The following is a 62,831-nucleotide window of genomic DNA, read 5'->3' on the forward strand; positions in this document are numbered from 1 at the left end:
TATTAGTGTACAAGTGTTACCGTTAGAGGACCTCATTCTTGAGGTGACTAACATTTCCTGGACACAATCTGGGCCTTGGCAATTTGGCCACCTCCCCCCCCCCGCCTTTTTTTTTTTTTACAGATATAGCTAAACTACAGAGGGAGAGAAAACCATCCAAGCTGTTTCCATGATGCACAGTAAATAGCTGTAAGTGCTACAACTACATCCTTAGCAACAACAAAATCCTGTACAGCTAAAAAGTTCTGGACACCTGCTTCCCAGTGCCTGTGTGGTGCCCCAGGACTAGCTCGCAGCCAGACCCTGAAAACATGCCTTTACTCCTCCGTCCTCAGTGGTTCCATCTACACAACCAGAGGAGCACGGGTGGCTCCAACCTTTTGTTGTTGAATGCCTATCGGTAAAGATGTTTTGAGCGGCACCTGGGTGGCTCAGGCAGGTGAGCCTCTGACTCTTGGATTTGGCTTGCTTCGTGGCCTTAGGGTCGTGGGATGGAGCCCTGCATCAGGCTCTGCATTCAGCACGGAGTCTGCTTGTCCCTCTCCCTCTGCCCCTACCCTGCTAGCGTACCCTCTCTCTCTCTCTCTCTCAAATAAATTAATTGTAAAAAATGTTTTGAGCATTCATCCCCACTATATATATTTACGTATCTAGTTATAATGTACCATTCATACCAATAGATTATGTACAGAGCACACAGAGTATTCTAAAAGGGAGAAACATGAAATAAGTGATATTTTTATGTTTTACTAACCACGATGGCTTCAATTTATCACTCGCTAATATTTCAAGGCAAAATATTTACTTAGGACAAGACTCTTCATTGAGAGCTGCTGTAATATCATATTTCAAGTAGACTTAAGATAATTTCCATTTGTTTTTGTCACTGATTTCTTGCCAGGTCATTGTTTTTACCTCGTAATGTGGCTGGCTGAAAAGTAGCATTTGGAGAAGTATCCGTTGGGCCGTTGTTATTGTTTTTGCTTGAAAAACAATATTTGATTCTTTTATGATATATTATTAATACTATCTTTTTTTAAAGATTTTATTTATTTGGCACAAAGAGAGAGAGAGAGAGAAAGCACAAGCAGGCAGAGTGGCAGGCGGAAGCAGGCTTCCAGCAGAGCAGGGGGCCCCGACATGGGGCTTGATCCCAGAACCCTGGGATCATGACCTGAGCTGAAGGCAGACACTTAACCGACTGAGCCACCCAGGTGTCCCTGAAACTATCTTTAAACCCCAGTTTTTTGCAGGAATCTTTTTAGGCTGCCTGATTACTTTGTGAGGGTAGGTATCAGTTAAACCTAAACAGTGTGCTTTGTAAATTATTATAAACAGGCACAAGCATAGTGCAAGACATCACAACCCGGTTTTTGCTGAAGCAACCCCATTGCTCCTGCCAGCAGAGGTAAGGAGAGCTCCTTCTGGTGCGCATAAGCTATTCACACAGGTGGAACACCAGCAGACTCTCCCTTAGGACCTTTTCCCCATCTATGCTTCTACGGAGAGTACGTGACTTGGCCTGGGTCACCAAGCTACCCCGTGACAAAACTAGAATTTGAAGTTGAGATCCAGATAATTCCAAAACCTACATTGTTTCCAACTGCCTCCGAAGCAGGGAATGCCTAGGTTTTATGTGTCTATACTGTGTTTCCATCTGCACACGTAAACGTACCTACAATCCTACAATACAGTTGGTCCAGAGGTAACAGGAAGGTAAATAACCGCAGGAGGGAAATGCTGACATGTCCCAGAGAAGTCAGAGCTTCACGGGCTGAGAGCCCCCAGAGCGAGCAATCTCCTTAGTCCACACCTAAGATCAGCTCCTGATGGCTGGTAGGAGAACCATGGTGTGCCCACTCACGACGTCCTGGAGAAACTGAAGAATGCGACTCAGATTTGTCTGCTCCTGACTCATCTGTTTGGCCTTTTTGAAGGGATGGCATTGACTCTGACCTCGGACAGAAACCTGTTCTGGCTTGGACAGCAGTCAGATTCCTTGCCAAGGTGATAATGATCCAAATACCATTTGGGGACCTTTTGCACCAGCTGTTCAAGCTCAAGGGAATAAACTCTGTGAGGAACGCGTGGTCCTTCTGCATCTACGTGTCTGTGCCATTGGCAACCAAGTGCACATTTTAAAAATAAGAGAGCAAAGGAATAAAAAAAATGGCAAAATGGCATTTGGCTTACCACCCTGGAGTGTGATTGGCTGGGGAAAAGAATTTCAAAATAAAAGTCGACATTCCCTTTTGTCATTTCTCCCCCAGCCTATTACCCCACGGTGTTGCCATGCCTACATCAGCCCCACTCTCAGGGATGAGGGATCTTGGCATCAAAATAATAAAGATGACCATGACCATGACGACGATGGTGCACCCTTTGTTCTACATACACTTCGTGCCAAGAATTGTCATACACGCTTCGCAAACATTATCTCAGATCACCCTACAGTCTTTGAGGTAGCGACTATTACTACCTTCAGATGAGGAAACTGAGGCTCAGAAGTGCTGGATAATTATCTCGAGTTCACGTTGCTATTGAGGGGTGGAGCCAACATTTGAATCCAGATTGATCTGGCTCCAAAGACCATGATCCTAGCCACGGCTCTAGGAACCCCAGGTTGGGAACCAAAGAGAGAGGGGCCACCCTCTTACAATGCATTTATCATGACGTAACTCGACCCAAAAAATATTTGGAGCCAGATATTCTCTTCCTGTTAGGGGATCAGAGTCACTGCGTCATCCATCCATTCAGTAAATACTGAATGAGCGTCTACAACGTGTCGGGCACTAGTCTAAGTACTACGGGTACAGCAAGGAACAAAACAAGTTCCTCTTCCCGTAACACTCAAGATGTAATAAGAGAACATGGGTAACAAATCAACTACTATGTTATATGTCGGGGGTGATAAGCACCGTAAAGAAAACAAAGCAGGGAAGGGACATAACGACTGATGGGAGGGAGGGTGTTGCTACTTTGGGTTGGGTGATGGAGGAAGACCACCCCGAATGGGTGACATTGAAGCAGGGATGTGAAAGAGTGAGGGACTGAGCCCTGCAGGGATCTGTAGCACTCCAGGCAGAGGGAAGAGCAAACACAAAGAACGGCCCCCTGAGAGGTGAGCGCCTGCCTGGAGGCCAGTGTTGTCCTGCCTTTTAGGTTCTCAAGTCTGCTTTCCCTTTTGCTAATTTGCAAGACTACATTATCCTTATTTTGCTGAGGTCTTTTTTTTTTTTAATTTATTTTTAAAAATATGGAACTCAGAGGTCTTGATTCAGAAAGCCCTTCTCCTGGAGCACCTGGGAGGCTCGGCTGGTTGAGCAACTGCCTTCAGCTCAGGTCATGATCTCAGGGTCCTGAGATCAAGCCCTGCCTAGGGCTCCCTGCTCAGCGGGGAGCCTGCTTCTCCCCCTCCCTCTGCCTTTCCCCCCTGCTCATTCTCTCTCTCTCTCAAATAAATAAAATCTTAAAAAAAAAAAAAAAGGCCTTCTCCTGACCGGTTTCACAGAGAGAGAAAGGAAGTAACTTTCGTTGTGTTTACTTGCGTGAGCTTACTTACCCTTACAACGGCTCTAAAAAGTAAACGTAGCCGAGTCACGGTCTGCGGGCTCCAAAGCCGACATCCTTCCCACCATACCATGTAGAAGCGACCCACATGGCTTCACAGCCTGATGTAATTCCTTCCTTCTGGAGAGCTCAGAGCACCTGGAAACCAGAGCTTCAGGTCTTCATCCACCATCCAACATTAGCGGAGAGCTTCCTGCGTGCCCGGCTCCCGCTGGGGGCGGAGGATAGAGCAATGAGCAGGACAGCCATGGCCCCTCCACTCAAGGGTGGCTCCGACCCACCACTGAGCAGGGTCACTTCCAAGACACAGCATCAGTGTGTGGGACACACTCTCACTCACCCTCCAGCCCTGGGCTGGGACCCCAGAGGAATTCCCTCCACCCTAGCTCTGGCAGGGGAAAAATGAGTTCCGAGTTGCTGGTCCTCAGCCAACTTTGAGCTGCGAGCTGGGACTCCATCTTGCCCCAGCTCACCCTCCACCCTGCTCTGTGAAGTCCTGCTGATTTTCAAGCAGAACTCTCCAACTCTTGCCCACTGACTGAGGCAAAGATCCTATTGCTTCCCAAGGAATGGAATTCGAGAGACTCCGTAGGGTGGGCCAGCCCATTAGGAGAGTCCAAGATGGGTTTGCGTATTCAGACAAAGGTCTAGCCAGTTCTCACTCATCCAAACAATATGCCTGACAGTGAGCCCACTACACCCCCTGCCTCCAAAGGGAATTAAACTCCATCAAGTGTTGCCAGGAACCTGTCTCTCAAGTTCTCCCAGAGTGGGATATACCTTCTAACCCAGGGCATCAACAAATGGATCCCGGGACAGCCGCAGAGGAGCCATGAGTCCGATTGGGGGCTGTCAAAGCTTATTCAGAAACGGGGCCGTCAGCCCACTGCTTTCCTCCACTCGGAAAAGCTGAGCGGGGTGGTTGGAAATCAGCCTTGGAGGGATGGCAGAGTGGCGGAGTGTGAAGTTGTAGCTGAAATTCACCTCCCCCAACCTCAAGGGCTTCGCCCTCAGTGTCAACAAATATGCAACCAATTAATGTAATTACAGAGTTATTTACGGTGCCCAGCAAAGTGCAGCTGGGTCCTAAAAAGACAAGGGTGGAAGCAGAGAAAAAACCCATTCTCTGTTTTTGGTGTGCGGTTTTGTTGGTTGGATTTTTTTTTTTTTTTTTCCTTTTCTGTCAGATGTTTGAGTCGACTTGTGGTATCCATGTGTCTGGTGGTCATGGCCCCTTCCAGTCAGTTTGCAGGTGTTCCTGCCTGGGGGGAGGAGGGGGAGGGGGAAACTGGGGGGAAAAGCTAAAGGTCTTCAGATTTCAAACTGTGACCTGACATAGAAGACTTTTTCAAGGTTCCCCACTCTGAGTGCACCCCTGTCTTAATCCTCTCCGTTGACCCTTTCCATAACAACCACCACCCAAAATTGCGTGTAGAGACCTTTTTTTTTCTATAGCTCTGTTCTGTGATTGTTTGGAAAGACAGCTGTGTTGCCGTTCAGCGCCCCACACAAGACAGGTTTTAATTAGAGTTATTGAGGGGGTTGAATTGGCACAATTAGGGCCAGCATTAATGGGGTCTCCATGTGTTCTTTTGAACAGTTTGGCCCCATTTTTTGTCCCAGGGCAGGAGGGGGTTGCAACTAATGAAGTTGGAGAGTGCAAATTATCTCAGCAAAAGGAGGGCAAGTGTGAACCACCCAGGGGAGGGGGCATGCAAAGAAAAGCGGTTACATATGGTAGAGACATACACACATGTTCGCACACACTTATTTTCGTGTTTTCTTTTTTCGATAAGGTCTGTTTAGAAGGAAGTTGTGGCCACCAAATATGTATTATTGGGAACATAACAAGGACACAGAAGGGTGCGTATCCGACACCAAACTAAATCTATGTGTGTGAGTGCAGGTGGTATACATACGTGTTTTTAGGCTGACCCCAAATACTTGATACAAAGACAAAATGCACATATCAAAAGTCCCAACCCTTTGTTATCTGAAATGTTGATGGCTCTTTACTATCCCAGTTTCCCACTTCCTTTCTTTCCTGATGTCTGTTCCTGTCTTGTAACTCCTCGAACCCTTACCATCTATGGTCTCTTGACAGGGCTCAGTCAAAAAAGGTTAAGCCCCAACCCCAAGTCTTTGAGCCCCTCACCCAGGAACTGCAGCCCGGGAGGGTGCTGGGGACCAGCCTAAAGCCTGGAGGCCGTCCTGCCTCTGACTTCCCCGCAGACCTGACACTCTTCCTGGAGGTGCCTTTTGTAAATGGCATTCCCAGTAAAAAGTCAACGCAGCCATCTGGGTAGCAGGAAGGTCAGAGTCAGGAAAACAAATAGGATGGTGCCCAGTTATTAATCAACTCTACGTAATGAGAAGGAGGCAGTTGAACTGAAACAGGTCTCAGTCCAGGGTGGCCCCTGAGCCTGGGATTGGCTTTTGAGTGACCTGAGTAGCTCTGGGAGGTGAGCCATTTAGTAGTAAGTTCAAGCAGCAGGAAGCCCCAGCAGGACAAGGAGCAGAAGGAAGGCTCGCACTCCCAAGTTGCAGCTAAAAAGGTTGTGAGCACTTACTTGTGAAAATCAGGGCAAAGCCCTTTCCCATCACTGTGGGCCATCAGGGGAGCTGGTGGCTGCAACAAGGTCCCTCTCGTTTCACCATGAGGCTCAGACTCTCTTTGGCGTGGGTGACGTCACCCTTCTTCATCTTGCCTTCCCTGGCTGCGTTCTCTCGTGTTTTAGCTCTTCTAGTGGCCCCAGCTACTCTTGCTCTTCGGCAAAGTGAATGAAGGAAGGAGACTGGCTCACCCTCTGGGGGACAGTCTTGGCAGAAAGAAAGGGGGAGAGCAGCTGAGGGGCAGAGGGCCACTCCAGACAAACAAATAGCAATTAAAAATGCCTTCAGCATTCAATGTAACTTTGGGCTCTGGTGTCCAGGCAATTTGGCCTTGCCTGATGAAGCCAATTTGTCTTCTGCCACACCCTCTAAAAACCACAAGGCTAACCTTTATGAAAAGGACCCCACATTGCTGGTCAGTTTGGTTTCCCCAATTTTCATCCTCAGATGAAACACTGAGCCCAAGGAAAACCAGCCGGCCAACGCACAAAGCAGGTGGGGGTTGCTTTAGAACAGCGGTTCTGGGCAGGGACGAACTGTCCCCCAGGACACATTTGGCAATGTCTGGAGATATGTTTGGTTGCCACAACTGGAAGAGGGGTGCTACTAGCATCTAGAAGGCGAAGGCCAGGGATGCTGCTGTTCTGTAATGCACCAGACAGCACCCCCAGCAAAGCATTCTCAAGGCCACAATGTCAGTAGTGCCCATGTTGGGAAACCCTGCTGTAAAGTCAAATAGACCTGGGCTCAAATTCCAGCTAGGCCTTTACCCGTATACACTTTACCAACGTGCAATTTCAGCAAACCAATAACCTCTCTAAACCTTGGTTTTCACACCTATAAAACCTCATTCCTAGACAAAGCATTGTAGGGGACAAGAAATACCATGCTTTCCTTTCCCCCCCCCCCTCCAACTTATAAAGAATGTTCTGGGCTATCTTTAGCAAAACCGCTCAAAGAATGTGGCATTTGGTAATCACTAAAGGAGTCTTCCAGCCCTGAAATTGTCGCTTACACTTGCAGCTTTACACCTGCCTCCTTCGCGAAGTGTATTTCTCCCACGGAAACTGAAGGCTGGGCACCCGAGCCCTTTAGGAGACACCTTCAGGACACGGTCTATCCGTCTATCCGGAGCCAAAGCAACCCCGGGCAGGGATTCTGCACGGCGCGTGTCCCCCTCGTTGCCCGCAGCCAGCTGCGCTGTGGTCCCCGGCTGTGCCCCCAGAGACCGACCCACGGAGGCGGGGGGCGGGGGGGGCTCATTTCCGGTGGAAGTGGACTTGAGGAGCTCGGCCTTTTCCTTTGAACCACACAGCGGCCAAACGTCAATTAGCCCAGCCCTGAAAAATGAGAGCGCGCTCGGCTCTCCGAGGGCGGGGGCAGGGCGCCCCCGGCCCGGCCCGGCCCGGGGTTGCTGCCCCGTTCCCCCTATTGTGCCGCCAACAAGAGCGTTTCATTGAAAAGAGCTGAGTGCATCTAATGCAGTTATCCGTGTCCGCCCCGTTGGGCCATGGGCTGGGGGCGAGGGCGCAGCTGCCGCTGCCTCACACGCCCGCAACAAAGGAGCACGCCGTGGAGAATGGGCTCCCCTTTGAAAGGCTCATCTGGTTTCCATTTTTGAAAGGTCCCCAATCTTCGCTTCCACCCAGCCCCCACCACCTTCACCCTTCCCCTCTCCCCTCCTCGGTGCTCTAGCTGTGCCCATTGGAGGGGGCGTCCCACGCTCCCCCATGCGTAGTGGAGGCGTGGGCTTCACCCCACTCCGGGTGGGGCCGCCCTGAACCACCCGCCAGCCTGAACCACCTGGCTAGGCTTGGGCCTCAGCTTCCCCACTGTTAAAATGCCCTGGTTGGATACCACCTTGATGGCCTTCAACTCCATCGGTCTGTGAGTCAGTGAACCGATTTGCAAATTGTGCGGCAAGTACATAATAGTGTAATTAAGAAATTTTAAATTGCCCTAAAATGTCACAGCCTGGAGGTAACCACTAGCAATGTTCCAGAGTATATTCTTCTAGTCTTTTTCTCTGTATATAAAATTATCATTGTCGGATGGGGATCGTGTTGTGTAAACAGTTTTATCTCCCGCTTTTGCTTTATCTGGAGCATTTTCCTATGTAAGTCTGAAAACATTTTTAAGCAGCTGCAATGTACACCATTAAGGGCTTGTTCCATAATTGATTTAACTGGTTCCCCGGTTGTTGGACGTGTAAGTTGTCTTCCTGTTTGCTTGGGGTTTGTTGTTCTGTTTTCACTACTACAAATTCATTTTTTTTAAATAGAATCCTCCAGTGGCTTCCCAAGTTGGCCCCGGGGACTAAACCCCCTGCCCTCCTATAAATCAAAAGTGTAAGGCAGGCACTTCCACCTCTTCCTAGGGCTGGCACGGAGGGGAAAGGTCATCGTTGGCCTCCTCCTCCCCTCCCTGACACCTCCAGGCACCTGCAAGTTGGAAATTCACATGTGAATCATGGCCCTTGTAAATTATGGCCTTGGGCGAGCTGCATAAACCCCACAGTCTTCTGTGCAATAGATACAATCACATCCCCTCAGAGGGCTATTGTGGGAACTAAGTGAAACAGGAGACGCAGCGTGTTAGCTGATGCCTGGCCCTCAGCAGTCCCCCGTGGTTGACGGAGGCCAAAGGCTTGGGTGAGTTTCGGGCCTGCGGACTGGAAGGGGAAGGTGAGGAGTGGACCTTCTCGAACTCCCAAATCCTGCCCTCAGAGCAGAGCCTGTGGCTAGGGCGCCGCGTCCTGGCTGTCCCCTCCACTATGTGACCTTGGGCAAGTATCCTGGTCCTTCTGTGGCTCAGTCTCCCCAACACGATGGGGAATTGTGAGAATTACATGAAGTAATACATGACAAGTACATGACCCCTCACGTCAGAATGACGGCGTCAGTGCTGGCGAGGCTGTGGAGAAGAGGGAGCCCTCCCGCACTGTTGGTGAGAATGTAAATTGGTGCAGCCACTGTGGAAAACAGTAGGAAAGGTTCCTCAAAAAATTAAAAGTAGAAATACCATATGATCCAGTCATTCCATGTCTGGGTATATATTCAAAGAAAACAAAATCACTATCTCGAAAAGATACCTGTACCCATGTTCATTGCAGTGTTATTTAATACCACAGCCAAGAGTTGGGAAACAACCTAAGTGTCCACCAATGGATGAATGGATAAAGAAAATTTACACACACACACACACACACACACACTGGAACATTATTCAGCAGTAAAAAAGAAATTCTGCCATTTGTGACATCATGGATGGAGCTTGAGGGCATTGGGCTAAGTGAAATAAGTCAGATAGAGAAAGGCAAATACTATATGAGCTCACTTATATGTGGGATCTCCAGAAAACCAAAACTTCGTAGATACAGAGAATAGATAGGTGGTCTGGCAGCAGGCGGGGTAGGGGTGGGAGGTTAAAATGGGTAAAGGTGGTCAGAAGCTGAAAACTTCTGCTTATAAGATAAAGAAGTTCTGGGAATGTCATGTACAGCATGGTGACTATCGTTATCAATACTGTACTCTATGTATATTTGAAACTTGTTAAGAGAGGAAATCTTAAAAGTTCTCAACACGAGGAAAAGCATCGTCACTGTGTGAGGTGGTGCGTGTTAACTGGACTTGAGGTAATCATTCCGCAGTACATACATATATCAGATCTTCATGTCATATACCTTCGGCTAATATCGTGTTATGTATCAGTTACATCTTAAAATGGGGGGAGTATGTAAAAACAGTGCCTGGCACATATTAAGTGCTCAGTAAATTTAACTACCATCCTTTGTACGTGCCTGTCCTGCTTGTGAAGAGTAAGGCCAGCCTCCCCTCAGGGACTGGTTTTCCCTTGTGTCTTCCCAAACACCCCCTTCTAGATCCTTATCAACCAGGCTCCTGCCTTCACCCTCAGGCCCGGCTCCACCTGGAGGACCCCAAGACCTTGGAAAGCTGGACCCCGGTGAGATGCCAAGCCTCAGCAAAGAGCCTGGGCCCACAGAGACCCTCACAGAACACCCACATCCTATCCACACCCTGCCTCTGCTTCTGGGATTTGGCATTCCTGCTGGCTCAGAGAAGGGCACAGACTGGGAGTGAGAAGGGTGCCTTACTGTGACCTTGAATCGCCTCTCTTGCCCTCTCAGGACTTTGGGTTCATTTGTCCAGGTAAGAGTAACACCTGTAGGGGCGCCTGGGTGGCACAGCGGTTAAGCCTCTGCCTTCGGCTCAGGGCGTGATCCCGGCGTTATGGGATCGAGCCCCACATCAGGCTCCTCCACTGTGAGCCTGCTTCTTCCCCTCCCACTCCCCCTGCTTGTGTTCCCTCTCTCGCTGGCTGTCTCTATCTCTGTCGAATAAATAAATAAAAAATCTTTAAAAAAAAAAAAAGTAACACCTGTAGCAGCCACCATTGATGGGGGGTCCACAGGTGTCAGACCCAGAGCTCATTTCATCCCTATAAAGTGTTATTGTGGCATCTACGAATTATCAACCCACTGAAAGATGAAGTATGGAAACTGGGTTCAGAATGGTTAAGTGACTTGCCCAAAGCAGTGGAGCAGAGGTTTGAACTCATGACGGCCTGACTGCAAAATTCTACTCTTCCCCAAACACCACGCAGCTCATGTCCCATCATCAGTGGAGCTGGAGTTGCAGAGACCCTTCCCTGCAGCCCGTGCTCTGAGGAACCTAAAAATGGGAGGGCCTTCGATTTAGCAAATAAAGATACAGGACATCCAATTAACTTTGAATTTCAGATAAAGAGTGTATAAGTATATCCCCATGCACTATTTGGGACATACTTAAACAAATTTCTTCCAATTAACTTTGAATTTCAGATAAAGAGTGTATAAGTATAAGTATAAGTATATCCCCATGCACTATTTGGGACATACTTAAACAAAATTTCTTCCTTATTTATCTGACATCAACTAGGTGTCCTATATTTTATCTGGCAGCCCGGCTTTGAGAGCTTCATTTACACTCCCCAGTAGCTGGTTTATTAGCAGAAGAGAGAAACACTCTTGGCCTCTGGATCAAATCACAATGATATGATGTCACTTAATCCTTTCTCATCTCTGCCACGTTTGTAACTCAGAGATGACATGACTTGTCTAAGACCGTAAGGCTGGAACTTGAACCACACAAAGCCCCAAACTCCCAAGCCTCCTGATATTATTACAGTCTTCAGCCAAGTGGTCGCCATAGCCCAAGGGAGGATCTGTGCCTTCCAGTGTAAAATTGTCATTTTAGCTGCATTGACGTAAGAATCATGTGAGACTATCAACAAGTTATGGAACCTAAGGACTCTCTCTTCTTTTCAGATTTGTTAAGAATCTTTTGGTTATAAGTGACAGAAACCCCGGTCTAAACTGACTTGGACTAAGAAGGAATTGATAGCTCCTGTCACTGGAAAAGTCCAGGTGACCACAATGATGGGAGCCAACCGACAGAACTCCTGGTGCCCAAAGTTGGAATATTTTGAACAACAAAATATAGTGTTAGATTATACCCCAAAGTATAAAATAAATATATAAGAGTATTTATATTTATATAAATAAATGAGTGAACAAATAAATGGGGGAGAAGAGACTAATCCCCCACACACTGAAATCCAAATAATTTATGTAGTTACTCCATCCTCAAAAGGAAGGAACATAAATCCCCACTTCTTAAGTATGAGCTATCCATGCTGACTCCCTGCCCAAAAGTACAGTTTAGAAAGGGAGGTTGAAAGAGTAACTTTACAGCCGGGAAATCTGATCAACCCGACCTCAGCCAGGTGACCACGGTCAACATTAGCAGTGATAAGGCGTGTTAACTGTATGTACCTTTGAGTGTGATGAGAATGGCACTTTATTTCTGTGGTCTTCCTCTGAAAACATATAACTTGGTCTAATCATGAGAAAAACATCAGAGAAACCCCAAGCAGGGGGCATTTTACAAAATGCCTGACCAGGTATTTTGGTCAGGTGTCAAGGTCAGGTGTCAAGGTCACCAAAAAAAAGGAAAGTCTGAGAAAACGTCACAGCCAAGAGAAGCCCAAGGGGACATGAGGACTAAATGTAGTGTGGTGTTCTGGATGGGCTCCTGGGACAGAAAAAGGGCATGACAGGGAAACTAGGAACACCTGAATAAAATATGGACTTTATTTAATGAAAATGTATCAGTATCACTTCATTAACTAATATGTATACTGTACTAATATGGGATGTTAATAATGGGAGAACCTGGGTCCGGGGTCTGTGGGAACTCTCAATATTATTATCATAATTTTTCTGTAAATCTAAAACTATTCTTAAATTAAAGGTTTCCATAAAATATTAAAAAGTCAGAGTCTTCAGGCATGGCTGGACTTAAAGTTCAAATAACATCCTCATCTTTGGACTCTGCCTTCCCCCCTGTTGGTTTCATGTTCCATGTGATAACAATATGGCGGCACCACCTCCATCACAATAGCCTCTCAGATTAGAGTTCAGCAGAAAGGAGCAGCCACTTCTGTCCCAGAGTTCCAGGAAGTCTCTTTGTGCCTCACTGCATCCAGTGGAGCCATGGGGTTCCATTGCTGAGGTTGGAGGAGGGAGAAACCATGACGGGCTTCCACAGGCTTCAACTCCGAGTCAGGGGCTGAATGTGGAGGAGATGAAGGCAGCAAAAACTTGGGAGCTGTTTCCTGCAGCAGGTGAATGGATGTTTGAAGGTCAAAAATTGTCAATGTCAAATGCCCCCTTCCAACATTTTTGGTGCTAAAATGTCCCTATATGAAATGATAATGATGATTCTTTCTTTGATATTCTTACCTGCCAAAATAGTTAACTACTCTGTATCTGTCTGTCAGTGTTTTCTGTCTGATTCAAGAAATCCCAACATGGAGGAACCACTGTTCAAGTCCAACCTACAGAGATAAAGCATCTTAGATGTCAAGAGTGGGAGCAAAGAATTTCTGGGCCATCCTGACCTCTCTTTAGGACTTTATCTTAAGGGCCCAAGAAACGGCGGTCACAGCCTGGACCAGGACCAATGGAGCGTAAAAGCCAGAGGGCTCCAAAAGGAGGGATTGACGCAGGAAAGGCCAGGAGACCCCCAGTTGTCATAATATTTAGTGACACTCACAATGAGCCGGCATGCCCCTAAGCAAGTCTATGCAGGAATTCCTGTGGTCCTCCCAGAGTGCCATGCAGCTGGCATTATCCCTATTTTATAGATGGGGAAACTAAGGCAGCGAGCACTTCAGAGTCTCACAGCAGGCAAGGGGATGAAGAGCTGGGATCTGACCCCAGGCTCTGGCTCTGGGACCACAATACTAGAAACAATTATTTTAAAACTAAAATAGGAAAATGACCCGAAAATACAGATAGTGACCATTGTACTTCCTTTGGTTGGAAAGTTACTTCAGTTTTTAACCTCATTTCAGGTGCCTGGATTTGTAGGAGAAAAAAAGTAATTTCTCTCTCAAAAAACAAGGCAATAAAAACAAGCAGGAGGGACGGACTGAACAGGCTACCCAAAGAAAACACAGACGCAGGATTCTGAGTTCAATTTGCAACTGTGTGTTGTTTTCCTTGGCTGGTGCATGAGATCCTTTAATGCCAACTTGATTTTTCCCCCCTTCTGAGCCCGGTGCCAGTTCGCACCACCTGTTTACCCTGCCCGCGCCCCAGCTCCAGGCCCAGCCCAAGCAGGTGTTCAGAATGAGCTTGGCACTCCCGAGCAGGAGCACTCCCTGCTGGGGACTCAGCCTGGCCCAGGGTGCTCAGCTGAGACTAGACATGGGGAGCCTGCATGCTGACCCTGCTTCCGGAAATCTGCATGGGGCTGATTTTTGGCTGTCAGTTCCTCACTGTTACCAACCTCGAGTCCACAGTGACCATCGGAAAGAAAGTCATTCTGAACTCAACTCATTATCTTCTACTACGAACCTCATCACCTGCCAGGGACACAGATACTGCTGCCACCACCCGGCCAGCCATTCAGACCGGAACCCTGGGGCCATGACACCCCATAAGTCCTGGGAATTCAACTCCTCGAGGTCTCTCCACGCAGCCCCCTCCTCCCCAACTCCACTGCCTCACCTGTCCTCACTCCTCCCCTGGTTTCTTGCAACTCCTTTAAACCTTCTGCCAAGCCATTGCTCTACTCTCTGAGTTGTCACACTGTGACACCCAGTGACCATCAAGTTCCTAAAACAGGCATGGACTCCCACTGCCTACAGAATAAAGGCTGAACCCTTGGGATTCCTTAAGGCCCAGTTGAGTTCTATGAATCGTGGGAGAGACAGGAGAGAGGGGGGACATTGCTTTTGTCCCCACAGAGTCACAACAAAACTGGGAAGATGAGAGAGACACAGGAAGCTGCCTGTGGAGCGGACCCATGGGTTTATAGAAGCTCAGTGTTCGAGCTCGGTAAATAGAACCCGTAATAGTACATAGCATTATTGTCATCGTAGGATGTCATGTGCCCGCAGCTAGCCGTGCTGGCCCTCAGTGCCCCGGGCCAATTCCAGGAGCCAGCTGTGGCCCCGCAGAGACCTCACTCCTATCCTATGCCCTGGGGGCCTCCATTTTGACATTTGCCAGGTGGGACAGCTTTGGAAAAAGCTCTGGGATGCTCAGATGAAAGGTGTTGGCATGTCCAGGCTTCTCCAGATCTGCCCCTCAGCACGTGTCCAGGTCCCCACAACCACAGCCGCCCTCCCGCCCAAATCAGGCTGCACTTGCCATGCTGATTCAGGGCCCTTTCCCAAGAACATCTCTGGGCCCTCGGACCCTCGGACCTCAAGACCTCAAGGAGGCATGTCCAGCTTCCTGCCCAGGTGGCCAGCAGCCCCAAGCCCAGACCCAAGGCCAACACACTGAGCTGTTATCAAAACTCCAGCCTTGCTTTCCAGAGAACCGGTGGCCTGTGTGGGACTTGGCCAGGCGTAGGCAGTGCGCGTGTGCATGCGTGCACACACACGCACACACACCCTCTGCAGATCTCCCACGCCTCTGCCCTCCCAGTCCCTCCCCCGCTCCTTCCCCTCTGCTCTCGGCCACTTGCTCTGTGCCAAACTCCAACACCCTCGACGGTTTCCCCACTCCTGCCTCTAATCTGGTTCTGGGGAGCAGGTCAGCAGTGAAGGAGCTGCAGCTCGTGTGAAAACAGCCCCAGCTGGCCCCAGCCGCTCACACCTGCACACTCCATTCATCCCCACTGTTTACACACTGTCATCCGCAATTAATGCTTTCCCAGGAACTGCAGCAGGCTGATTGCCCCACCGCCACACAGGGACCCCATTCTGAGCCCTTGTGTCTGTTAAATTGAGCATGGGGCCCTGGGATTAAATTAAGGTTTGTGGCTCTGCCACTCTGGCCCCCACACCATCCTCCTCCCCCTCCTCCTCCCCCTCCTCCTCCTCCTTCTCTTGCCCCCCTCCCTCTCCTTCCGCTTTCCCTTCCCATTCATCACGGGGCCTCTTTGTGACCTGATGGGGGGAGGTGGGCAAGGGGGAAATGGCCTGGCCCCTGGACAGGGAGGAAGAGTGGACATCTTCCATTTATAGCCAGGATAAAAGGGGTGCATGACCCCTTGTGAAAGGAGCTCTGGGGAGAGGAGACATGTGGAACGAGAAAGAAGAGGGTGGTGTGCGGCCTTTGCTAAATGAATCAGTTCCTAGCATGGCGGAGTGATCAAGGGTATAGGCTCCAAGGTAAGACAGGCTCCGTCACTTTCTCCCTCTGGGATCTGGCTCAAGTTTGGTGAGTGAGTCTTGGCTTCTCTGAGCTGGGCAGAGGAATCAGAACGAATAAGGAAACGGGGAGCAGGTACCCTTCAGATGATGTGAGAAGAATGGCACTTTACTTCTATGGCCTTCCTCCCAAAAACCCATAAACGCAATCAAATCATAAGAAAAACATCAGACAAATCCCAAGCGAGGGACATTCTACAAACTACCTGACCAGTTCTCTTCAAAAACAAGGGAAATCTGAGACAGTGTCACAGCCAAGGGAAGCCTAAGGAGACGTGACGACTGCAGGTCATAGAGTATCCTAGATGCGATCCTGGAACAGGAAAAGGATGCCAGGTAAAAACTGAGGAAATTTGAATAAAATATTGACTTTAATGAATAATGATATATTGATACTGGTTTCGTAATGATAATGAATGTACCATACAAATGTACGATGTGGATAATAGAGAAACCTGGGTGCATAGTATATGGGAGCTCTGTACTCTCTTTGCAATATTTCTGTAAATCTGAAACTTCCTTAAAGAATAAAGTTGACTGTTGAAAAGTGGGGGTAAGAGAGTGGCTTCTGAGAAAATGGTGGGAGTAGCACAGTTGTCAAAACTCCTGTGAGTCCCCCCAAAGTATATGGAATAACCAGGATAGCCGAGTCAGGGACCCACAGACAGCATCTGCAAAAGTACAAGACGAGGTACCCCGAAAAACCATGAGGTCCCCCCAAGTTCCCAAAACCCACTGGAAATGCAGCAAGGTAATCTAAGCTAAGTAGCTGAAATGGAGAGGACCCAATTCATGGGCCAGGATGGGGCACCACGGCACAGCAGTGACTGATGGCACTGGGTCCTACAACCTCCCCAAACGAACAAGCCACACCCCCCTCCAGAGAAAGCCATGGAACAGGACTGGATACAAGGAGCTCTAAAGGAGAGAAAACATCAAAACAGGAGAGGGAGTCAGAGGAAACAAGTGTCAGAAAACAGCAGACCATCTTTTTTTTTTTTTTTTCATCATTTTGCAAGAACAACCGAGGAAGGAGCTCTAGAGCCAAGAAGAAACTCTCCTGACTCAACCCTCTCTCCAAAAATACTCCACTTGCCTAAAAAAGTAGGAACAGAAAAGGATCATTTGAACATCCAAGCAAAGAGACCAAATCACTTATAAGGGAAAGAAAATGAGGTTGTCATTGGACCTCCCAACAGCAATTTTTTTTTTGTTTGCCAAAATGCAATAGAATAACATATTTATTAAGACACTCAGGAAAAGAAAATGTGAGCTGTGGCTGTTGCATCCAGCCAAACTGACCTTCAGGTAGAAAGGCAGTAGATAAACTTTGATAACACGCAAGAACTCAAGAATATTTTTCCTGTAATCCCTTCCTGAGGACTCTACTAGAAAATTAGTTTTTAGAAAACAAACAATGACTGGAAAGTATCTACTTGAGCACTGGTGGTGGGCACTGAATATCAATTTGTCCGTAAAATTAAGACCAAGTGATGGTCATAAATGAGACGAGATAAGATGTGGTACTTCTCTGCTCGGACAAAGTAGATAAACCCAGTGCAAACATCACCGATGAGGGCAGCATGGGGAGTGTGTAGGAAAGTAGAAGCAGCGTGCAGCCTCCTTCGTAAGCATCATCTGGGGATAAGAATATTAGGTCAAATACCGGTGGAAAAGGAGGGGATAGGGAGAGCAGGCTACCACCTAATTTTAACGTGATTCCTATTATGGCCCCAAAAGACAATAGGCCACCTCCAGGGCGAGGAACAGAAAGTACTAGATGCATGATAGAAAGGTATGAATATAAACACCACTGTTAGAACAAAAGCAAAACCTTCCTAAATACCAAAAGGTATATTGAGAGAGTCCACACAGTGAAAGATATAGGATAAAATATGTGAACAATAAAACAGATTTATGGCATATAACGTATGACAGAACTGAGCCAAACATTGATCATACCAATTGTGTAAATATGCTTACCTCACCTAATAAAAGTAGAAATGTTTAGGTTGGCCAACAAAGCAAAATGGAAAACCTACGCTATGTATGTAGGAGACATACCTAAACAGGGATTTAGACGGGTTAACAACCTTGAAATGCACAAAGGTGGAGCACGAATATGTAAATCCAAAAAACAAAAAAACAAAAAACCAAAAACAATAGAAGTGACATTAAAAGAAACAAGGAGGGGCATTTTGTAATGAGGAAGCTTATAATTCACCATGGAGCTATCAAGTCATTAATATACAGCAAGCACGTTCATAAAGGAGAAACTGTAGCTTTTGCAAGGAAAAATATGAACAGCGATAGAAGATCATGACATCTCAGAAGTCATTACAGCATTTGCACCATACTCTCTGAGCCACGGTAACGACAAAGGCCCACACCGTTTCTAGCAGAGACAGACTTCACCTCTTGCTGGAGGAGTGGGTTTCAGGAGAGCATGTGGGGCGGGCAATGGTGTTGCAGCCGCCTCTGCAAACCTCACTCTGCCACAACCACCTGCCCTGTTGGTGAGGCTGCAGGGAACTGCTGGTGGGAACTTCATTTTAGAAGTTTAAAAAGGGGGGCACCTGGGTGGCTCAGTCGTTAAGCGTCTGCCTTCGGCTCAGGGCGTGACCCCGGCGTTCCGGGATCAAGCCCCACATCAGGCTCCTCTGCTGGGAGCCTGCTTCTTCCTCTCCCACTCCCCCTGCTTGTGTTCCCTCTCTCGCTGGCTGTCTCTATCTCTGTCAAATAAATAAATAAAATCTTTAAAATAAATAAATAAATAAAAGTTTAAAAAGGAAGACAAATGGAGGGGAAGGACAGAACACTGATCCACCAAGATCCCTGACAACCGCATTTCTATGATACCAGGTTAATCTAGTCCAGTTAAAATCATGGTCAAAAAGTTCCCAGGGGGGCTCTGCTTCTCCCTCTCCCACTGCTGCTCCCCCTGCTTGTGCTCCCTCTCTGTCATATAAATAAATAAAATCTTTAAAAATAAAAAAACACTCCCAGAATTTTTCTGTTGATTTACATGTAGGTCATGCTCTACACATCACATGAAGATGGGGTAACGTGTCTAAGAGCTCACAACCTGGGTCCTGGGTTCCCGTCCCCACCTGGAGGGACCATCTTGCCCGCGTGGCAGCTCCCTGAGGCGTGATTCCAGTCTAAACCTTGCCGCGCTCTATTTTCTATGACCAGCACTGCCGCTCTGATGTGTACTTCCACAATGCAGCAAGATCTTTGTCAAACTGTTAAATCCTTAATTAACCTGTTAAATCTTTCAGAAATTTTAATTTGAATGATCACTGAAGAACACGCAACTGAGAAAGAGAGCAAGCGAGGGGGTGGCAAGAGGTAGGGCGGGAATGTGTCCCCAGCAGATGGAGGAGCCGGCAGCGTGGACTCTGAGGTTGCTTGGGGAGGGGATGAAAGGAGAACTGAACTGGGCAGTCCAGCATCATCTAGAATGTTCTCCAGATCAGTCTCCTGCCCTCACCCACTGCTGCTTAGATACAAGCCCACGGTACCACGGTCCTGGCACCCTGGCATTAGATCCTATCTCGGTCCATTTGGGCTATTATCACAGAAATAGGTGACTTATAAACAACAGAAATTGATTTCTCACAGTTCTGGAGGCTGGAAGGCGAAGATCGTGGGCGTTCCAGTGAGAGCATCTCTGGGGTGCGGACTTCCTCACACGGCAGAGAGCAGGCAAGCAGCCGCTCCTGTGACTCTGACCAAGGGCACTAATCCCACCCTAGGGGCTCCAACCTCTTGACCTCATCTAATCCTGATCACCTCCCCAAGCAATGTCAAAAGAAACAGAGAAGGGCATTTTATAATGAGAAAGCTTATAATTCACCATGGAGTTATAAAGTCATTAATATACAGCAAGCACTTTCATAAAGGAGAAATTGTAGCTTTTGCGAGGAAAAATACGAACAGCAATAGATGATCATGACATTTTTATGAACCTCTGAACACCATCACTCTGGACGGTAGGGCTTCGACATGGGAATTTGGGGGGACACAAGCATTCGGTCTAGAACAGATACCAAAGCCCAAGGCAGGGGCTCGGGGGGTGCAGTGTTTCCACACACTTTCCACACACTCGGCGGAAGTCACAAGCCTCCCACCCCACTGCGACCCACTGGGAGCCGGCTCTTCATCTGCGAGCCCACTTCACCCCACACTTCATTCTGCCACCTGTGAATGACCCAGGGCTCCAACCCCGTCTGGGGCTGCAGGAGAGGAAAGAGAGAAGAAGCCACATGGGATGGAGGTGGAGGACCAATGGAGTTGAGTTTCTAATCCTCCCTAACAGGAGCTCTTTGAAGCCTTGAAAGACATTGTCCTAATGTCTTCAATGCCGAGCACCGGTCATGGCACCCAGATCAATACACACACACACACACACACACACACGCACACGCACACGCACACGCACACACAGCAACCTCAGGCCCAGAGACAGACATGAGAAATAAAATAAACAAATTTAAAATAACAGCAAAAACATTGCAAAGGTTTTCATGTGTTACTTGTGTTATTAAGTTGTTTTTTTTTTTTCCAAGAATGAGGGAAGTTTAACTACATCGGATTGGGCATACATTTCAATTTATACAAATAATATGCATATATTATGCAAATGTCCCCGAGTGTTGACAATCACAAACCAAGCTGGCTCTCCTGCATGTTTGCCCTCACCCCCAGCCCGCCACCTTCCCCAAGCCTCCAGGGCTTCTTGGCCAGCCCTGGCAGCACGTAGCTCGGCTCCAGCCGTGCGGAAGCACCAATTATCCTTGGCAGCAAGACCCAGGCTTGTGACCGGCCAAAGGAGGTCTGAGGGTCATTTCAGCATGAATATCTCGAACTATTTATTTTCAAGCAGGCGTGGAACGGGCGTAGAGATGTCAAAGACTTCGGAGAAACCTTAGATCCGTTTCATTTCTCTACCTGGGTCACCCCAAAGCACACATCCAGGGCTTTCCATGCAAAGTCCCGGAAATTTGAGGAGTTAGTCCTAACTGACTGAGCTAACCCAGCTGAGCAAGAAGCCTCAGCTTGATCATGGACATGGGGAAGGCGAGCTGCAACGGAGAAGGTTGGAATCTGAGTGAGAATGTGTAATGGAAACATCCCGTTATCTGTGGGGATTCCCACAACGGAGAAGACAAGAAGACCCATAGCCCGCTTTGTCACAGCCCCGTCACAACCTTCCAGCTGGTGGCAATGCCACATGACCTGAAGATAGGCATGGGCTTCACAGCCCTGGCTTCTGAAATTCAATAAAAAAAAAAAAGAAAAAGAAAAGACAGTTTGTGGAGAACAAGACCTTGAGGGACAGAGGTTTGATTTCAGGGTGATTCGATGTTTTAGGAACTAGACAGGGTGCTTACACAACATTATAAATGTATTACATAGCACCGAATTGTTAACTTTTATATATTTTTTTACGATTTTATTTATTCATTTGACAGAGAGAGAGACAGCCAGCGAGAGAGGGAACACAAGCAGGGGGAGTGGGAGATGAAGAAGCAGGCTCCCAGCAGAGCAGGGAGCCCGATGTGGGGCTCAATCCCAGGACCCCAGGATCACGCCCTGAGCCGAAGGCAGACGCTTAACGACTGAGCCACCCAGGCGCCCCAGAATTGTTAACTTTTAAATGGTTAATTGAATGTTATAGGAATTTTACCTCAATTTAAAAACAAGTTAGGATGACTCAATGTAGTGGCTGAATAAAAATGAACGCCCAAGAATCAATTACCCTGACTGAGAACAGAGATATCCAGTTAGAAAAAGAAACTGGAGCGAAAGTCCGTTTTAAAGTAGCAACCAGACTAAAATTAAACTCAAGAAGAAAGGTGTGAAATCTATGCATTTAAAATTACCACACTTAATTTAAGGGCAGGGCGGAAATAACTTGAATATATATGGGAAGATTTGCCACATTCCTAGACAGGAATTCTGAAAATTATAGAGATGGTAATTCTACCCACAGTCTTCTCTAAATTAAATACAATCTTAATCGAAACCACAAATTTTTTTCTGGAAGTTGACAAATTGACTACATAATTCATGTAATATTCAGAAAATAGAAAGAATAATCTCTGTGATTTGCCCATAATCCTAAACAGCACGGATCACTTCTTCCTTGTGTGTACATATTTTTAGGAAAGCTATAATGCACAATGACAGAGATCTCAGGCTCTGTCCTTAGAGTCGGTCCCAACCGTGCAGCTTACAGGTGTGTGTATGACGTAACCTCCTTAAACCTCACTGGTCTCTTGCAAAACAGAGAGGCCGATACGTACCTCACAGACATAATGATTAAGTGAAGTTCTCTTGCTTAACCTCATTTCTCGGGCATAGTGAATCCCAGCATTCAGGAAATGGTTACTATTGCATTTATATAAATACATGGTAGCGTGTATATGATTGTATTGTACACTGTAAGCTGGTTTTTTAAGCCTGATGTTCCATAATGGACATCTTTGCAAGGCAAAACATGTATTTTTATTATCCAGTGCCTAACCCCGCACCAACACCCACTATGTGCTCAGAAAATATTCGCTACACGAATAAATAAGGAAATTAATCTTGGCGCATCTTTTTAAACTTGCTACTCATTGGAACCTTTGCCTTGGATTCCAGCACGTGGAAACACTATAGATGAATAACTGGCCCTCCGCTGACGGACATGTGTTACTTATAATGTTCAAAAAACTGAAAACAACATTCAAATATCCGTTAATAGAGATTATGGATAGACTTTGTGCTTTAAGTGAACGCAAATGAATTAAAACATTTCCACACCTATATTACTTGAGACCATGTATACCTGGAGGCCATTTCAATGTGAAGATAGTAAAGATTGTTCCATTTGAGGGTAGGAGGACCCGGGGTCTTGACTACTCCTCTGCACAGCTGAATACACCCACTTTTCCAGGTGTCTTTATTGGTTTGACTTCTTTCTGCTTTTCCAGGAGAAATATGGTAACTGTTTCTTTGTGGGAAATGACCACCAAGTGAAATGTAAGTATAGTGAACATTTCCCTGCAGAAACTATGATTCAGGAGAAAGCCTAGAACCCTAAGAGCCTTTCTATGTTGCCAAATATGGCGATTCTAAGATCTGCAAACACACACGTCAGAATGTGTGCCCTACAAGCACATCAGCCACCAGCTATGCTAGCAGCTGGGGTCTGGAGCAGGACTGGCCTAGTATTTGCAAACTGAGTCAAGATACAAATGGAGGGGCACCTGGGTGGCTCAGTCGATTAAGCATCTGCCTTTGGCTCAAATCATGATCCCGGGGTCCTGGGATCAAGTCCCTTATCAGGCTCCCTGCTCAGCGGGAGTCTGCTTCTCCCTCTCCCTCTGCAGTTCTCTCTCTCTCTCTCTCTCTCTCTGTCAAATAAAGAAATCTTTAAAAAAATAAAATTAAATTAAAAAGATACAAACGGAGACCCTGGCCCACAGCCCACCACCCTTCTCCTCCCATCTCCAACGCCATCACCCTTCACCAGAGGTTCTTTGTGTCCAAACAACCTAGTTGGCCTGGCCAGCTCTGCCCACCTCCCTCCCACCTCCGTAGAAACCCTGGACCACCCTTCGTACATTCCATCAGCTAGCACAACTGGCAGGAAACCCACTCAGGCCCTGGAAAAATGGACTACGGTTCGGAACGTTGGGGTTGCTCTGGGTGGGCCTGTTTCCTTGACTGCGCACTCCTCACCGTGTAGAGGACAGCAGCTAGGGGCCAGCAAAGCAGGGCTCTCAAAAAGCCCCCGCCTGGCAGAGCCCGGTCTCCCTGCTCTAAGGCGGCACTGGTCTGTGGCGACCAAAAGCTCAGCCAAAGCTTCCCATAGATCAGCGGCTCTCTGTGGTGATGCATTTGCCTCACGGGGGTCATTTGGCAATGTCTGGAGGCATTTTTGGTTCTCACAAGTAGGGTAGAGGGGTGCTACTGGCATCTAGTGGGTAGAGGCCAGCAAGGCTACTGAACTCCAGCAACATACAGGATAACAAAGGCCCTCCCGCCCCTGCCAACGAAGAATAATCCAGCCCAAAATGTTAATAGTGCCAATGTTGAGAACCCCTATGACACATGCATGAGTGTGGAGGCCAACAGATTTAGGGTTCAGACGCTTAGTCTGCTACTGACTTTTTAGGGGACCAGTTATTTTGCTCTCTGTACTTCAGTTTTCTCATCTGTAAAATGGGGTTAATGGAAACTTTCACAAGGCTATTTTGAGAAAGAAAAGGAACATGCCATGTAAAACGCTTGGTACAAAATAGGTCCTCAATAAGTCATAGGTGTTCCTCCAATGGGGAGGGAAGCAGACTTCATATTCTTATGTGCCTTTTGTGAACCAATTAGAAGTCTCTAAGCTTGCAAGGGGAGTCGGGCCATAAAAGGAAAAGAAGCTTATATTATTTCTGAATGACTGTGGATAAAATGTCAAGAGGAAATGTGGATATGTAGAAAGAGTCTTAAACTGCGTTAATCAGTAAGAAAGTTGTATATACGCAGCGCTTTATGAAGCTGTGAACTGGGAAAAACCGAGTTATACTTCTGGCAGGTTTTTCCCTTTTCTACAAAGGATTCTCTATATCAAAACACCATCCCTACACCTTCCACGGCCTCTCCATCCCGATACCTTCCACGGCCTCTCCATCCCGATTTACTCCCCTAGCCCCTAACCTGGCAGCAGTCCTTAGGCGTAGGGCAATCCCATCAGAGGTGACTTGCTGCCATCTGGTGGCGGAATTAGTAAGGGCGGCTAGGATTTTGTCCATTGATTCTTCCCAGGACGTGATTTTACCACACACAAAGTAAACACTTATTTACCAGGACCCAGGAGCTGCGGGGAATGTAAAGATGGACAAATCTGCACCTCTTCCCAGGATCAGATGGAGATATTTGGGTTCTTGGGCAGCTAATGATAACCTGAGACCCCTTTAAATCTGCCTTACCATGTTTAGTTGGAGTAGAGACGCTCTAGTTATTAAAAACAGAAATTACATAATTCCTTACGCTCTAATAAGGGATTTCCTCCACGTGCTCATGGAAAGCTTTCATCATCCACACTTAATAAGGAAAGAGATCGTTTGTAATCCTCTAGAGACAAAACAACATCCAGAAGTGCTTAAAAATTCTTTTTCTGACTCTATCAGCAAAATGTTTTCAACTTTCCTGTCTTTCTTCTTCTCTCTTCTGTTTTCTTTCACAATTTTAGTACTTGGGCTGCTTTCTGGAAGGCAAATTTAAGGATCGAAAATGCAGATGACAGATCGCCCCTCATTGGTAGCACTGCTATTGATGGATTTCAGAATCCCCGCTGACTCCGTGTGGCTGTCAGGCTGGAAGCCTGACCTAGCACAGCACCGAACAGATTGCATTTCCAGGGCACAGACATACTTACTAGGTCCAGTTGGTGCTGCCAAGGACTGTGTTTTATTCCTGATCTAGAACACTAAACCAATGAAAGCGGGACCTGCTTACTTTCCCCCAGATACGACTAGAGTTGCGTGTGGGAACCTGAGTTAGGTAGCACTCGATTTTCCAGTTCATTCCAGTGATCGTTGTAATGCTTATATTTATTATGAAATAATTTCCACATCTAAATAACATATACATATACATGTTACAGAAAACAAGAAAATATGTACCTAAGTACAAATCACCCAGATCAGGAAAGAGAGCACTGGTAGGGACTTCTGAGTGCCTGCATGCTGTATGCCTCTCCCCCTACCGAGGGGACTTTAATCTGAATGTTTTTGCATCTTATGTGGGTCAGAACGCATGGTTGAAAACCATAGAAATCAATTTTGATCGTCTTTAACAAAAAGGGGAATTGCTGAAAGAAGGAAGAGGTTCTCACAGAAGTCATAGGGGACTGGAGATCAGATCAGACTTGAACTGGCAGGAACCATCTGGGCTGGGGGCTGGGCTGCCACCGCCGACACTGGGTACACCGCCCCCCTAGATAGGAACCTATCTGACCTTTGCTTTGCATCCTTCACTCACGATCAAATGGCTTTTTAAAGATTTTATTTATTTATTTGACAGAGAGAGAGACAGCCAGCGAGAGAGGGAACACAAGCAGGGGGAGTGGGAGAGGAAGAAGCAGGCCCACAGCGGAGGAGCCCGGTGTGGGGCTCGATCCCATAACGCCAGGATCACGCCCTGAGCTGAAGGCAGACGCCCAACCGCTGTGCCACCCAGGTGCCCCTCAAATGGCTTTTTAAACCTGGATCCTGTGCGCATAGCAGGCAGGAGGGTGGCTTCTGGGACGTTCAAAATCTAAAAACTGTCCTCTACAGATGAGTGCCCCAGAGCTGCCAGCAGGCCCACCCACCTGTCTCTGCTTTTGTCCTCCGGAAGCTTTCCACCTGGGAGGAAGCTCTGAAGGGAAATAAGGAACTGGAGAGTATAGGGAAAGTGTCCTGAGAGGTTCCCAGGTATTTACCAAGCGCCTTCATCAAGCGCCCACGAATGTGACAAATGCCCCTCCAATGAGAGCTGAACCCGGGATGCAGACAGGGAGGATTCCGAAACCATGTCAAGTCGTGGAAAGCCTTGGATGTCTTGCTAAGAGTTTGGATTTTAATCCTGTGGGGCATGAGGGGTGTGTGTGTGTGTGTGTGTGTGTGTGTGTGTGTGTGTGTGTATGGAGCAGAGCTGTGCTCTGGGAGGATTATGCTGAGGGGTACTGTGGGGGTGGAACTGGCCCAGTGTGGCCAATCCTTGGATTCTCAGAAAGAGAAAGTAAAGGGAGGTATGGGGGTGGCATTTCCATTCCCCATTCCCGTGGCTTTGGTGTAATTCTCCAGGCCAGGTTCTCTCCTCTCCCCTGAGAATGTACAGGGCTGGTCTGAAGGGGGAGCTGGGGGAATGAGGCCAGTGAGCCGTGCAGCCTTTCCCTGCCTCCCCCTCTGAGGGGCCAGCTTCCGACAGGCACGGGCGTTCAAGTCTGACCTCCAGGCAGTGAGCTCTCTGCCTTCCTGAGTCTTGGGGCCTCCCTACTTCTGCTTTCTCAAGCTGTTTTGTGGGGGGTCTTCCCCGCCCCCACCCTGTCTCTCAGGGAGAAGGCTAGGATGCTTCAGGGCTCTGACTGCAGACCTCTCCTCCCCAGTCCAGGTGCACCTGCTGCCATGCCAGCACTGAGGACTGCCAAATGTCTTTCCCGACTCTTCCCCTAAATTCCAGCTTGTTGGACGACCAACTGACCTCTCACACATTTCCAAAGGGTGTTCATGAATGTCCCCTCCCCAGACCCGTTCCCTCCTCGGCGCCCCCTCACCACAGATAAACCAGTTGCTCGGCCCTCACATGTTCACTGTCCTGCTCTACTTTCTGCAGCCGTATAGACTCCAACCATTTCCTGCCCCGGACACCACGCACGCTCTTGTTCAATGCCGTCCGATGGACAAAGAGTGCGAGGCACAAACACAAGCCATGTGTGTCATTTTAGATTTTCTAGACACCAGATTTAAAAGGTAAAATGAAGCAACTTGGATTAATTTTAATAATCTATTTTATGTAATCCAACATGGTCACATATTATCATTTCAACGTGTGATAAATGTTTTGTTTTGCTTTTTTAAATTATCAATGCGAGGGTGCCTGGGTGGTCCAGGGACGGGGTGCCTGGGTGGCTCAGTTGGTTAAGCATCTGCCTTCGGCTCAGGGCGTGATCCCGGCATTACGGGATCGAGCCCCACATCAGGCTCTTCGGCTATGAGCCTGCTTCTTCCTCTCCCACTCCCCCTGCTTGTGTTCCCTCTCTCGCTGGCTGTCTCTATCTCTGTCAAATAAATAAATAAAATCTTTAAAAAAAAAAAAAAGCATCTGCCTTCGATTCAGGTCATGATCCCGGGGTACCGGGTACCAGGATCTAGTCCCACATCTGGCTCCTTGCCGAGCAGGGAGCCGTCTTTTCCCTCTGCCCTTCACCCTGCTCCTGCTCGCTCTCAAATAAAGAAATAAACAAAATCTTTAAAAATAAATAAATAAACTATCAATGCGATATTTTATTTTTGTGGTCAGTCTTTGTCAGTTCAGACTAGCCACATTTCAAGTCCTCACAGCCAACCCGTGGCTCCCGGCTTCCATACCAAACAGCCCAGCGAGGGCCTCGGCAACCTTCGGATCTAGTCTGGGTTATTGCAATGGTCTTCCTGCTTCCACGCTTGCTTTCCTGAAGGCATTTTTCCACAAAGCAGCCAGATCTGACGGTCAGATCATGTCACTTCCCTTTTTAAAGCCCTCAGCAGTTTCCCACCACAACCACCAGCAGGGTCCAGAGGCAGGCTCCCTCCCTTTCCTTCATCACCTACGCCTGGCTCCCTCCCTTGCCACTTCACCACCTGACCCTCCTTGCGGCTCTCCAAGCCTGTCCAGTAAGCTCCCAGCCCCGACCCTCCCCACTGACTGCTCCCTCTGCCCAGGGCACTCTTCCCCATCATGGTCTGTCCATTCGCCCTGCTTGCCCTTTCCCCAGATCCAGCCAGCTACATGCCCTTTGGGCAGCCAGAGTCTCAGAGAGGAGAAGTTGGCCAGCTTGTACCCCCTCTGCCGAGAGGTGCCATCCTGCCGCCTCCATGGGACTGCGCTGGCCGCCGCAGGGGGCTCGAGATCTGTGCATTCCCCAGGCCCTATGCTGGAAGGAGCACAAGTCCTCTCTGCCCTCAGAACCCCCAGATGTATTCAGGTGACTGTCCCCAACCTGAGCTTATGACCCTGACCGAGATAGCGGGGAGGGTGCCAGCCCTTCCTGAGGCGCTTCTCTTCCCCCAGATTCTCTTCCCACTGAATGCAGAATGGCCAGGCTCAGGGACTGGGAAGGTTCAGCATTATCATCCTGCCACTTCTTAAAAGGTATTTCGATGGGAAGATATTTGCCATACCTCAATAATAAAAGACCAGGGCTAAAATGATCCACTGGGTGATGTAACACCCACATTGTGTTACAAATTCCCCTCTTGTTAGCACAGCCCATGACTTGCCTGTGAGGTGAGCGTAAGGGAAGGCCGTGAGCCTTCTGGACTTTTAATGCAGAACCACGCTGGGCGCTGCCTTCACGTGGCTCCTGCAGGATTGCATGTGGGTCCACCTGCGGGGCTGCAGGGCGCCAGCCTGCCCACAAGGCCCAGGCAGGACAGGTGCAAGCAAGCGCCCAGGGACAGCGGGCGGGGTTGGGTGTGAGATGGGCCTGTGCCGGTGACCAGTGGTCCCACCAGGGTGCTGCTCAGCCAAGCTCATCTGCACATGTGCTCCCTACAGTTCTTCTATGGCCCAGATCCTGAACCCTTTCTTGATTAAATTCTAACCGGCGTTCGTCGAGTCTTGGAAGCCCCTCCACAGTCTTGAGTCCTCTGGGAACCCAGATGGAAGCTGCTAAAAGATTAACCCTACTTATCTCTGGGTGGCGAGATTTTTGTTTTGTCCTTTGTGCTTATCTTTATTTTCTGCCTCTGCTAAAACACGCCCCAGTGACTTGTGTAATTTTGTTTAAGCCAAAAAGAAATCAATGTTATAAAGGACCTGTGACCCTGTGAGTCCCGCAGCTGTCTGCCCCTGGGACTTTAGCCTCCCATGCATCTCACTCTCTCCTGCCCATGGAACATTTGCTTACATCTAGAAGCAGGTAAGAAACGCCTAAGGGGTGAGGCTTTCCTCTCCACCAGTCTCACCATTTTCCAGGCTGAGAGGTCTAGACACCGTAGGGAGCTTGGCAATAATCACAGCCTGAGTGATTCCAGAGGATAAGTGAAGAACTCCTTCAGGAAAGGTGGTAAGACCCTGGGAGCCGTCTCCCCAGCCCCCAGCACTAGCTATCATGAGCAGGGGAGCCGATCACGGTCCACCACACGCCTACCGCCCTCTGCCCACACCACATGCACTCAGCATCCCTTAGAGGTGGGCCAAGTTCTCTAGTATTGGTCTCCCCAGGACCACCCGTGCACCTGCTGAGGCTCCAGCCATGCAGCATCCAATTCAGACATTGACAGAAGTGCCTTGTGGAACAGAAAGAGTTCAAAAGGGACTCCAGGGGTGGGTCGCCATCTCTGGCCACAGGGAGCTCCAGGACAAGTGAGCCCATGTGTCAATGCCCGCTTTGCCGTCCCCCATTTCAGCACGTTTTATATTTATTTTGGAATGGGTTCAGTCCTCTACAAGTGTGGGAAAGAGGGTGTTTGCCCTCTTTGCTGATTTTGTAGCTTGTACACACATTTCCCAACCACATGCTAGAACACCAGACAGTACCATTTTGCTTTAATCTCAATAGACAAGTAACAGACCACGCTGAGGACTGGGCGAATGCCTTCCCTTCATCCCCCCTCCGATCACCTGTCTTAACCCCAGAGTCTCAGTTTAGAGCGATACTTGATATGTGAGTCCCCTGAAAAAGTCCTTTCTGCGTGAACCTCTCCCAGCACCCCAGCCCCAGGAACAGGCATTTTTAAAGTCCTTCATTCCTTTCTTAGATGACAGTTATGGGTTAATATCAAATACAGATTCACCTTCCCAATCCCTGCAATTTCCAAATCCAAAATGCTCTGCCATCTAAAAGTTTGTTTTGTGATTCCTGTAACAGCAAACCCTGTTCTGAACTGGTGCGAAGCTGTTTATGATCTTTATTTATCCCGTTGTGTGATCCAGGGCAGAAATACCAGCGTATCAGGAATACGGATGTGTCTGATTATGATGCTGCCCCAGACCCCGACCGGGAGGTCATGTACCATGCAGTCAATGCACTCTATCATCTTTCCAAACTTGGAGAAGTCATGGGAAGTTTTGGATAAGAAATTATGAACCTGCATCTGCTTCTCTAAATATAATATTTGGTCTTCTATAGTCCAGTTTATTTTTTCTAGATGATTTATAATTGATTGAGAGGGATGCATCCAAGTCCCCTCCTACTTGTTGGCTTCTTTGTTTTTAACTTGTATCTCCTGCAATTGTAGCTTTGTGAATAACTGTGCTTTGTTATTCTGTACATATTCAGAATAGCTGTAGTCACTGTGAATTGCATCTCTGAGCATATAAACTATCTTTCTTCACCTTCACTTTGCTTCGTATTAAGATTATGGCCTGTGGGGCACCTGGGTGACTCAGTCGGTTAAGCGTCTGCCTTCGGCTCAGGTCCTGATCCCAAGGTCCTGGGATCAAGCCCCGCATTGGGCTCTGCGCTCAGTGGAGAGCCTGCTTCTCCCTCTCCCCCTGCTCCCTCCCCTCCCGTGCTCACTCACTCTCTCTGTCTCTATAATAAATAAGTAAAATCTAAAAAAAAAAAAAATTATGACCTGTGCTCTGTTTTCTCTGTATTTGTCTCACATACCTTTGTACATACTTTCCTTTTCAACCTTTCAGAAGACACTTTGTCCTAGATGGGTCATTTGTTTGATTTACAGTATAAAGGTGGGTCTTGGGGCACCTGGGTGGCTCAGTCAGTTAAGTGTCTGCCTTCAGCTCAGGTCATGATCCCAGAGTCCTGGGATCAAGTCTCGAGTCAGGCTCCCTGCTCAGCAGGGAGTCTGCTTCTCCCTCTCCCTCTAACCCTCCCTGCTGCACATGCTCTCTCTGTCTCTCTCAAATGAATAAATAAAAAATCTTACCAAAAAAAAAAGTGGGTCTTGCCTAAAGAACAGTCTGAATCTTTTTTTTTTGTAGGTGAATTAAGCCTGTTTCAACATTTATTGATATGCCACATGTTAGCCTTAGTTCTATCATATTAATATCATTATACTTTGTAGATTTAAAAAGCTTTCACTAAATAGTCTGTTGTCTTTGTTGCTGTGAGTAATTCCTCTCAAATTTCAAGTTTTCATTTTTGCTCTAGTTTTTACTTTTATTGTTTTTTTTTTTTAATTTATTTATTTGAGAGAGAAAGAGTGAGAGCATGAGCAGAGTGAGGGGCAGAGGGAGAGGGAGAAGCAGACTCCTCTCTGAGTGGGGAGCCTGCCATGGGGCTCGATCCCAGGACTCCAGGATCATGACCTGAGCCTAAGGCAGATGCTTAACTGACTGAGCCACCCAGGCATCCCTAGCTTTTACTTTTATAATGACAATCTTAAATAATGCCTCTTGTTTTCTATTATCTAACAATTACCTTTCTATAAACAATGCAAAAATGAGCACATTTCTCTTCTTTCCTTTTTCTCCTTTTCTACCCAGTTTTAGTCCATAATATCTTTTCAGAGTTTGGGTGCTTTTTGCCAGCTTTGAGGAATGTTCTTTGGCTCCCAGATATTAGAGACATAGCAATCAAGAAACAAGAGTCTACCTCTCACCTACTTTCCCCCTTCCTCTGCCAACATTTGTTACATGATTTAATATCGTCAGGACACATAACTCTTACACCCTTTTCAATCACTGTAATGTGTAGGATTATGTTAGCTTGGTCCCCAGTAAATGTGTCCAAGGCTTGCTGCCAATCTTCCTTCCATATTTTCCCTGATTATCTCTGACTTGGCTGACATTCATCCTCTGGGAATTTTCTCAAGAAAAGTCCATAGAATCAATATTCTCTGAAATTTTTCATGTTCAAGACTATCTATAGTCTTTATATAAGTTGAAGTGTAATTTGGCTGGATATAAAATCCTTAGGTAACACTTTTCTTTCCCCTCGACGATCTTATGGCAACACCACTTCTGGCCTTGAATGTTGCTGGAGAGGACGGGAGGCCAGCCCGGTTTTTCTTCCAAGTATCTTGATGGTTTTGTTGAATCGGTCATCTTTAAAAGGTCTAGCACCTTTTCTAGGTTCTGTCTCTCGGGTGACTCTCCTGGGCTCATTTCCCTTTATAGATGGTATAAACCAGTCTCCCGCGCTTCAGAGAATCATCCTTCTGTTCGATCTGTCCGCTGGTTCGGCGTTCTTCTTCGGAGGCTCCAGCTATGTGTCTACTGACTCCTGTTTGCCCACATTCTACATCTGCCACCTTCTGTCTACTCTTTTCTTAATTCTCTAGTTCCACTCAATTTTATTGCCTTTCTGATGTCTCTCCTCCACATTCCTTACTCTGTTTTTTAATTGCCCATTATGTGTACCTTCTTCCATTTCTAACCAAATTTTTAAAAATATTTTATTTATTTATTTATTTGAGAGAGAGAATGAGCGGGTGGGAGGGGCAGGAGGAGAGGGAGAAGCAGACTCCCAGCTGAGCAGGGAGCCCAATGCGGGGCTCGATCCCACGACCCTGGGATCACGACCTGAGCCAAAGGCAATCATTTAACTGACTGAGCCACCCAGATGCCCCTCGACCTTCTTCCATTTCATTTTTATTTCTCTGATACTTGGTTTTTTCTGAGTTCTACCTGCCCATGCTTCCTCTCCTCCTGTTATCTCAACATCTCTTCCCTGTGTTCTCTCTTCAACCTTTTATTTTGAAAAATTGCAAACTGACAGACATGTTGGAAAACTAATACAATGAACATCCGTAGAGTCACCAGCGGTTAGCATTGCGCCATGTCTTTTTGAGCTTTTGCCCTCTCTTTACACACACACAATACACAAACACATTTTTCCAAACCACTTCAAAATAAACTGCAGACATCATGACACTCTCTCCACAAAAATGTCAGCCTGCATACATAACTATAATACTAACTTAACGATACGAGACGCCTGGGTGGCTCAGTCGGTTAAGCACCTGCCTTCGGCTCAGGTCATGGCCCTAGGGTTCTGGGATCAAGTCCTGAGTTGGGCTCCTTGCTCAGCAGGGAGCCTGCTTCTCCCTCTGCCTGCCACTGCCCCTGCTTGTGCTCTCCCTCTCTGACAAATAAATAAAATCTTTTAAAAATATATATTCCATAATATCATCTAATATATAGTCCATATTAAAATTGCCCGAGTCGCCCTCAAAATGTTCGCTATTTTTAAGCAGTTACAATCATGCTTTGCACTTGGGTGTTATGTCCCTTCATTCTCTTTTAACGTAGAACAGCACCCCAACTTTTGTTATATTTACTTTTTTAAAAATACATCCATATTCTAGTCTCCCCTGTTCTAGATTTGTCTTGTTAGTTCTTTACATTTCATTTGTTTTATAACACTTATATTTTCAATAAGCTATCAGCTAGGTCTACAGATTTAATTAGGTTCATATTAAACATATTTGGCTGTAATTATATTGTGCATTTCATACTGCATTCCGTCAGGGGACATATGATGTGAGGTTGTCTCATAATTAGTAATTCACAGTTTGATCACTTGGTTAAGGGGGGTAACTGCCAAGTTTCACCAAGGTAAAGGTACATATCTTCCCTCTAGAATTAACTGATTAATCTGTATGCTGATTCTTCATCACCATGTGAATGTCTTCTTCCCGCGTTACGTTACACAGAGGCTTTAGCATCTATTAAGAATTATTACCTGAGGGGCGCCTGGGTGGCTCAGATGGTTAAGCGTCTGCCTTCAGCTCAGGTCATGATACTGGGGTCCTGGGATCAAGTCCCGCATCGGGCTCCCTGCTCAGCAGGAAGTCTGCTTGTCCCTCTCCCTCTGCTCCTCTCCCCTACTCGTGCTCCGTCTCTCTCTCCTCTCTCTCAAATAAATAAATAAAATCTTTAAAAAAAAAAAGAATTATTACCTGAATCAACTATTACATTAAGGATTCCAGAATGGTGACTCAAAAACTTATTTTTGTTCTTGTATTTCTATTTCGTGGTTTTCCTTCATGGAAGCAACGAGTGGATTCACTTGTGAGACTCCAACAGCATCATGTCTGGACTGTTTTCATCTGCTCTACGGCAATGTTTTCCTGATGAGTACTCTTCAGTTGTTGGAAATTTTTCCTACTCTCTTCCTCGTTCATTTTATGGTGGCTTTAATTTGCTGCTGGGTGATCCTCATCGTGGAATAGGCTCATTACTTGCTTGAGGCTCCCGCAGAGGTGGCCAGGGGAGCCTTCCGGGCTGGCTGGGTTTCCCCACCGCCATCAACTGCAGTCACAGGCTGTTTACGGTTCATCCATCTGCTGGCTTGTGTAGCCTTACGTGAAGGATGCAGGATGGCCATGAATTCTTCGCTACTCCGCCACAAACACGACGTGGTGAAAGGGACATTGTGGGGCTTCCCCAAACTGGGTCACAAGATACCTTGTTGCTTTGGCTCAGGCCCCTTGGAGCAATTGCTCTGACGGAAGTCAGCGACCACGTCAGAAGTCAGACTATCCCGAGACCACTGAGCTCTGAGGAGATCCATCCTGGCCACGTGGAGAGACCCTATGGAGAGAGAGGAGCGTGACAAGTCGAGGCAGGGGACACGTGAGAGAAGGAGGCTCGGGTGGCTCACCTTCACCACCCTCCGACAGCAACGGTAGTGAGGAAGCCCCAGCGAAGGCTACCAGCTGGGACTGTCACACCTAGAACTGTGAAAGATCGTAAGTTGGTGTTTCAAGGCACTGAGTCCAGAGGTGGTTTGTTAGGGAGCAACGGATAATGGAAACACCCACTTCTGCTGGTTGCAGGGACCTAACCGGGGTCAAAAATGTCTTCTGCTGTCAGCCTTGCTCACCCAGTCCCCAGAACTGCTGTTACAAAGAAGGGATATCACTTGAAATTGCCTTCTTCGCCTTCAGGGGCACATATTTCTGGAACTTTCTCACGTCTATCTCCTTTGAGCTTTCCTGTCTGTCCCTCTTCGTCCCTTTTCCCTTCACGTTCTCCTCTGTGACTTCTGCCTGCTATCGGGCACTCGGGCAGCCTTTTCACATACTTGGGGTCTACAAATTGTATCTGTCCTCTACCTTCATTAAAAACTACTGTCTGGGGGCTGCCTGGGAGGCTCAGTCCGTTAAGCATCTGACTTTGGCTCAGGTCATGATCTCAAGGTCCTGGGATTGAGTCCCACATCAGGCTCCCTGCTCAGAGGGGAGTCTGCTTCTCCCTCTCCCTCTGCTGCTCCTTGCCCCCCCCCACCCCGCTCACGCTCTCCCTCTCAAATAAATAAATAAATAAAATCTTTTTAAAAAAATATATTGTGTGGGGGGAACGCCTAGCTGGCTCACTCAGAATAGCATGTGACTCTTGATCTCAGGGTTGTAAGTTCAAGCCCCATGTTGGATGTAGAAATTACTTAAATGAATAAAGGAAAACTTAAAATATATATTGTCTGTGAGAATTTTCCCCTCCCATTTTTCTTTTTGCTTTTGAATGATTTCCAAGAAAAGAGAGGGAAATGCCGGTTTCTGTGTAGGAGGAAGCAGGCTTGAGGGATGGAATATAGAAAGGGCCACGGCGACCCCCCCCACACACCCCACTGAATACAGACAGGCCCAGCAGGCCACCCACCACAAAATATCCACAGACCCTAGCTGACCAATGGGCTACTTACAACCAGGCACGGGTCCCAAACAAGAGAAGATTCCACAGTTACCTTTGGGTAACAGGTAACGCGGGAAGAAGATATTCATATGGTGAAGATTCCACAGGGCCCCATACCACCTTATCTTCCCCCTTTAAGAACAACCCCCTCCCACTGCCTCCCTCGTGGCAGCCTCTCCTCTCTCGGTCCTGCCCGCACTTCCTCGTGGTGGATTCAATAAACCTCTATCTCCTTTGTCCCGCCTCGGGTGAATTCTTTCATCTCGGGCACCACCGGCCTCCACCTGATTATCACCCCACGCGTGGCGGCCCCCATCCAGCCGAGAGACACGTCGTGTAGGCACCGTATTCTACAAACACTTTCTTATCATGCACTACTAGATTTTCAGTGGCTCCATTCTTTTAAATGACCATCACCTCTCACCTGCTAACAGAAACTCAGGTTGCTTCCAATCGTTCACGGCTCCAAGCAAAGCTGCAGTGGGATCCCTGTACCCAGATCCTTTGTGCACTCGAACAAGTATTTCTGCAGGAGAATTTTCTACAAGTAGGATTTGGGGGGCAAGGGCAATGGCTGATGGGGGGCTTTTATGCCACATCGGAAATGGGGAAATAGCTCCGTTTTACCGGAGCTGAAGCTACAGTGCCCCTTAAGTAATTTCACCTGGCTTCCATGACCCCTAGTAAATCGCTCCGGTGTTGTGCTGCTTGCTATAACCAGCCCGTGAAAGAACGGGTCCAGTCCAGTTGGAAGAGCTTCTCCATTCAAACGTTGGAGATCTCAAAAGGCAGAGGCAGAAGAAGGAGCCGGACAAAGCAACACAACATAGCAGTTAGGGGCCTAGGGCCAGGCGGGAACGAACACTCAGACTCTCGGGCCTGGGTCTGCACAGGAATCCCACCCCTGCCAACGCAAACTGGGCAGATTGCTTAACCTCTCCGAGCCTGGCTTTCCTCATCTCTGAGAGGAGAGTAACAGCGCCTAACAGAACCAAGGTTATTGTGAGGACTGAAGAAGAACCGTAATTTCAATCAGTGTCTGTCTCAGAACACGTGCACAGTGACGTCCGATATCATTAATCTAACACAGAAGATCCCTCCGTCCCTCAAATTTTATGGCATCAGAGGAGGTACGGAGAAGACATGGAGAAAACGATGGAGGTGGTCATCTTCCTAGAATTTTTCCTTTTGGTGCAAAGGCACATAGCTGGGAGCAAACAGAAGGAATGGGGGGAGGGGGGTTGCCAGGGCAAGAAAGTGTGTTTTCCCTAAGGGAAAAGTCCGCAGTGGGAGGTAGACTTTGGGTTTCTGAGAAGCGAGGAGCTGCTGAATTAGTATCCAGTTTACAGAGTTCATGGGAGCTCTGCTCTTTCTCTGTGTATCAATAGACAGAGCCTGGGGAGCTTTTAACTGACCTTCTAACAGCTAATGACTGATGTCTCTGCACCCCCTTGGGCATGAGACAGATGTGTAAAAAGTAACGTCTTGTTGTGGCTTCAGTGTCCCAGGTATGATTGCAAAAACAAAAAACAACCAAGTGAACTTGACCATCTAATTGGCTTTATTAAGTGATTCATGAATCAGGCAGCACCCCGTGTAGCAAGTAGGGGGGGGACTCCGAAAAGTTGTACAAAATGGAAGGTGTTCACAGGAAGGAGAGGGAGTCAAGAGAGTTATTAGCAAAAGATTGTTCTGGGCAAGATGACCGTTCCTTAAGGGGATGGGCAGGGGGTCTTATTATGCAGATTACTTCTTCTTCCTTTTGCGGGGGGAGGGGAATGGAGCCAGCCCGTGTGGCAGATGACCTCATTGATGCTTATCAGAAAATTCCTCACAGGTCAGTTAAGGCTCCATTTCTGGGGGAGGCTAGAACTGCAGTTAAATTAAGTAGGAAGCCCCGGGTTCCTGACTTGGCCTGGCTGAAGTGACATTTTGGGCCTAGGACATTTTTTGCTTTCTGCTTTGTATTGTGACCATCTGGTCACGCATGGTCTCCTATGCACTATAAAGGCCCTGAGGGCAGGGACATGTATTAGAGTTTTATATTCACGCAGTGCGGGTGATCGTTCTGCCCTAGTACTCTGTTGGGGGGGGCCTCTTCGGACCAGCTCCAATGAGAGAGAGCAGCCTTCTTTCGGCCTGTACCTGACCCTCCGGGTACACTCAGTCCAAGTGATGTGGGAACCAAAGGCAGAAGAAAAATTATTCAATTTCCTTACCACCTACAGCCCAGTGACAAGCCCTTGAAACAGCCAGAGAAACATTCCTCTAGGAACTCAGCCACCTCGATGTTAAATGCTTTGCTAAGGGTAAGAGGCAATCTCAGCCCAACCCCCAGGATCCTAAGCCTGCTTTAACATATAAAAATTCTTTTGGAAACTTCCTTTATCTCTACCCCCAAAGATACATGTTGGCAATCATCCCCCAACCATATGACCCACTGAGTCTCTTGACTAATGTTTTATTAGACAGTAATAAATGACCTTTTCCCAACAAGAGCCAGCCCCCTCAAGGTCCTGGAAATCTTGCTTCCAAAATTCTTCAGAGACTTAACACTATCCCTAACCCCCTCCCAACTTGAAAGTTGGGATATAATCAGTCACTCCTCACAACCCCAGTGCAGCTCTTTCTGCCCACGGGTCCTGTGCCTGTGCTTTAATAAAACCACCTTTTGGCACCAAACACGGCTCAAGAATTCTTTCTTGGCTGTCAGCTTCAAGCCCTAATGTCTTTCCTACATCAAGGGGAAAGGAGCTTGGTAGCTGATGTGCTTTGCAGTAGGGTTCCTGAGCCAAGAAAGAATTCTTAAAACATTTTTGGTGCAAAAAGGCGGTTTTATTAAAGCACAGGGACAGGACAGTTGATTATATACTTTGGAGTTGGGGGAAGTAAAGAGCAGAGAAGTTTCCAAAAGAATTTTCATCTGCTAAAGAAGACTTACAGGATCCTGGAGGCCTGACTATTGTCAAGCTGAGGTTGTTTTTCCCTCCAGCAAGGCATTAAGACTAGGACGGTTGGGAGTTCCTGGAGGAATGTTGTACTCGGCCTGTCTCACATATTTGTCAATGGGCTGCAGGTTATAAGGAAATTTAATTTTATCGACATTTATTTTGCTTTTGTTCTCCACATCCTAGCCAGGGCGCAGCGGTGCAAGGGGGGCCCCAAACAGACCAGGTTCAGTCACCTGACCTTGACGAAATCCAAAGGCAGAGAGAGTAGTGGTGGTTTATGTCAGTGAGGCCAACACTGGGAGGACAGCAGGCTAGCGTCTCAAAGACGGTCTCCAAAGTGCCGAAAATACTTCCAGGTTTATCCAAGGAAAATGCAGGGCAGAGGTCGGCGGGTACGTGCGGGAGGGCAGGTCACCATTGTCACGGGTGGGGTCTTGCTGGCTCAGGGCAGCCCTTACTGCTCGAGGGGGTAGTTTCCGTTCGGTTGTCAGGGGACGCCTTGCCCGCAGGGTCTTTTGCCTGACATCAGCCCGAAGGAAGATCTTAATCTAGAAAGTTTGAGGTCAAAGCAAAGGTGGATGAAGTCCTATTTCAGCTTCCAGTTCCAGTTCCAGTCCCAGGGTCACAGTATTCGGCCCTATGGGCTGTGCTCAACTCCAGGGTCCAGCATTTTCGGGCGTGCGGTGGGTTAGGCTGCCTCTGGCCTCCCAGCCTTCATCTGCGCAGTCTCCCAGGGGCCCCAAGGGCCGTTGTTGGAGAACGCTCATTTTTAGGTGGTTCCTCGTTCCAAATCAAAATCTGTCCCCACCCCCAAGCCACAGTGGTTCACACCCTGGTCCCCGTCCTGCTTTCTGGAATCCCCCCACACAAAGCCTAACACCCCGATTCAGCAAATATGAAACTCTGAGACCCCACCCAGGCCTCGTCGGTTCCAACCCAGCAAAGCGATGACTGTTCTGAAGACTGCTCCTTTGTACTACGACTGCCGCGGGATGGAGGCGATGGGGTTCTGGAATACAGGTGAGGTTTGGTGGGGTGAGATCCGGAGCCGACGTCCGAGGAAGAATTCTTAAGACATCTTTGGTGCAAAATGGTGGCTTTATGGAAGCCCGGAGACAGGACCCATGGACAGAAAAAGCGGCTGCCCCCAGGTTGTGAGGGGCGGCTGATCATATACTCGAGAGTTGGGGGCAGTAAGGAAAAAGGAGGTTTCAAAAGGACTTTCTTTTTTTTTTTTCCTTTTTTTTTTAAATTTATTTATTTTTTTAAAGTTCCATGATTTATTACTTGTGTCTAACACCCAGTGCGCCATGCAATACGTGCCCTCCTTACTACCCATCACCAGCCTATCCCATCCCCCCCCCAAGCCCTCAGTTTGTTTCCCAGAGTCCATAGTCTCTCATGGTTCATTCCCCCTTCTGTTTACCCCCCTTTCTTCTTCCCTTTCTTCTCCTACCGATCTTCCTACTTCTTATGTTCCATAAATGAGTGAAACCATATGATGTAGTGAAGAGAAGGGCCATATGCACCCCAATGTTCATAGCAGCATTGTCCACAATAGCTAAATCATGGAAGGAGCCGAGATGCCCTTCAACAGATGACTGGATTAAGAAGATGTGGTCCATATATACAACGGTATATTACTCAGCTATCAGAAAGAACGAGTTCTCAACATTTGCTGCAACATGGACGGGACTGGAGGAGATAATGCTAAGTGAAATAAGTCAAGCAGAGAAAGACAATTATCAAAAGTACTTTCATATGCTAAAGAGGACCTACAAGATACTGGAGGCCTTGCCCTGGTCAAGTTAAGGTTGTTTTCCCCTCTAGCAAGGTATTAACATGAAGACAGTTGGGAGATCCTGGGAGAACGTCACACCTGTCCCACCCAGGAGTTGGGGGCCGGGGGGAGATTGTAGGGTGTCAGCTTGTGCTTGTCTTCAGCCGGCCTTCTGCTCCCTCTACCTCGGGACACACACACACACACACACACACACACACACACACACACACTCTGCGTGCCCCACCCCACTTACCCGCCTCTTTCTACTTCTGCAGCGCGCCCAGAGCCCGGCTCCCAGCTCCGGCCGAGACACACGGGCGGGCAGAGCGTGACTGGAGCAGTCAGGAAATCAGAGAGAAGCCTGTGCCTTCCTGCCTCCTTCTAGCATGTTTCCCAAGCAATGGGGCGACTCAGGCTGCTGCTGGCTGGGGAATCGGGGCACAAACCTCTCCGCCGCAGGGTTCCCTGAGAGCTGCCTTTTAGGGGAAAAGCCCCTCGAGCTTCTTGAGAGCCCCTCTCCAGCCCAGCAGGCTTTACCCTGTGTGGAGCGCATTCTACCCCCCGGGACCTGTTCTGTCCAGGTTTGGGAATAAGATAAGGGTTTCCCCAGAACAGGCGAGAAGGACACGGCCCCCTGTCATCTTCCAGGAGAGCCAAGAACATAGAACCTCCTGGAAGCCAGCAGCACACCTGCCCCTCCCCTGCCCCACAGCCCCTGGAGATCGGCTCCCTCTGTCCAGCAAGGAAACGTGACACTCAACCGTTCCACCACCCAGGTTTGGGGACAGGTGGAGGTGCCCCGCTGGGCATGGGGAGGGCATCTTCCCCTGAATGGGAATTGAGGTATCAGGGACTGAACAGAGAACAGGAAGGACCAGACCTGGATCAGTGCAGGTCCCCAGGGACAGAAGGCCCGCAGAATGCGCCCAGTGTCGGCAAAGGAGAGAAATGGCTCTCTTGTCCCAGTGGTAGGACAGTGTTCCGAGGGAAGTGTGACCCCTGGGAAGGCTACAGGGTGCGGGAGTTGGAGGAGGCAGGGAAGGCCGGGCTGATAAGGCTCTGGGTTCTCTCCCCTCTGGGGCCACGACCAGAGAGACATCAGCACTAGTTGCATAACCCTTCTATTTGCCCAGAGCCACATTTTGTCCCGAAGCTTGCTGCCCTGGGAGGGGACTGAAGAAGGCACCTAGCACAGACTGGGCAGGGAAGGGAGTCAGCTGCGAGCAAGGGCTGTGCTGGGTTCCCCGGCCTTCCGCTGCCGCACAGGAGGATGGAGGCCCACAACGTGACGGCCCCGCTCAACTTCACCCTCCCACCCGACTTCGGCAAGCGCCCCACCGACAAGGCACTGAGCGTCATCCTGGTGTTCTTGCTGCTCGTTGTCATGCTCTCGCTGGGCTGCACCATGGAACTCAGCAAGATCAAGGCTCACTTCTGGAAGCCCAAGGGGCTGGCCATCGCCCTCATAGCGCAGTATGGCATCATGCCTCTCACGGCCTTCACGCTGGGCAAGGTGTTCCGGCTAAACAACATTGAGGCACTGGCCATCCTTGTCTGCGGCTGCTCCCCCGGCGGGACCCTGTCCAACGTCTTCAGTCTGGCCATGAAGGGGGACATGAACCTCAGGTAGGACTGGAGGCGAGGAGGGAGCCCCCTGGGGCTGGAAGATGTGACAGTCTAGGGAAAGATCTGGGTCAAAGTCAGGATAGGGAGTGAGTCAGGGCCAGGGGGATGCTGGGGCAGGGGGTGGCGGGCATTGCTGTCAAGAGCTTATACTGGGCTGGAGACCGGAGTTGGGGTACCTCTTGGTTTAAGCACCAAGTCAAAGGGGCCCAGCTGGTCCAGAGGCCTCCTGAAGACCCCCTTACTTCCAGAGGCATCTCAGATGGGCCACAAGAACTGATTAGAAGGAGCACTATTCAAACCCGGGAGGCCTCTGGGGAACTCTGCCCACTTACCTTGGTGGGCAAGGGAGTGCACATGGGTTCCAAACTCCTCCAGGGAAATCAAGGTAGCTTAGAACCAAAGAGCCCTTCCAATCCCTATAGAACAGGCAAGACTTTTCAAAGATTCTTCCAGCTATCCAGGCATATGGGATGGCTTCTCTTAACTTCCCCCATGGGCCCGTCAGACACAGGAACACAACCATGCAAAGACACAGCCAGGCAGATCCTAGAGTTTCCCGCGCCGGCCAGGCCATGCTGGGTGGCGGGCACCCCAGCAAACCGATACGGGTTAAACCTCTCGCCCAAAGCATCGCAGCAGAAATCAGGGCTCACTTCAGCAGGAGCTGGCTGAACACCTGTCCTTCCAAGCAGGTGGGCCTCTGATCTAGAATGCCTGCCAGATGAGGCCATTTCAGACTTGCTCCAGCCTCAACAGCCCCCTTGCTGGCTCCAGCAAAAGCCCTTGCCTCTCCGAGAGCCTCCGTCTCCAGCCTGCCGCCTCTGAGGTTCAGTCCCCGTGGAGACCCTATTCCACGCCAGGCAGGGCAGTGGGTTCGGACAGTCCAGCTGCTTGTCCTGGCCAGCACCTGCCAAACCTTACTAAGCACGCAGCCAAGGAAGGCGATGCAGAGTAAGGCCACCGCCCTTTAAATGAAAAACCAAGAGAAAGTGGGTCTTTACTGGGACCCACCTTCTGAGCTCTGGCCTCTCTACCCATGTGACTTGGCCCTCACTGAGGTAGTTGATGGGAAGACAGGTACAAATTGGGGGTTTGGCTTGTACAGTCTCCCATGGGAACATGTTCAAAGTTCAACTACCCGTGAGGAAATCCTTCCCTCTATCTAAAATCCTTCCTCCGCAAAGCAAGCCCTCCGTCTTCCACCTGCCCTGTGAACAAGGCTCATTGCAGGCTCTGTGTCCTGAGAAACCCGGACTGTAGCTTAATTCAGTGTAGAAGGGGTGTTTGTGTGAGTGACCAGATGTCCCAGCCTCATCCGCCAGTGGGCGCTAGTGAGGGTCTGCAGCATGCCTGCGTCTGCGAGCTCCGAGGGCCCCACCAGCCCAGCCTCCAGCGGCTCAGGAACATGAGCCCTCATGCTCAGCTTCCTTGTCTGGGCCCCTGGGGACCCCCACTTCCCCCAAGACCCCACAAAGAAAATGCTGGGATGCCCACCTGCTGCATAAAGCCCGTTCCCACAGACAAACGTCCGCGCGCATCAAACCATGCGTCGGAGCCCAGCAGCAGAGCACGTATCCCATCGTCTGCCTTCACGGGCGCCAGACTCTCCATGACAGCTGGAGTTCATGGGCAACTCCTTACATGTGTTGTAATGAAATGATACCGACAATAAAACACAGCCAGGCCCTGCAGCAAGCACTTCCCATGAAACCCTCTCGCAGCCTCCTGGGAGGAGGCGCTGGGCGGAGTCCCATTTTCAAGACGAGGAAACTGAGCCACAGAGAGGCTAATGCGTTTGTCCGAGGTCTGGGAGGCTCCAAATCCCATCCTTTCACTCAGATCCCTTCAGGGCCAGGCATGAATATAAAGGAGCAAAGTGGCTGGAGGTGGCCTGCCAGCTGTGAGGCACGGGTCCCCCAAACAGGGCGATGCCACGTCTCTGGCGTGGGTGTTCTGTGGGTCTGTGGGAGCGTGGAGCCACCGCCGCCCGTTTCCTGCTCTTCAAGAGAGGATAGAATCTCCCTTTTACATGGAAGCTCCAAAGTTTTCAGTAATGGCAACTCATTAAAATTGTTTTAAAACCCTGTGCAAGCCAAACAGGACATGTGCGGGGCCGCTGGAGCTCAGAGGCTACCAGTCAGAGACCCTTCCGTAAGCCAGACACCGCCAGACGGTTTCCCATGCAGAGTGGGGCCCAATCTCAGGACCCCGATTCCGCTTTAATGATGAGGAGCCAAAGTCCAGAGACTCGCCAGAGCTTTCCCGGAATCTGCGGGAAGCCTCTCCTGCCGGTATCGCTCCTCACCGCTGGAGTGAGTCTGGGGCTGGGCCATGGGGCAGGCAGGCACGGCAGCCCCTTCCTCGAGGGGGCCACCACACACAAGCTCCCGAGAATGCAGGTGACCCACAGGCAAGGGAACATGCCCTTAAAGTTGAAGCGAGCGTGCTATTCAGAGACAGGAGAGTGCCAGGGGGCCCTGAACGCCTCTGACCGCCTTTGCGGCCCCTCACGTTCAACCAGCCCGCAGGCCCCCCCACCCTGACCTAGGAAGCCTAACCAGGACCAGACAGGAGCCATTCCAGGGCTTTCACACTTCAGCGGAGGCCGTCGGGCCCCCACGCTCCCTCAGCCGCAGCCTCCAGGGCCTTTATTGACAAGGGCTCCAAACCTGTCCCTGCCACAGGGTGTACAGATGTCCAAAAGCCGGACGTGTGCAGTGCTGGGAGAAGCAGGAAGGAGAAGTAAAAAACCACATGTGCCCCTTTCCCTGTGGCCCTCCGCCCCCGCCCCGAGCGGCAGCCAGGTCCACGCTGTTCCTGTGGAACGGGCACCGATCTCAGAGCTAGAGTCTGGACAAGTCACCCCCCGCCCCCCGCCGTCCCTCTGACGACGGTCAGAGACACCAGCAAGTTAGGAGGTACCTGGAGGTCCTGGAGCATGGTTTCCATCCGCCTGAGTGTACCACGTCCCGAGAAAATTCCAGAACTTCTGACATGCCAAGCCAAAGTAAGCATGACTCCTTTGCTAGAGGGCATCAAAACAAGCACACAAGTTGTGTGTGGCTTTTCTCCCGAGATCAATAGCTGGCACTGTAGCCCCCGTGTGTCATCCCCTCCCCAGTCAGGTGCCCCTCTACCCACCCCAAGGGAGGACAGACCCTTTTACACTATTACTACCTACTCGTATGCATCCATAAGCAAGATCCATTGTGGTACTTGCACATTCTCAAGTTTTATTTAAACGGCGCCATGCTGGCCAGACCACCTGACTACTGGCTCCTTTGGAGATACAGGCATGTGAGTAGAAGAGTTACTTCAGTGCATTTTGTTCACGGCTTGTGTCCTACGGGCAGACGTCTGTTCATGTGGATTTCATGTTCTGCTGCTCTGCAGTCTTGTGCCCGCGCCCCGTGCCCCCCTGTGACAGTGCATATAATCAAAGCAGGACGGCTAGGTCGTGCGGTTCACACCCCTGCAAATAAGTCTCCAGAGCAGTCATTGCACTTCACACTTTCCCCAACAGTGTATGAAGATCCTTCGTTTTCCTTGTTTTCATCCGTCCTCGGAATTGTCAGACTTTGTGATTTGCGCCATCTGGTGAGAGTGAAATGGGTCACAGCGTTTTAAATGTGATTTCAAGGGAGTTTTAGCACCTTTTCATGGATTTGTTTCACCATTGGTTCTCTTCTAGAAATATGTCCTTTGCCGATTTTTCTATTGGACTGTTGTGTTTTTTCTCATTGACTTGTAGTTATTTGTTGTTTGTGTGTGTTGCGATGGTCTACTCAACAGTTTGGGGCTGGTCTTTATACTTTGAAGACGATGTCTTATAATACAGACTGCTTATTTTAATTCAGTCAAATTTACCTATATTTTCCCTTGACTGCTTTGGAAGGGTTCCTTTAAGAAATCATTGAGTATGCTCAAGGTCATGAAGATATTTCCCTACATTTTCTTTGAAAAGTTTTAAAGTTATGCTTTTCACATGGAGATTTTCAATCAACCTAATCTTATTTTTATGTATAGTGCAATCTAATTTTATCTTTTCCAAGTGGATAGAGAGAATTCCCAGAACCACTGAGTGAATTTTTCTCCAGTAATTTGTAATGCCATCTCTCACATGGATAAAATTCACCAACATGCATGGGTTTGTATCTGGGAATCTCTCTTCTATCGGTCTGTGTGGTTACCTTGCACTACATTTTCTTAATTACCATGACTTTTAAGTCTTGATATCTGAAAGGTAAGTCTTCACATCCAGTTCCTCTTGAAAATTATGTTAGCTATGGGGCGCCTAGGTGGCCCAGTCAAGTAAGCGTCCAACTCTTGGTTTCGGCTCAGGTCTTGATCTCAGGGTTCTGGGATGGAGTTCTGCGTCAGGCTCCTCACTGAGTGTGGAGCCTGCTTGTCCCTCTCCCTCTGCTCCTCCCCATGCTCTCTCTGTCTCTCAAATAAATAAATTAAAAATCATTAAAAAAAAAAAAGAAAATTACATTAGCTATTCTTCATTCTTAACTCTTCATTTGATTTTGGGGATTAGGTCTCAAGTCTACAAAAAATATTTCTGGAATTTTGATTAATAGATTAAAAATTTAGAGGCTTCCCATCCATGAAAATGATATAGCTTTTCTTTTTGGGGATAGGACTTTATTTTATATCTTTCTATGGAGTTTTATAATTTTTTCTGTAAAGGTCCTGCATGTCTGTTAGATTTATTTCTAAATACTTCATAGATTTTGTGACTATTATAAATGGCATTTCTTTTTTTTTTAATTGCAGTATAGTTGACAATATTATTTTTAGGTGTATATCATAGTGATTCGACAATTATATACACGACAAAATGCTCACCACCAGTAAGTGTACATCTGCTAAATGTTATCTCTTCTTAAAAATCCACCTCCTGCCATGTGGTGGAGTGGGGTGGGGAGAAAAAAACCTATGTCCCAATTATTTTCCTAGAGTATCAGGACACAACTTATTTTTTAATATTGCTGATGCATTCAAAAACTCATGGATTCTCTTACTTTCTCATTATAGTGGAAATTCACTTGTATTTCCTTTGTGGACAGTCCAATCATTGGCATGTAATGAAAGTTTAATTTCTTTTTTTTTCCCATCCCTATACAGTTTCTATTTATTGTTTTGCTGTGCTAGCAAAGACATACACACACACACACACGTGATTTACAATAGAGGTGATGGTAACAGGTATCCTTGCTTTATTTTTCTTCTTGGAGGAAACTTTCTAATTTTTCACTGTAACATTTACTATTTGGTGTAGATTTTTGATAGATACCCTTTTCAGGTTAGGGAATTCTATTCTGGGGGCACCTGGGTGGGGCAGTCATTAAGCATCTGCCTTCGGCTCAGGGTGTGATCCCAGGGTCCTGGGATCGAGTCCCACATCGGGCTCCTCTGCTGGGAGCCTGCTTCTTCCTCTCCCACTGCCCCTGCTTGTGTTCCCTCTCTCGCTGGCTGTCTCTCTCTGTCAAATAAATAAATAAAATCTTTAAAAAAAGAAAAAAAAGGGGCGCCTGGGTGGCACAGCGGTTAAGCGTCTGCCTTCGGCTCAGGGCGTGATCCCGGCGTTATGGGATCGAGCCCCACATCAGGCTCTTCCGCTATGAGCCTCTTCTTCCTCTCCCACTCCCCCTGCTTGTGTTCCCTCTCTCGCTGGCTGTCTCTATCCTGTTGAATAAATAAATAAAATCTTTAAAATTAAAAAAAAAAAGGAATTCCATTCCGTTGCTAGTGTGCTAATTTTTTTAATGCATGAACACTGAATTTTGTTGAATGACAATTTTCTTAGCTATGAAAGGATCATAACCATTTTTTCTTTAATGTGATAATACAGTGATATATGTCAGTAGGTTGTCTAATGTTAACCCATTTTCACTTTGCTGGGATAAACTCATCTTATTCTAAATGTTATTTTGTAAAGGCATTGTTAGATTCATTTGCTAATATTTTTTTTTAAGATTTTATTTATTTATTTGACAGAGAGAGAGGCAGCAAGAGCAGGAACACAAGCAGGGGGAGTGGGAGAGGGAGAAACAGGCTTCCCACTGAGCAGGGAGCCCGATGCGGAGCTTGATCCCAGAACGCTGGGATCATGACCTGAGCCGAAGGCAGATGCTTAACAACTGAGCCACCCAGGCGCCCCATTTGCTAATATTCTATTTATGATATTTTCTTCTTTGTTCATGGGTGAGAATGGCCCCTAACTTTCCTTCTTCATAATGTCCTTTTGCAGCTTTGATTCTAAAATTATACTATTCCAGAGGGGAGGGGGGTTGGGGGTTGGGGTTACTGGGTGAGGGACATTAAGGAGGGCACGTGATAATGAGCACTGGATGTTATATAAGACTGATGCATCACTGACCTCTACCTCTGAAACAAATAATACATTATATGTTAATTAATTGAATTTAAATTTTAAAAATCAACCTTAAAAAATAAATAAAATTATACTATTCACATATAATAAATTGGGGCATGTTTCCCCTTTTTGTATTCTCTATACAATATTGAGACTATCTATACTTTGAATGTCTAATTGAACTCTGCTGTAAAACTATATACATCATGTAGGGAGGATACATTTTCACTACTTCATGTCCTCAGTGATTCTAAGTTGATTCAGGTTTTCAGCTTCATTCTGAGCTCGTTTCTATAGATTATATTTCCCAGGAAATTGTCCATTCAATCCAAGTTAAAAAATGAAAATACAAAACTGGCCTCGGTTTTTTTCTATAACTCCCTAAAATCTTTAATGTGTCTTTAATTATGTACCCTTTTTCATTCCCAATATAATCAATTTGTGCCTTCTTTTTCCTTAGTCATCCCAGAGGTGTCTTTTCTTGGACTTGGCAAAACAAAACAAAACAAAACAAAACAATAAACTGCTCTTGGTTTAATTGATCCTTTCGATTTATATACATTTTTATTCTCTCAACTTTAATATTTTCTCCCTATTTTCATTGAATTTCCTTTGTTTCTAATTTTCTAAGATACTTAGTTCATTTTTAGTCTTCCGCTTTTCCTTTTTTAAAAGATTTTATTTATTTATTTGTCAGAGAGAGAACGAGCGAGCACAAGCAGGGGGAGTGGCAGGCAGAGGGAGAAGTAGGCTCCCCGCTGAGCAAGGAATGGGGGGGGGGCTCCATCCCAGGATGCTGGGATCATGACCTGACCTGAAAGCAGACACTTAACCGACTGAGCCACCCAGGCATCCCAAGTCATCTGCTTTTCCTATGTAAATATTTGAGGCTATACAAATTTTCCTCTAAGAATTATTTTAGCTGCTCCCCAGATTTAATTATTTTTTCCAGATATAATTCACACACCATAAATTTCACCCTTTTAAAGTGTATAATTCAACAGTTTTCAGTATTATTTACAGGGTTGTACAACTATCACCGCTAATTCCAGAACATTTTAATCATCCCAAAAAGAAACCAGTTAGCAGTCACTACACATTTGTCTCTCACCCAAGCCCCTGGCAACCACTCATCTATTTCATGTCTCCGTAGACTTTATACCAGTGGAATCATATATGTGCCCTTTATGTCTCTTCTTTCACGTAGCATATTGTCTTCAAGGTTCGCCCATGTGTTACCATGTGCTGGTACTTAAAACATTGCTTTCTGTGGCTGAATAATATTTAGTTGTATGGATACACCATAGGTTACTTAACCATTCACCAGTTGATATTTTTATTGTTTTCCACATCTTGGCTATTATAACTGCTGCTGCCCTGAACATTAGCATACAAGTGTTTATGTCAACATACATGTTCAAATCTCTTGATTATGTATCTAGAATTGCTGGGTCTTACGGTTACTGTCCCATCAACAACAGGAAGATTCCTATTTCTCCACATCCTCTCCAAGACTTATTATCCATCACTTTTATTGTAGCCATACTAGTGAGTATGGTGATCTCATTGTGGCTTTGATTGGCCTTTCTCTAATGCCTAATGATGTCGAGTATCTTTTCTTATGCTTATGGGCCACTGGTGTATCTTTTTGGATCATGTCCTTTGAAGCACAAACGTTTTTAATTCTGATGAAATCAAATTTATTTTGTGTGTGTATGTGTGCTCTCAATGTCACTTCTAAGAAACTATTGTGCGATCCAAGGTCATCTCCCATGTGTTTTAAAACATGCGTTGCATTATTATTCTGTCCCAAATATTTTTTTCCATTGTGATTTTATATTTGACACATGCAATTATTACTTTATTTTTTCAGTAGTTCTTTTATCGTTGATTTCTTGGTTTCAACTCTCCTCTTTTCACAAGTATAGACCTCAGTTCTGGGTCCCTCCCTTTATCATGAAAACTTAAGTCTCCAGATTACCAAGACTAACTCTCCACCCCCTACCCACTCCACACAGTGCGGCTCCGGCATGAGCTCACCCACCAACTCCTTTGCATTCTGTTGCTGGCACCTGGGAACCTCCCTAGCTTTCCTACAAGCTCAAATATGTTTAGGTGTTTTAGATATTCATGGAAGAAGGATTTTCCCATTATTTAGTTCACACTATTCTTTGAGGGTGTCTCTGCACCTCCGACATCTACTTATTCCTAGTGATACCTCTATCTGTTGCTGTCCTTGATGGCTAGACTCTGCACCCTTTGACCTAGGCCATGCTTGATGTTCACTGAAGCTATATTTCACCTCTATGGAAATACCAAAGAAGCGCAGATAGGTAATAGGGCTGTGGGGAGGAGAGACACACACTTAGTGGGGCTTTCCTGGGGTATTGCCAAGCCCTCATGCCCAACCTTCCCACAAGAGTGGAAGCCAGAGTCATATATTGTCACATGAATATCCACAAATCCAACAATGTTCCCTAGCTGCTTCATTCTTGCAGTCAGCCTTTCCGGAAGGCCTCTCCCTATACAGGACTAACTTGTACTGGAGTCTAAATGGAAATGGTAATAGTACAATTAGGATACAGATTCGAGCTAAGAAGCTATATTATTCGGGGTCTGGGACACACACTGTATTTATCGTAAATAACGTAAAGATAAACCAGAAAGTAAAGAACGTGAGAATCTCAACCTATAGCCTGTATCTCCCAAGCCTACTGGAAAAAAGAAATTAGTGTATGTAAGCTGCTTAGCACAGTGCGTGGCACATAGCGGGTACTCAATAGAATGGCCCATGTTAATGGGCTCTCTCTGTACTCTTCCTGCTTCTCCCATTCAGCATCGTGATGACCACCTGCTCCACCTTCTTTGCCCTGGGCATGATGCCCCTCCTCCTGTATGTCTACTCCAGGGGGATCTATGATGGGGATCTGAAGGACAAGGTACCCTACAAAGGCATTGTGATATCACTAATCCTGGTTCTCATTCCCTGCACCATTGGGATCTTCCTCAAAGCCAAGCGGCCACAATACGTACGCTATGTCAACAAGGTAAGAACCTGGGACCTGTGCAGGGAGCACCACCACTTTCATCTCAGTGTACTGCTTGAGGACAGTCACTGAGCTTTTCTGTGTGAGTTTCCTTATTAGAAAGAGAAAAGGGGGGCGCCTGGGTGGCTCAGTCGTTAAGCGTCTGCCTTCGGCTCAGGGTGTGATCCCAGGGTCCTGGGATCGAGCCCCGCATCGGGCTCCCAGCAGCTTCTTCCTCTCCCGCTCCCCCTGCTTGTGTTCCCTCTCTCACTGGCTGTCTCTCTGTCAAATAAATAAATAAAATCTTTTAAAAAAAAAAGAAAAAGTAAAAGTAAAGGGTCTACTATTGGTACACCTACTTCATGAGATTGTAATGGACATGAGAATACTTTTGAAAAGTTAGGAGAAAAAAGTAAAATACCACACACAAGTATATGATCATTATTTTCATAATAAAAAACTTACGTACCTACTAGATGCTGAGTTTTATGCTATACTCTGAGGTTTCGTTGTCATCAATGAGCCTGATATTAGCAGAAAGTGAAGTAACACATGAGAAGTAAGATCAAATACAGTGTATAATTAGGTACTGGCTGAATGCAAGACGATGGGGCTAGTGAGGGTGGACCATGAAGAAAGGGTAGATTTGGGTCAGCCTCGGGGGGAAGCCTGAATAGAGGAACTTGGCGGGAACGAGGGCAAACTTGGCTGATGTTAGAAGCCAGAGAACAGGGGAAGAGGTAGTGTACGCACTCCCAGCATTTCAGGTGTGGGAGGGAGGGGAGAGAGTAGGGCCCCAGGGGCCTTGGAGGGGCACTGTGGCCACACACAGGACATCACGCCACTGCCTTGCCCTCAGAAGAATCGTAGACTCTTGCGAGTGCTGCGATGGACCCTCAACCCACTTTGTAACTCTGGCGCTCAGTCCTCGTCAGTCTCCGCCTCCTGCTCACTGCTCATCCCCCAGGGCCGGGCTCCGGGGCTCCGGGGCTCCATGCTCATCCTCAGGAAGGACCCTGCCTCGGGCGAACCTACAGAGCCTGCTGCTTGGAAGCTCAAGGCTTGGCAACAGCTTTGGGCCTGAGACAAAGGAGTTGCAAGTTGTCAGGCCTTTTCAATTTTCGCACTACCATCATGCAGGGTAGGTTTGCCCTTGTCCTGGCCCAGTCCTAATACAGTGGCTACAGCTCTCTTTCCCACCCCATTGGAAGACCTGGAAAAGTCATTCCTCCTCCTGTCCATGTTCAATCACCCCGCTTCAGCTCTGGATGGCATTACCCATTCTCTCCACTCTTGCTTCTCAGAGATCTTTTATTGATTATGGCCCCCAAGTCCCCCAGCCTCCCCCACCTCTGCTCTCATTTCTTAAGTCTCTGTATCGGTTGGTTCTTCACCATCATTACTGATACGGGTTCACCTCTCTCCTATCTTTAAAAACAAAAACAGAAAAGGGGCGCCTGGGTGGCACAGTGGTTGAGCGTCTGCCTTCAGCTCAGGGCGTGATCCTGGCGTTATGGGATCGAGCCCCACGTCAGGCTCTTCCGCTATGAGCCTGCTTCTTCCTCTCCCACTCCCCCTGCTTGTGTTCCCTCTCTCGCTGGCTGTCTCTATTTCTGTTGAATAAATAAATAAAATCTTTAAAAACAAACAAAAACAAACAAAAAACAAAACAAAACAAAACAACCCCTACTGGACTCCAACACCTACCTTTCCTCCCCTACGCACGCTTCAGGAAACATCCCTCCCCTGCACCTGCTTCCCCCCACACCTTCCACTCCCACCACACCCACCAGGGCTGCTCCCACAAGTGACAGGCCCTCAACAATTAGTCTCAGCTACTTCAATCCCTCTCTTCTCTCCTTGGTCTCCCATCCATCAGCAAGATGAATACCTGTCCTTTCTTTGCCAAATCCAACAGCTATTTCTCAGTTCATCCTTAACTTTTTAGCAACCTTTGGTCACACCTTGCAGTCTAGAGATTTCACCTACTGGAAAAGACAGCTCAGGAAAGATTCTCTTCAACCCTGTTGAAAATGCCCCTACCAGGTACTGTTAACAAACTCTTGTGCCACCAGACTGAGGAACAGACTTTTGGATCATCTAAAGAAAGCATCAAACCCTGATGGGACCTGCACACCAAAATCGTGACCTAAAAATGATGTTTTCCAGGAAATGAAACAGATGACACTTGAAGGAGACAGCTTTCCCAAGATGACGAGATTAGGCCTGTATTCCTTTTCTCAATGTTTCCTCTTAACCTTTTCTCCTTTTCTCAGACCCAATCTATTGTAAAAGTGGGGAAATTTTCTAACTATTGGATATCACCAGAAATTGCAATCTGTTCATGAGGTCAGAGATCCCTTACCTGTAACCAACTTCTCTTACCCCAAATTATAAGTGCAAAACCTATCAGGTTAGGCTCTTGTGGCCAGGTGTTCTCGTACCTTGTTTCAACCTTTCTCCAACCATAACCATCAATCCTTTGACCTATTGTTTTGTTTTGTCAGAGTGAGAGAGCACGAGTAGGGGGGAGCGGCGGGCAGAGAGAGAAGCAGATTCTGCACTGAGCAGGGAGCCCGATGCGGGACTCAATCCCAGGACCCTGGGATCATGACCCAAGCTGAAGGCAGATACTCAACCGAGCACCCAGGCGTCCCAATCCTTTGACCGCTTTAGCTGGATGCCTTTAGGTTTGGGATCCTAGTTTAGGACGATTACACAAACTCATTATTCTGCTATATAATCATTTTTAAATTTCATACTTACTGCCTGTCAGATCTCTACAGAAGTGACACACCAACAGGCAGATGTTAGCTTAAAGACTTCAAGATGATCTCCAACGCTTACAATCTTGGCAAGATAGAGACCTCAGATGGGAAATGCATAAGAGCTCTCCCTCCTCCAATGTTACTCCAATGTAGCCTCAACAGTTTCCAACCTATGCACTTTCCAACATGGGACATGACAATCAGGACAAGTCCTTCCTGGCACTGAGGGACAATGCCACTTTAGCAGATGCGAACACTAAATATAAAAAACCTGACTCTTGATCAGCAATGCTTTTGAAGACCTTGATCGAAAGGGGGAAATGTGAAAATAAAGACCTCATTTAAAATGGAATCCAGAAGGCCTGGAGAGCTCTCCCGCACTACCAATGGCCAAAAACAGCATGCCTTGCATTACCCAAAGAAAGCTTACTATACATACCCCAGCAGGAGAATGAATTTCTCCTTGCCCAGCAACAGCCCTGCCAATGAGGACTCCGAGAAACAGCCCCTCCCCGCTTCTTCTCTCTTAAAAGCCTAGTCGCCTGTTCTCAGCACTTTCCTGTGGTTCATCGTAGCTTGCTTGTCCCAAATTGCACTCCCTCTTTCCAAACTCATTTTGCTGGTAAATATCTGGCTCTCTTGTTAACAGTCAACAGTAACAACATCAAGTCTCTGTCATCCAAGCAGCTTCCTAGCTACCCGTAAGAATTTCAAAAGATCGAAGTTTTTGCTCTCCCTTTCTCTTCAAATACCAATTTTCATTAAAGTATTTTCCACCTTTGATACCCACCCCTGCTTCCTCAGACCCTGCTCCTCCCTATCCCCCACCACCCTAATTTTTTCTTCCTGTCCTCATTTACAGGGAGGGATGGTCATCATGCTTTTGTTAAGTGTGGCCATCGTAGCACTCTCTGTCACTAATGTGGGCCAGAGTATCATGTTTGTCATGACACCACACTTGCTGGCCACCTCCTCCCTGATGCCTTTCGTCGGCTTCCTGCTGGGCTACATCCTCTCCAGCCTCTTCCGCCTCAATGGACGGTAGGTATTATATTATTATTTTTTTTAATAATATTTTTCTATGTTAGTCACCATACAGTACATCCCTAGTTTTTGTTGTAAAGTTCCATGACTCATTACTTGCATATAACACGCAGTGCACCATGCAATACGTGCCCTCAATACCCATCACCCGCCTATCCCATTCCCCCACTCCCCTCCCCTCTGAAGCCGTTTCCCAGAGTCCATAGTCTCTCATGGTTCATTCCCCCTTGTTTAGCACCCCCCCTTCCTTCTTTCCATTCTTCTACCGATCTTCCTAGTTCTTATGTTCCATAAATGAGTGAAACCATGTAATTGTCTTTCTCTGCTTGACTTATTTCACTTAGCATTATCTCCTCCAGTCCCGTCCATGTTGCAGCAAATGTTGAGAAATCGTTCTTTCTGATGGCTGAGTAATATTCCATTGTATATATGGACCACATCTTCTTAATCCAGTCATCTGTTGAAGGGCATCTCGGCTCCTTCCACGATTTAGCTATTGTGGACAATGCTGCTATGAACATAGGTATTATTTTAAATCTCAATGTCCCATGGGCCTCATTCTTATCCTGGTCTCTCAGGAAAAGGATAAGATCCCAAAAACCCAGGGGGAGTCATCTTCCTGGCAGTATGTACAAATCCATCAACTGAACAAGGAACTTTGGACTGTGAGAAACATTGGTGTAAGTTACTAAATGGTTTAGAAACAAAAGCATCTGATAACCCAAAGAGCAACAGCTCGTAACAAAGTGCTCCCTCCTGAGCCTAGATTCCATCTCCTGCTGCAATCTGGTAGCTAGACTCTGGAGGAGCTCCAAGTCATCATGGTATGTGTTGACAATCATCTTCCTCCTTGCCTGCTGACGCTTTAGTCTTGACAAGGACACCACTGGGTGACAGCTCTAAGTGGCACTAAGAGTTGAACTGGCTGTGGACCTCTGCTGTACTTCAATTCAATTCACAAACTCAGGGGCTCTTTTCAGAGACAGTCAGCCTGACAGTCTGGTATGGGAAAATCAGACACACTGTCTACATAGTGCAGTACATGTCAGGAACTTTGCCTCTTTTCAGCCAGATGAATACTTATATGCAGAAGTCTAAACATTAGTAGCACTCTAGTACCCTCCCTCGGCCCCCCAAACTGAATTGCTTTAAGAATACAACTTAAAAAGTTATCCAATTTAAAAACCACACTAATAAAGTACTGGATGTAGCATGTGGTTACATAGTAGAGTTAAAAGGCTGTCATTGATCGCCAGGTGTCAATTTTCAGTGACAAATGGCCACACAATCAAGGGCCATCAGAATAGTTAGTTCCCCCATAAAAAATGTGAGACAGCTTTCAGAATTTTAGTGACTATTTTAAAACACTGTAACAACTCAATTAAATGTGTATTCATTAAATGTAAACATCCCATTCTTTAGTCCACAGGACAAGAGCAAAACTGGGAGTATGTTCCAAAGATAGGTATTGGGGATGAATGAAGTTTTTTTAAAAAAAAAGACTTGTGAGTGAGCAAGCATGGGGTGTAGGGACAGAGGGAGAGGATCTCAAGCAGACTCCCCACTGAACGAAGGGCCCCACCTGGGGCTCTCACAACCCTGATCATGACCTCAGCCATAACCAAGAGTCAGATGCTCAACTGACTGACCACCCAGGCACCCCAAGTTTGCTTCTTAATCATTATGACTTCAGAATTGAAAATCTTCAAACCAGAAACTAGGGAACGGGACGATGTCCCTAGGAATTTCAGACAATCTGCTACTTTATGTTCACACTGCAACTGCCCCATATGTAAACAATAGAATCCAATGAATGATACCGGCTCACACTTTCAACTCTCATCAGCCAGACCTCTCTCCAAATTTTAATTTGGTAATCCTGCAGCAGCGAAAGGTAGATCTCTACGCTACTCAAACTCTTTCATGAAAACTCCCTGCCACGAACCTGTTAGTCACCACACTTCCACCTTGAATGGGTCTTTCTTTGGTAATGTGGGGAGGGCGACGAAGTGAATTCACACCCTTACGTCCCTTCTGAGGGATACAAAAGGGTGTTTTGGTTTTTTAACCTACACAGGTGCAGCCGCACTGTCAGCATGGAAACTGGATGCCAAAATGTTCAACTTTGTTCCACCATTCTCAATGTGACATTCCCCCCTGAAGACATTGGACCCCTTTTCTTCTTCCCTCTCCTCTACATGATTTTCCAGCTCGGAGAAGGGATTCTTCTCATCTTCATCTTCCGGTGTTACAAGAAAATCAAGCCTTCCAAGGGTAAGTATTCACTCTCCTTTGTGTTCTCCCTTATTGGACCTGATCCTTGCCAGCAAACACATCTCTGGCAGGGACCTTTTGGATGGGGCGTCAACTCTTATCAAGTCACTAGAAACCAGGTAGCACTAAAAGTAGGAGTGGACTTCAAAGAACCAGGGCTATTTCCATGAACTGCACTCCAGCAGTGTTCTAGCTGGAACAATCAGCTGTGGACAGACTTTAACCAGGGAGACCACGGAAGACTCAGAATGAAGAAAAAGGGCAGAATTGTCTTGGGTATTAAAACAGCTGTGAAGTAGTAGTTGTGTGAAGAGCTCCTACCCACAATCTAGAAAATTCCATTTTCTTTAGGACTAGGTTCTCCTGTCCAAGAGCCAGATTAGACCCCAGCACCACTGGCACTCTTTTACGAAAGAAAACATTAAAGCAGTGTAGCCTAATAGGCCAAGAGCCGAAAGACTCCAACTCTGGTTACACAGTACACAAAACTTAAGTGTAAACTTACTAAACAGTATCACAGTAATCTGGTTTAATATAATTGATAGCTTAGTCTGATCACTGTTGAATTACTTTCTAAACAATAGCACAGCATCGCTCAGAGTATTTTTTTATTCACATTGAACTGTACCGATCCTCAAGGAAACCCCCTAAGGCCCCTCCTCTAGGTGGACTTTAACCACAAATGTCATTTTTTCAAATCAGGAAACCTTCCTTTGGATGATATTTCAGTTACTTTTTAATTCTAAAGATCAGTATAACCACTCAAATCCTTCAACTGGATCTTATTTCCCATGAGGGGCTCCTTCAAGATGTTTTCTTGACCCCAGGGATTGACTCAAACCCTAGGAGACAATCTTCCCTGGTGGAATCATTACCTCATGATAGCAAATGTGCATTCACAATTAACAAGATATTTTATCAAGCAGCCCAAAAGAAACAAGTAGCTGACCATACTTCAGAACTTTCTAGGTGTTGGTTTAACACAACAGCGGAAGGGGGCCTGGGTAGCTCAGCTGGTTAAGTATCCAACTCTTGATTTTGGCTCAAGACATGATCTCAGCATCATGACATCAAGCCCGAGTCAGGCTCCGTGCTCAGCAAATTCTCCCCCACTGTTCACAAGCACACGCTCTAAAATAAATCTTAGGTGACACCTGGGTGGCTCAGTTAAGCATCTGCCTTTCACTCAGGTCATGATCCCCTGGGATCGAGTCCTGCACAGGGCTCCTTGTTCAGCAGGGAACCTGCTTCTCCCTCTGCCTGCCACTCCACCTGCTCGTGTGTCCGCTCTCTCCACTCCGCCCCCCGACAATCTTTAAGATAAATCTTAAACAAACCAACCCCACAGTGGAGTTATGGAAAAGAATCTAGTCTGATGCTTACCTGAAAGTAACTCAAGTTTGTTGCCCATGAAGTCTTTAGTCTCCACTATCCTGCAAAAGTAGTGTGAGGTGAAAGTTTCTGAACCAACCAACCAGGTTCCCAAGTTTGCAGAGCTACGGTGCACCTCAGATGGCCTTCCTGGAGCGAAGGCACCACAAGGACTGACGCGCAGCTGTGCTCACGGTGCAGACCTTTTGTGTTTCCGAGTCCCGTACCCTTCTACACAAATGGGGACAAGATAGATGAACCCTGACTCCTATGATCACAACTCACCACCTCCATACGGGCAGGAAAAGAGGTGACTAAATACGAGGGGCATGGAGACTCCACTTAGAAGACCCCCTAAAGCTTGCTTTCTCCCCGAATGCAAGTCAACCCTGCTGAACACGTAACTTTCCCACTGTATTGCCTGTACCAAGAAGTTGGAGAGGAAGTGATTAAGAGTCAGTAAATATGGACTTAGTAGTAGTAATACCATTAGGGATATTGAAGGGAAAACAAATCCTTCCCCCAAAATTTAAGTCATGCTTAACACCTAGGATGTGCGGTCTTTGAACGAGCTTTGTATTAACTACAGTTGCTCTCCTCCTCCACCCCTGACCCTTTTCAACTTTCCAGATAAAACAAAAATGACCTACACAACTGCTGCAATTGAAGAAACCATTCCAGGAACTGTAGGAAATGGCACCCATAAAGTGGAGGAGTGCTCCCCCTGCACAGCCTAGCCTTCCCCCAGGGGCCTGGATTCTGGTCAGAGGGCAATTCAGTGTGATCAACTACAGAGAGCAGAAGATGAAAGGAACACCAGAGACAGGAGTCTTTCTCCAGCATTGCCAGCAGGAACTATCAGAACTGACAAGCCTTGCCTGGACGGAGGACAGACAGGGAGTCTACCTGAAGAGCCCCACCTATCCCCAACATCGACTGATAGTTGTTTAGGAAATAAAGACTTGTTCAAGGACAGCCCTATGAAAAACAAACACCAAACTGCCTTTTGTCCCCAAATTTCCAGAACGGTGCTCCATAAGCATGTAAGAAGCACTCAACTTCTGAACTAGCCAATAAAGGCTTTTACCCTAAAATCAAATATCCAAATCCTATTCCAACCTTTACGACAGAAAAGGGGAAATGAAAAGGGGAAATAAATGCTCAGAATGCTGCCAGATTTTAAACTTCCCAAGTCCTTTCTAACCTTAAAATTTGCCTTCTGACATTTCTAGGATTAAAGCTCCTGAGAACACCAACATGACACTAAATATACAAAAGCAGACATAAAGTGCAAAAGCAATTAAACCAGACTAAGTCAAAAACTTAGCCGTAACGAAATGAATGGACATTTCTGGAGAATACAATCAGAAGTAGAAGGGGAAAAGCCAGGAAAACGAAATCGCGAACACCAACAGAATTATTCACTAATCTGTCCCATCAATTCATTAGCTGTCAGTGATTTTCATATTATCTCCCCAGAGAGTACTGCAAACTACTGCAAAATAAGTGGTTTCTCTATATATAAAGTACCATTCTAGAATTTCAAATTTTCTCCAACGAAACTTACACGTTTTACCTATTACTCCTATGCACGCAAACATTAGGTAGAATAAACAATACTTGCAAGCAACAGACTATGCCTAATTACTTGTGATTTTTGTACTGTTTTAAGTTCGACTGAAACCCTAAGGACCATTTTAGGGCATCAGTCACCGCATGTCCAGGACCACCAGTACTCCTGATACCAGAGCAAGTTTTAAGAAATCACCAACTGGGGGGAGGTGGGGGTGCCTAGGTGGCTCAGCAGGTTAAGCATCCATCCAACTTTTGATCTCAGCTCAGGTCTTGATCTCTGGGTTCAGTTCAAGCCCCACATTGGGCTTCACAGTGGGTGTGGAGCCTAAAAAATTACCAATTTGGGTCACTAATGCTCTCAAAAAAATATGTGAAAAGGTCTACCCGCCTACTATTTTTACATATTACACCCTTTATTACTTATCTGTTCAAATTGTTTTACCATCTATAGACATCACGCCTGCCAGGAAACCTGGTTAAGCAGAACCAACAGAATTCGTTTTCTCAGAAGGCAGGGCTAGACTTAAGATCTAGCACTCTCGAATTATCCTTCGAAGAACTGATGAACGAAATATTTAAAGAAAACAAGTTATGCTACGTCACACAAAAGCTGGCCCTAAAACTTTGCTTAGGATTATACTCAGACTCCTTATTTCTCAGGTCCTGGATCTGGGAATTAAGGTTAATTTATTGGTTCAAACCAACTCCCAGTCATCTCCGCCACTTGCTCGAAGGGCCTTATTTTACTGCTTCACTGTGTAACAGATATTTGTAATAGGTAAAAAACACAGAATAAAGTCAACTAGTAAAACATCAAAAAGTACATATATTATACTACCCAGTTACATATAAAAGCCCAACAAAAAAAATTGCCTCTTTCCATTTTGTAGCAACTTTGGCTCACTTCCGACTTCCAACACCCTAATAAACAAAAAAAATCTAGGTTCCACTGCTTTACTCAAGACTCCACCTAAGCAAATTAACAAGGTGTAACACTCAAAATTCTCCCCAGAATCCGCCTCATTCATGGGAGAGAAATCGGCTTCCCCATTTTGTGGCAGGAGTTTCTATAGTCTTGGATATGACAAACAAATGTATACCAACAACTTTCAAACCTACCCCCAAATACATTCCTACTACCCAATCCCCATACTTTTGAGAAGCCAAAAGCAATCTTTCTGGTACCTTCTGCTTTTCTCAAAACCCCCTGCAAGGCTATAGGGCTGGTTGAGTATCCACAAAGAGAAAATGTGCTTTTTAGGTTCTGGGGAACCACACTTCCTCATTCTAATACCAGTCCACCATTTACTTGGCTCTTCTCTGGCCCTGAATTCCCTCCTGTAAAATGGTTATTGCGTACGTAGTAGTTTTGAGGTCTCAGTAAACATAAAGGGAGGATATCTGTAACATAATCTGGCTACTACATACCAGTCACCATTACCAAACATTTACCCAACCAAGCACTCCTTAAAGGACTAAGAAAATCTACAGTCTGAGATTACCAGAAGAGACAATAAAGCTCATTATCTACAGGTATAGGACTCTCGGAACAAAGATGGATATAGAACCTGAAAGCAGGGGCGCCTGGGTGGCACAGCGGTTAAGCGCCTGCCTTCAGCTCAGGGCGTGATCCTGGCGTTATGGGATCGAGCCCCATATCAGGCTCTTCTGCTATGAGCCTGCTTCTTCCTCTCCCACTCCCCCTGCTTGTGCTCCCTCTCTCACTGGCTGTCTCTATCTCTGTCGAATAAATAAATAAAGTCTTTAAAAAAAAAAAAAAAAAAA

At 47.1% G+C, this 62,831-nt stretch overlaps 1 protein-coding gene across 1 annotated transcript; it reads left to right on the plus strand.

The window, feature by feature from the left end:
• Positions 1-42,045: 42,045 nt before the first annotated feature.
• On the plus strand, positions 42,046-60,666 carry SLC10A1 (solute carrier family 10 member 1). Its single transcript, XM_008700240.2, has 5 exons — positions 42,046-42,606; positions 51,825-52,035; positions 55,645-55,823; positions 57,904-58,100; positions 60,102-60,666. The coding sequence occupies exons 1-5, from the start codon at positions 42,251-42,253 to the stop codon at positions 60,206-60,208; spliced, it is 1,050 nt and encodes a 349-aa protein (XP_008698462.1). The 5' UTR covers positions 42,046-42,250; the 3' UTR covers positions 60,209-60,666.
• The last annotated feature ends 2,165 nt before the right edge of the window (positions 60,667-62,831 follow it).

Source organism: Ursus maritimus, unplaced genomic scaffold, assembly GCF_017311325.1.
Source record: "Ursus maritimus isolate PB19 unplaced genomic scaffold, ASM1731132v1 scaffold_25, whole genome shotgun sequence".
Lineage (NCBI taxonomy): Eukaryota > Metazoa > Chordata > Mammalia > Carnivora > Ursidae > Ursus > Ursus maritimus.

Bases quoted from the DNA above. Each gene is read 5' to 3' on its own strand.
- SLC10A1 (XM_008700240.2), top strand. From the start codon at position 42,251: ATGGAGGCCCACAACGTGACGGCCCCGCTCAACTTCACCCTCCCACCC. The intron at 52,036-55,644 runs GTAAGAACCTGG...CCTCATTTACAG, and splicing joins ACGTACGCTATGTCAACAAG to GGAGGGATGGTCATCATGCT. The intron at 55,824-57,903 runs GTAGGTATTATA...TAACCTACACAG, and splicing joins CTCTTCCGCCTCAATGGACG to GTGCAGCCGCACTGTCAGCA.